General features: G+C 50.4%; 1 protein-coding gene across 1 annotated transcript; it reads left to right on the forward strand.

Moving 5' to 3' along the window:
- The first annotated feature begins 1,877 nt into the window (after nt 1–1,877).
- LOC147659568 (uncharacterized) lies at nt 1,878–31,186 on the forward strand. Its single transcript, XM_086951642.1, has 5 exons — nt 1,878–1,956; nt 11,937–11,975; nt 14,455–14,691; nt 20,530–20,642; nt 30,797–31,186. Exons 1-5 carry the CDS (start codon nt 1,878–1,880, stop codon nt 30,953–30,955), a joined length of 627 nt encoding a protein of 208 aa, XP_086807768.1. The 3' UTR covers nt 30,956–31,186.
- The last annotated feature ends 40,400 nt before the right edge of the window (nt 31,187–71,586 follow it).

The following is a 71,586-nucleotide window of genomic DNA, read 5'->3' on the forward strand; positions in this document are numbered from 1 at the left end:
GCTGGGGCGGGTACGAGGGTGCAGAAGAAGGCTGGGGGCGGGTACTAGGATGCAAAAGAAGGCTGGTGGCGGGTACCAGGGTGCAGAAGAAGGCTGGAGCGGGTACCAGGGTGCAGAAGAAGGCTGGGGGTGGGTACTAGGGTTCCAGTGAAGGCTGGGGGCCGGTACCAGGTTGCAGAAGAAGGCTAGATGCATCACGTTGTAAATACCCCGCAGCATGTCGCTGGCCTTACGCTGCCGTTGTGTCACAGAAGAGACGCAACAGCGGCGCAAAAGTGGCATACGGGGCTTGTAAATCTGCCCCTGAGTATTTGCACTAAAGAGAATTATGCAGTTACGCCCACCCCTATAAGTTCAGAAGAAACCTGTTGTGAAGAATTGTTAGTTTATGAATTCACATGCATAATATTGAAGCTTTTTTATGTTTGAGAAGCTTTATTTGAGTCATAAGGAACAATACGTAAGGCCAGCACTGCCGAAAATAACACAGTAACAGAGACACAGTCAATCAAAAGGTGGCTGACAGACGAATAAGAGAGAAAGTTGTTTAAACTTGGAGGAAGTTGGGATAAGGTATTGGGGAAGGGATGGAAGGTGGACAGAGGAAGAGGGGGGGAGGGAGAAACTTGTACAACAGGACATATACAGAATTGCATTTTTACAAAGGCATGTGAATAATAACCTTTTTATAAATAAGTAATACATTATCAACAACAATACGAATAGAAGGACAGGGAAATGAAAGATTCACGGAGGTTTGAAATTATCCAAAGTTAAATGAGACTTATTGGATAAAACCTCTTTGTCTAAATAGGTAACAAGAGGTAACCAGAAGAGATCTCGAGTAGACTGTTGGGTGAAAGAGGAGGCAAAGCAGTATCAAGTCGATGGGAGTGATAAAGTGTATTCCAGCAATGTTGGATGGAAAGTGTTGTCAGATGTTTCCAATTAAGTGTGATGTGTTGGAAAGCTAAGGCCAGCATAAGGTCAAAAAGACCATGACTATGCGTAGGGAATATTGAAGCTTTTGATTCGTTATTCTGTGAGATTCTTTTTGGAGTGTCCTGTGCTTATCTGATATAGTCAGATAAAAAGGTCTTTCCCAAAAGAATTTACAAGAGCATTGGCAGGAGACAGGAACTGCTAAAGCGTGAAGCGGCCCTGGGCTCAGATATGGTGTAAAGCGTCCTGCTGACACGTCAGACTCTACCACACAAAGGGGACATCAAAGGAATATATTAATATTGGTGTATTTTTATGTTAGGTTTGGATTAAAGTTTTAGTCCTGGTTAGAGTATGTTCTTGCTTGCTGGTTAATTTAACTCACTAGCTTTACTTACTTTTTAAACTATTCTCGGTGCTCTGTTTAATCTCTGTAAAAAATACGAGCAGCTGCTGTTTTTTATTATGAAAATAAAATAAAAACAAATCTTAAAAAAAGGTTTGCAACGCAGTTGCGTTTTAACGCATGTCTTTGATTGACAGCTTCTGGCAGAGTGGATTTTTGAATAAACATCCGTTTTAAAAATGCTCCTGATAGGAACCCCCGGACACTCTTGAAAGAGCCGCGCCGAGGGGATTTGAACCCTGCCAGGCCGCGCCGAGGCTGAACGCTGCCAGGAATGCCGCGCCAGTTTCAGCAGAAATACTTGGCGCGCGCATCATCCTTAAGATTTCATTAATTGCGCGGATAATTTTGGCAATTAACGGCCTTGTGCCTTGAGTGAGTGTTTGCTGGGGCCCTGACGAGGCGCCGGGCCCCTCCCAGTGGCCCCGGTATAAAGGGCCACTTTGAGGAGTTGAGAGCACAAGTTTTGGAAGCTGCAGAATCCCAGACACATCTCTACTCGAGACCAGCGGAAGCGCCCAAGATCACAATGGAGCAAGGAAGCCAAGTGTGCCGGAGCCTGAGGGCAGCCGCCGTCCTGCTGCTGCTGCTGGGACTCCACTCTGCCGGTAGGTGGCGCCAGCGTAGGCCTCACACCGAGGGTGGCTCATGGCCTGCGGGTGGCACAGGACGAGGGACGGAGAGACAGCAGTGCTGTCTAAAGCATGGGGTGGGCTGGGAGACTGTAATAGAGGGGGAAAGGAGGCTGGTCAAGATGGGACCTGTGGAGAAAGGAGGCTAGTCAATGTGTTACCTGTGGAGAGAGGAGGCTAGTCAATGTGCTACCTGTGGAGAAAGGAGGCTGGTCAAGATGGGACCTGTGGAGAGAGGAGGCTAGTCAACGTGTTACCTGTGGAGAGAGGAGGCTAGTCATTGTGTTACCTGTGGAGAGAGGAGGCTAGTCAATGTGCTACCTGTGGAGAAAGGAGGCTGGTTAAGATGGGACCTGTGGAGAAAGGAGGCTGGTTAAGATGGGACCTGTGGAGAAAGGAGGCTAGTCAACACGGGACCTGTGGGAGAAAGGAGGCTAGTCAAGATGGAACCTGAGGATAAGAGAAGGTGGGGCATCATGTTACCTGTGAAGAAAGGAGGCTAGTCAACATGTTACCTGTGGAGAAAGGAGGCTAGTCAACACGGAACCTGTGGGAGAACGGAGGCTAGTCAACACAGGACCTGTGGAAAAAGGAGGCTGGTCATCACGGGACCTGTGGGAGAAAGGAGGCTAGTCAACACGGGACCTGTGGGAAAAGGAGGCTAGTCAAGATGGAACCTGAGGATAAGAGAAGGTGGGGCATCATGTTACCTGTGAAGAAAGGAGGCTAGTCAACATGTTACCTGTGGAGAAAGGAGGCTAGTCAACACGGAACCTGTGGGAGAACGGAGGCTAGTCAACACAGGACCTGTGGAAAAAGGAGGCTGGTCATCACGGGACCTGTGGGAGAACGGAGGCTAGTCAACACGGGACCTGTGGGAGAAAGGAGGCTAGTCAACACGGGACCTGTGGGAAAAGGAGGCTAGTCATCATGGGACCTGTGGGAGAAAGGAGGCTAGTCAACACGGGACCTGTGGGAAAAAGGAGGCTAGTCAACACAGGACCTGTGGGAAAAAGGAGGCTAGTCAACACGGGACCTGTGGGAAAAGGAGGCTAGCTAATTTGTTACCTGTGGAGAAAGGAAGCTAGTCAACATGTTACCTCTGGAGAGGGGAGGCTACTCAACATGGGACCTGTAGGGGACAGGAAGCTAGTCAAGATGGGACCTGCGAAGAAAGGAGGCTAGCCAACATGTTACCTGTGGAGAGAGGAGGCTGGTCAAGATGGGACCTGTGGAGAAAGGAGGCTAGTCAAGATGTTACTTGTGGTATACAGGAGGTTAGACAACCTGTTACCTGGGGTTCAATGAAGGTTGGTCAACATGTTTCCTGTGGGAGAAGTGGGGTTAGTAGACAGGGTAATACACACCACTGCTGGGTTTATAAATGCAGCAACAGGCAACCTTTAGTTTAACCCATTCCCTGTTTGGAGTGATTATGTATAGTTCTAAAGTCCACCTATGGAGCATTATGAGGAGACCTGGTGACCAAATATGTCCTAGTTCCAGAGGCCACACCTATAATTTAGGATTCACCTCTGGAGGCCACATCAAGAATAAGGTGGTTCATTAATACCTCTGTATATCATTAATAATAGATCTGTTTATAGGACGCACGTCTTTCTTCGCCATAGTCATGCGCATAGCATGCATATTCACTCCGCATTACAACAGCACAAGATACCTCAGAGTTAACCCTCTCATCACTGTGCTCTCTATGACACCTTTGTCTCTCTGGTAAAAGTCCACATCTGCAGAGTTATGCCCAGTTCTGAAGGTCACATCTGCAGAGTTATGCTCAGCTCTAAATTCCACATCTGCCGAGTTATTCTCAGTTCTGAAGTCCACATCTGCAGAGTTATTCTCAGTCCTGAAGTCCACGTCTGCAGAGTTATTCCCTTTTCTGAAGTCCACATCTGCAGTTATTCCCAGTTCTGAAGTCCAAATCTGCAGAGTTATTCCCAGTTCTGAAGTCCACATCTGCAGAGTTATTCTCAGTTCTGAAGGTCACATCTGCAGAGTTATTCCCAGTTCTGAAGTCCACATCTGCAGAGTTATTCCCTTTTCTGAAGTCCACATCTGCAGAGTTATTCTCAGTTCTGAAGGTGACATCTGCAGTTATTCTCAGTTCTGAAGGTCACATCTGCAGAGTTATTCTCAGTTCTGAAGGTCACATCTGCAGAGTTATTCCCAGTTCTGAAGTCCACATCTGCAGAGTTATTCCCTTTTCTGAAGTCCACATCTGCAGAGTTATTCTCAGTTCTGAAGGTGACATCTGCAGTTATTCTCAGTTCTGAAGGTCACATCTGCAGAGTTATGCTCAGTTCTGAAGGTCACATCTGCAGAGTTATTCTCAGTCCTGAAGTCCACATCTGCAGTTATTCTCAGTCCTGAAGTCCACATCTGCAGAGTTATTCCCAGTTCTGAAGGTCACATCTGCAGTTATTCTCAGTCCTGAAGTCCACATCTGCAGAGTTATGCTCAGTTCTGAAGGTCACATCTGCAGAGTTATTCTCAGTCCTGAAGTCCACATCTGCAGTTATTCTCAGTCCTGAAGTCCACATCTGCAGAGTTATGCTCAGTTCTGAAGGTCACATCTGCAGAGTTATTCTCAGTCCTGAAGTCCACATCTGCCGAGTTATTCTCAGTTCTAAAGTCCATATCTGCAGTTATTCTCAGTCCTGAAGTCCACATCTGCAGAGTTATGCTCAGTTCTGAAGGTCACATCTGCAGAGTTATTCTCAGTCCTGAAGTCCACATCTGCAGTTATTCTCAGTCCTGAAGTCCACATCTGCAGAGTTATGCTCAGTTCTGAAGGTCACATCTGCAGAGTTATTCTCAGTCCTGAAGTCCACATCTGCCGAGTTATTCTCAGTTCTAAAGTCCATATCTGCAGGTATTCTCAGTCCTGAAGTCCACATCTGCAGAGTTATGCTCAGTTCTGAAGGTCACATCTGCAGAGTTATTCTCAGTCCTGAAGTCCACATCTGCAGTTATTCTCAGTCCTGAAGTCCACATCTGCAGAGTTATGCTCAGTTCTGAAGGTCACATCTGCAGAGTTATTCTCAGTCCTGAAGTCCACATCTGCCGAGTTATTCTCAGTTCTAAAGTCCATATCTGCAGTTATTCTCAGTCCTGAAGTCCACATCTGCAGAGTTATGCTCAGTTCTGAAGGTCACATCTGCAGAGTTATTCTCAGTCCTGAAGTCCACATCTGCAGTTATTCTCAGTCCTGAAGTCCACATCTGCAGAGTTATGCTCAGTTCTGAAGGTCACATCTGCAGAGTTATTCTCAGTCCTGAAGTCCACATCTGCCGAGTTATTCTCAGTTCTAAAGTCCATATCTGCAGTTATTCTCAGTCCTGAAGTCCACATCTGCAGAGTTATGCTCAGTTCTGAAGGTCACATCTGCAGAGTTATTCTCAGTCCTGAAGTCCACATCTGCAGTTATTCTCAGTCCTGAAGTCCACATCTGCAGAGTTATGCTCAGTTCTGAAGGTCACATCTGCAGAGTTATTCTCAGTCGTGAAGTCCACATCTGCCGAGTTATTCTCAGTTCTAAAGTCCATATCTGCAGAGTTATTCCCAGTTCGGAAGTCCACATCTGCAGAGTTATTCCCAGTTCTGAAGTCCACATCTGCAGAGTTATTCTCAGTTCTGAAGGTCACATCTGCAGAGTTATTCCCAGTTCTGAAGTCCACATCTGCAGAGTTATTCCCAGTTCTGAAGTCCACATCTGCAGAGTTATTCCCTTTTCTGAAGGTGACATCTGCAGTTATTCTCAGTTCTGAAGGTCACATCTGCAGAGTTATTCCCAGTTCTGAAGGTCACATCTGCAGGTCACATCTGCAGTTATTCTCAGTTCTGAAGGCCACATCTGCAGAGTTATTCCCAGTTCTGAAGGTCACATCTGCAGAGTTATTCCCAGTTCTGAAGGTCACATCTGCAGAGTTATTCCCAGTTCTGAAGGTCACATCTGCAGAGTTATTCTTAGTTCTGAAGGTCACATCTGCAGTTATTCTCAGTTCTGAAGTCCACATCTGCAGTTATTCTCAGTCCTGAAGTCCACATCTGCAGAGTTATTCCCAGTTCTGAAGTCCACATCTGCAGAGTTATTCCCTTTTCTGAAGGTGACATCTGCAGAGTTATTCTCAGTTCTGAAGGTGACATCTGCAGTTATTCCCAGTTCTGAAGTCCACATCTGCAGAGTTATTCCCTTTTCTGAAGGTGACATCTGCAGTTATTCTCAGTTCTGAAGGTCACATCTGCAGAGTTATTCTTAGTTCTGAAGGTCACATCTGCAGTTATTCTCAGTTCTGAAGTCCACATCTGCAGTTATTCTCAGTCCTGAAGTCCACATCTGCAGAGTTATTCCCAGTTCTGAAGTCCACATCTGCAGAGTTATTCCCTTTTCTGAAGGTGACATCTGCAGTTATTCTCAGTCCTGAAGTCCACATCTGCAGAGTTATTCTCAGTCCTGAAGTCCACATCTGCAGTTATTCTCAGTCCTGAAAGTCACATCTGCAGAGTTATTCTCAGTTCTGAAAGTCACATCTGCAGAGTTATTCTCAGTTCTGAAGGTCACATCTGCAGAGTTATTCTCAGTCCTGAAGTCCACATCTGCAGTTATTCCCAGTTCTGAAGTCCACATCTGCAGTTATTCCCAGTTCTGAAGGTCACATCTGCAGAGTTATTCCCAGTTCTGAAGGTCACATCTGCAGAGTTATTCTCAGTCCTGAAGTCCACATCTGCAGAGTTATTCCCAGTTCTGAAGTCCACATCTGCAGAGTTATTCCCTTTTCTGAAGGTGACATCTGCAGTTATTCTCAGTCCTGAAGTCCACATCTGCAGAGTTATTCTCAGTCCTGAAGTCCACATCTGCAGTTATTCTCAGTCCTGAAGTCCACATCAGTTCTATGGTATCAGGTTCTACAAGACGAGCACACATCTAGAGCATCCCAGTCCGGAGCGCGGTGTTCAGCTGTAGGTCAAAAGGCCAGATCTGGAATACAGTACTGGTTCTCGAGAGGACACTTAGTGTCGTGCCCTGGTCTAGAGAAGGATAGAGGCAGAGGCCAGGGGATGGGTGGCGGTATTCTAGAACTAGTATGAAAAGCTGCTGGGGTTTGAACTTGTCAGGTCAGGAAGAGGGGATGAGGTGCTAGAATCATCTCAAGATCTTCGGGGTGTTCATGCTGATGAGGAAGTGAGGGAATTGCAGAAGTCCTGAGGCTCTGAAACAGAGAGGGCTGATTTAGATCTCGGTGCACGGGTTACTCCTTCACAACGGTGACAGATATCCCGTCCGCGGAAATATAAATCCAAACGGCCCTCCATGAACCATTCCTGAAGGGACATGCGGCATTATTTCCTCTTGTGTAGTTATGTACAGCTTCAGAAAACTTACATGAAATTCAAATCTGTAATTAAGAGCTACATTTTGGTGTGAAATGCATGCCCATGTCAATTGTGGATGCAAAGTCACATTTCGCACAAACAATTGAGCAAACACCACAACAACTCCAAACAACAGCTGCTCGTGTTCTGTGTGTTTGCTTTACTCCCACATACCTGCGATAGGATCTTTACTTCACTTAACTAGAATTTACGCGATATGGTGTCATGGTGTAATTCCAGGAATTTTGCATGACTAGTGGAAGGAGAATACAGCAATGTGACAGAAAGTTCACCTGTGTCAAGTTATTAGTGACCTGACTGTTTGTGGGTCAACCCTAGGCCCACACGCCTATCTTACTTTTGAGTTCACCTGGACCTAGCATGGATTGTTGATCAATAGATGCTGAAGACCGGCGTTGGCACTCATGTCACATGGCCTGGACTGGAGGTCAAAGGTCGGACATTAAAATAAAACAATATTTAAAATACTTTAGGACAGATTCCAGAGTGAGATATCATTCAGAGGGCGTAGGCGTCTGATCCAAGCTATGTCCTCAGGTTGGTTCCACCCTTGATGCAACCAACCGTGGCGAAGCCTTACCTTCCTTAACCAGCCTTACCTTCCTTAACCAGCCTTACCTTCCTTAACCAGACTTACCTTCCTTAACCAGCCTTACCTTCCTTAACCAGACTTACCTTCCTTAACCAGCCTTACCTTCCATCACCAGCCTTACCTTCCATCACCAGCCTTACCTTCCTTAACCAGCCTTACCTTACTTAACTAGCCTTACCTTCCATCACCAGCCTTACCTTCCTTAACCAGCCTTACCTTCCATCACCAGCCTTACCTTCCTTAACCAGCCTTACCTTACTTAACTAGCCTTACCTTCCATCACCAGCCTTACCTTCCTTAATCAGCCTTACCTTCCTTAACCAGCCTTACCTTCCTTAGCCAGCCTTACCTTCCTTAGCCAGCCTTACCTTCCTTAACCAGCCTTACCTTCCTTAACTAGCCTTACCTTCCTTAACTAGCCTTACCTTCCTTAACCAGCCTTACCTTCCATCACCAGCCTTACCTTCCTTAACCAGCCTTACCTTCCTTAACTAGCCTTACCTTCCATCACCAGCCTTACCTTCCTTAACCAGCCTTACCTTCCTTAACCAGCCTTACCTTCCTTAACCAGCCTTACCTTCCTTAACTAGCCTTACCTTCCTTAACTAGCCTTACCTTCCTTAACCAGCCTTTCCTTCCATCACCAGCCTTACCTTCCATCACCAGCCTTACCTTCCTTAACTAGCCTTACCTTCCATCACCAGCCTTACCTTCCTTAACCAGCCTTACCTTCCTTAACCAGCCTTACCTTCCTTAACCAGCCTTACCTTCCATCACCAGCCTTACCTTCCTTAACCAGCCTTACCTTCCATCACCAGCCTTACCTTCCTTAACCAGCCTTTCCTTCCATCACCAGCCTTACCTTCCTTAATCAGCCTTACCTTCCTTAACCAGCCTTACCTTCCTTAACCAGCCTTACCTTCCATCACCAGCCTTACCTTCCTTAACCGGCCTTACCTTCCATCACCAGCCTTACCTTCCTTAACCAGCCTTACCTTCCTTAACCAGCCTTACCTTCCTTAACCAGCCTTACCTTCCATCACCAGCCTTACCTTCCTTAACCAGCCTTACCTTCCATCACCAGCCTTACCTTCCTTAACCAGCCTTTCCTTCCATCACCAGCCTTACCTTCCTTAATCAGCCTTACCTTCCTTAACCAGCCTTACCTTCCTTAACCAGCCTTACCTTCCATCACCAGCCTTACCTTCCATCACCAGCCTTACCTTCCATCACCAGCCTTACCTTCCTTAACCAGCCTTACCTTCCTTAGCCAGCCTTACCTTCCTTAACCAGCCTTACCTTCCTTAACCAGCCTTACCTTCCATCACCAGCCTTACCTTCCTTAACCAGCCTTTCCTTCCATCACCAGCCTTACCTTCCTTAACCAGCCTTTCCTTCCATCACCAGCCTTACCTTCCTTAATCAGCCTTACCTTCCTTAGCCAGCCTTACCTTCCTTAATCAGCCTTACCTTCCTTAGCCAGCCTTACCTTCCTTAACCAGCCTTACCTTCCTTAACCAGCCTTACCTTCCATCCCCAGTCTTACCTTCCTTAACCAGCCTTACCTTCCTTAACCAGCCTTACCTTCCTTAACCAGCCTTACCTTCCTTCACCAGCCTTACCTTCCTTAACCAGCCTTACCTTCCTTAACCAGCCTTACCTTCCTTAACTAGCCTTACCTTCCTTAACCAGCCTTACCTTCCTTAACTAGCCTTACCTTCCTTAACTAGCCTTACCTTCCATCCCCAGTCTTACCTTCCTTAGCCAGCCTTACCTTCCTTAACCAGCCTTACCTTCCTTAACCAGCCTTACCTTCCTTAACTAGCCTTACCTTCCATCACCAGCCTTACCTTCCTTAACCAGCCTTACCTTCCTTAACCAGCCTTACCTTCCTTAACCAGCCTTACCTTCCTTAGCCAGCCTTACCTTCCTTAACCAGCCTTACCTTCCATCACCAGCCTTACCTTCCTTAACCAGCCTTACCTTCCTTAACCAGCCTTACCTTCCTTCACCAGCCTTACCTTCCTTAACCAGCCTTACCTTCCTTAACCAGCCTTACCTTCCTTAACTAGCCTTACCTTCCTTAACCAGCCTTACCTTCCTTAACTAGCCTTACCTTCCATCACCAGCCTTACCTTCCTTAATCAGCCTTACCTTCCGTAACTAGCCTTACCTTCCTTCACCAGCTCACCCTCCATCACCAGCCTTACCTTCCTTCACCAGCCTTACCTTCCTTAACTAGCCTTACCTTCCATCACCAGCCTTACCTTCCTTAACCAGCCTTACCTTCCTTAACCAGACTTACCTTCCTTAACTAGCCTTACCTTCCTTAACCAGCCTTACCTTCCTTAACCAGCCTTACCTTCCTTAACTAGCCTTACCTTCCTTAACCAGCCTTACCTTCCTTCACCAGCCTTACCTTCCTTAATCAGCCTTACCTTCCTTAACCAGCCTTACCTTCCTTAACTAGCCTTACCTTCCTTAACCAGCCTTACCTTCCTTAACCAGCCTTACCTTCCTTCACCAGCCTTACCTTCCTTAACTAGCCTTACCTTCCTTAACTAGCCCTACCTTCCTTTACAAGCCTTACCAGCCTTACCTTCCTTAACCAGCCTTACCTTCCCTAACTAGCCTTACCTTCCATCACCAGCCTTACCTTCCTTAATCAGCCTTACCTTCCTTAACCAGCCTTACCTTCCTTAACTAGCCTTACCTTCCATCACCAGCCTTACCTTCCTTAACCAGCCTTACCTTCCTTAACTAGCCTTACCTTCCTTCACCAGCTCACCCTCCATCATCAACCTTACCTTGCTTCTCTAGCCTTACCTTCCTTAACCTAGAGATGTTTCTATGAAATTAATGTGTAACGTAGTTCCGTAAACTTACCTTGTTTAAGATAAATTGTCAAAACTGTACTTTTTTCAATTTTAACAAAACTTTTCTCAGCAGTCCATGGGAATTAATGTATTCGCACATTTCCATGACACCCTCGAAGAAACCTCAAATAGGAGTATATGGGCGGCCTCCGGCACATGTCCCCGGCAATAAGGCATACTAGGGTCAACATCTCATCCCTGGGTCTAATGTTCACTGAACCGCTGTCCCGGCCGCGGGTGTCTGGGAGCACAGCGCCTGGAGTCCAAGTGCTAGCTTCTAAGCTCTGTGGCGGCTCCAGGACCTCTGGGGAAGGTCCACTCTCAGCTTAAGGATCACTGCTGGTCTCAAGGGGTGGAGAAGAGTCTACTCAACTATTTAAATGTGATGTGAGAGGGATAAGAGGCTGACCCCAGAGGACTGGCCACTCCCCGGGTGCAAGAGGGGGGGACCAGTAGAGATTTGGAGCAGACAGTTCATTTAGAGGCATATGTAGGTAGCCGTTTGCGATTCCTTAAATGTATATATAGAAGACAGGTCAAATATTAAAGACAGCCAGCCAGGGATTCATGGCGAGGTGCTCATGATGTATAGGCCACCCATCAACCGTTGGTCCATGTACACTTGATAAGTTTCCAAGAACCAGACCCTACAGGGTAAGCATTAGGAGAACGGACACCTTAAAGGTAAATGCAATGGTTCAATTGGTGCATTGTGTATTATTGGGGGTCACTTTATTAAATGCGCCTCATCTGAGAAATATTGTTTTTAATGTCACAATATATGGTGTGAAAATGTTGACTCTCGCTTTGTTTATTTAGTGTTTTCTTGTGTTTTTATTGTCATGTATGTCTTGTTGATAAGTGGCATTGTGACTCTGATTGTTAGAATCATTAAAAATTGTAAACACTGAAAATGAAGGCTATCGAAACTGATTGGCCAAGGCTGGATAAGTGGCATTCACCAGCTGGGAAGAATGTTTACATCACACCTTGGGTTGATGCACATGTGCATTGAACACGTACTGAGCCCTCTGTGCACAAGCTTCATGGTGCTGTTTGTCTTCTCTCCACAGCTGCGCAAACCACGACTACCCTGGCCCCCACGACTACAGGTAAGTCACCTGCTGTCTCATGTGCCAATGCTGCTTTCATGCTCGTGGCTTCACCTAGGGTTCTTAGTTTTTAGAATTCGGTTTCTGTGATCAGAAAGAAGATGAAACACAAACTCTAAAGTGCACAGTTTAAGTCAGGGTGGAATGGCGTTGGCTACTTATAATGCACGTTTGAGGGTGGCACGAAGACCCCATTGGTCATATAACTATCGTTTTCTGTTGTGGCGTTCCTTGTTCAATGAGGGGCAGAATTATGATAGGACTTGATTCGCGCTTGCTCCATGCAACGCGGTGCAAGTGTGACGCAAGCCCAAAATTTGATTTATGATACCACGCAAGGCCATCGTCTGTGGCCGTGAGTGGCTTCGTAAATTAGCAGTAACGCAACACAGCACAAATCATTGCATTGGGTTTCTCTGCCCTGAGAAGGCATTGCATGGGCGTTGCGTGGGTGTTGCGTGGGCGTTGCATGGGCGTTGCGTGGGCGTTGCATGGGCGTTGCGTGGGCGTTGCATGGGCGTTTCATGGGTGTTGCATGGGCGTTGCGTGGGTGTTGCATGGGCGTTGCATGGGCGTTGCGTGGGCGTTGCATGGGCGTTGCTTGGGCGTTACATGGGCGTTGCATGGGCGTTGCATTGGCGTTCCCGTGCAACCCTCATGGTTTTGTACATATTCCAAGATTTATCAAAAGTTGAAGACTTGGGAATGCGCTGAAAAGATACGCCTTCCCAGGGAAGGCGTAATGGGAAGAAATATCTTCATTTCTTCTTGTTACTTCCTCTGCATGCAGCACACGTAGAAAGAAGAACATGTCCTCAGGATTGCTTTTGTGCAGGAAGGTGCCTCTTTGTTCCTGCAACAGAGGCCCCCTTGCACCATGGGGCGAGGGTGCCTGCGCTGGTGGTAGGGGGACAAAGGGGCACCAGCGCAGGGGCAAAGGCAGGACGCCTTCCTGCCCTTTCCCAGTCATGCGGCGCAGGAAGGTGGCTTGCTGGCCTGCATGACTTTATTGTAAATATGCCCCATTTTCTCTAGATTCCAAAGGCAGGCGGCCCGAAGCCGCAGCACCTCTGGGCACCTCTTGAAAGCCCTGGGGCAGTGTGAAGGTGGCGGAGTTTGTCTAGGCGCTGTTGGATTGAAGCAGAGCGCAAGATGAAGGTGAAGTAGTGTGGCTCACTGGTTAGAGGCGGCAGACCCGAGAGCAGAGGACGGCCCGGGACCAGGGTTCGATTCCCGGCGCGGCAGGTTTCTGGACCAGGGTCAGCGGACTCGATAATTCTCTCGCCTCGGTGCCCACTCTGATCAGCGATCACACTCGGCAACTCTGGGCATTAGCTTGCCTCATCTTCCCTAACGGCCCCACCAGACCGCCGGGGATGCCTGGTCTCACCCTGGAGATACCCATTAAGGGACCATCTCTCAGGGAAGCCAGGAAGGGTTTCGCAGCGGTCGAAGCGCGGAGATACTCCTCCGGGAGTCGATCCTAGCGCTATATAAACCTGCAATTAATTAATTAATTAATTAAAGATTAGAAATCTTTCCTTTAGATGTGCTCCAGCGAAATGTCATATTTCGTACATAGAATGAGGAAAAAACGAGGGTAAATAAACATATTTCTCCTTGTTACGCCTCTCCTGGGACGGTGAATATCTTTGCGCAAAAGGGGAGAAGAGGGCTGGCAGGAAGTGTGCTGGGGGATTAGTAAATAATAAAAAACAAGACTTACTTGGTGCATCCAGCCGCCTCACACTCCTCTGCTCCTGGTGCAAGCAGTCCCTGGGACAGTATCGGACTCCCGATCCAATCCCCACGCTGCTCTCAAGCATGAGAGCAGCGTGGGGATTGGCCTGAGTGGACTAGATCAACGCTCGCTCAGGCACAGGGAGTTTGCACTGTTTTTCCAACCTGACTGTACATTACAGCTGGGTTGGAGAAACCTAAGTGCGCATGTCAGTTTGGAAGGCCTGAAACGGCCGGCCAACTGACATGTGCGCTTAAAAGTGCACATTTGCCACTCCCATGGCCCGGCCTCACCTCTTCCTGCACACACTGGCTCAGTGCCAGCAGCTAAAAAGATAAAGCAATTCAAAAATCACTTTATTTTTCAGCTGCTGGCTCTTAGCCAGTGGGGCGGTGCTCCACCGCCATTGCGCAGGAGCCGCCACTGCATTATTACTGCATTCCTCTTCATCAGAAGGCTTTGCAGCATCACTGCCCCTCTTAACTCTTTTTGTGTATGTGAAATAGTTTATAGGCTGAAAGAGATTTTGAGAAGCTCCATCAGGGGCAACAAAAAGGTGCAGGAAACTGAGAGAATGTGTTTAAGGGTTTGGGGACCACTGCACCATGGTTCTACTCACTCCTTGAAGATGGCCTGCCAGAGAGGCCCTCGCAGCACCCACAATCTCACTGTCAGTTCAGGGGTGTGCAGGATGTAGTAGCAAATCTAATTTCTGAAACCACCTCCTGTTCTCCTCAGCAGCCGCAACAACCACTACACCAGCAGCAACCACCACCACACCAGCAGCAACCACTACCACACCAGCAGCAACCACCACCACACCAGCGGCAACCACCACCACACCTGCCGCAACCACCACCACACCTGCCGCAACCACCACCACACCTGCCGCAACCACCACCGCAGCAGCTGAAACAACCACCACAGGAACCGGAAGCACCACCACAGGAACCGGAAGCACTACCACCAGTGCAGGTAAGCTTTATTGAATTATAATACCCTTTAGGTTTTTCTTATTAGCCCTGAGGATGCATTGGGGCACTTAATACTCAAGAACCTAAGAATGCAGAAACCTCTCTGGCCACTATCCCATCTGCAGGTTGTACACTCGCCCCAGCAGGGGGAAATGGCCAGTATTGCCCTACCCAGTAATCACTGCCAACCTGACCATGGGTGGTGTATCAGCGTGACAGCCTAGCCGGAAGTTCTGCTGCCACCAACACTCCTACTTCCATCCCACAACCACATGATGGCCCGATTCACAAAGGAAAACCTACTCTTTTGTGTAAGTTTAAACTTATCGGTATTCACAAAGCTAAACTTAGATCAAAAGTCTAACTTTACGAACAGTAACTCAACTTTGTCAGTATGGAAAAGTAGTAAGGTTAGTTTTTTGGTCTGGGCTTACCTTTGTGAATACCGAAAAGTAGTAAACAGTGGTCTGCCTTACCTAGGGTCCCTGCACACTAGGACAGAGGTCTGCCTTACCTAGGGTCCCTGCACACTAGTACAGAGGTCTGCTGTACCTAGGGTCCCTGCACACTAGGACAGAGGTCTGCCTTACCTAGGGTCCCTGCACACTAGGACAGAGGTCTGCCTTACCTAGGGTCCCTGCACACTAGGACAGAGGTCTGCTGTACCTAGGGTCCCTGCACACTAGGACAGAGGTCTGCTGTACCTAGGGTCCCTGCACACTAGCACAGAGGTCTGCTGTACCTAGGGTCCCTGCACACTAGGACAGAGGTCTGCCTTACCTAGGGTCCCTGCACACTAGGACAGAGGTCTGCTGTACCTAGGGTCCCTGCACACTAGGTCAGAGGTCTGCTGTACCTAGGGTCCCTGCACACAAGGACAGAGGTCTGCTGTACCTAGGGTCCCTGCACACTAGGACAGAGGTCTGCTGTACCTAGGGTCCCTGCACACTAGGACAGAGGTCTGCTGTACCTAGGGTCCCTGCACACTAGGACAGAGGTCTGCCTTACCTAGGGTCCCTGCACACTAGGACAGATGTCTGCCTTACCTAGGGTCCCTGCACACTAGGACAGAGGTCTGCCTTACCGAGGGTCCCTGCACACTAGGACAGAGGTCTGCCTTACCTAGGGTCCCTGCACACTAGGACAGAGGTCTGCCTTACCTAGGGTCCCTGCACACTAGGACAGAGGTCTGCCGTACCTAGGGTCCCTGCACACTAGGACAGAGGTCTGCCGTACCTAGGGTCCCTGCACACTAGGACAGAGGTCTGCCGTACCTAGGGTCCCTGCACACTAGGACAGAGGTCTGCTGTACCTAGGGTCCCTGCACACTAGGACAGAGGTCTGCTGTACCTAGGGTCCCTGCACACTAGGACAGAGGTCTGCCTTACCTAGGGTCCCTGCACACTAGGACAGAGGTCTGCCTTACCTAGGGTCCCTGCACACTAGGACAGAGGTCTGCCGTACCTAGGGTCCCTGCACACTAGGACAGAGGTCTGCCGTACCTAGGGTCCCTGCACACTAGGACAGAGGTCTGCCGTACCTAGGGTCCCTGCACACTAGGACAGAGGTCTGCCTTACCTAGGGTCCCTGCACACTAGGACAGAGGTCTGCTGTACCTAGGGTCCCTGCACACTAGGACAGAGGTCTGCTGTACCTAGGGTCCCTGCACACTAGGACAGAGGTCTGCCTTACCTAGGGTCCCTGCACACTAGTACAGAGGTCTGCTGTACCTAGGGTCCCTGCACACTAGGACAGAGGTCTGCCTTACCTAGGGTCCCTGCACACTAGGACAGAGGTCTGCTGTACCTAGGGTCCCTGCACACTAGGACAGAGGTCTGCCTTACCTAGGGTCCCTGCACACTAGGACAGAGGTCTGCTGTACCTAGGGTCCCTGCACACTAGGACAGAGGTCTGCTGTACCTAGGGTCCCTGCACACTAGGACAGAGGTCTGCTGTACCTAGGGTCCCTGCACACTAGGACAGAGGTCTGCCATACCTAGGGTCCCTGCACACTAGGACAGAGGTCTGCTGTACCTAGGGTCCCTGCACACCTGGACAGAGGTCTGATGTACCTAGGGTCCCTGCACACTAGGACAGAGGTCTGCCGTACCTAGGGTCCCTGCACACTAGGACAGAGGTCTGCCTTACCTAGGGTCCCTGCACACTAGGACAGAGATCTGCCTTACCTAGGGTCCCTGCACACTAGGACAAATGTCTGCCTTACCTAGGGTCCCTGCACACTAGGACAGAGGTCTGCCTTACCTAGGGTCCCTGCACACTAGGACAGAGGTCTGCTGTACCTAGGGTCCCTGCACACTAGGACAGAGGTCTGCTGTACCTAGGGTCCCTGCACACTAGGACAGAGGTCTGCTGTACCTAGGGTCCCTGCACACTAGGACAGAGGTCTGCCTTACCTAGGGTCCCTGCACACTAGGACAGAGGTCTGCTGTACCTAGGGTCCCTGCACACTAGGACAGAGGTCTGCCTTACCTAAGGTCCCTGCACACTAGTACAGAGGTCTGCTGTACCTAGGGTCCCTGCACACTAGGACAGAGGTCTGCTGTACCTAGGGTCCCTGCACACTAGGACAAAGGTCTGCCTTACCTAGGGTCCCTGCACACTAGGACAGAGGTCTGCCTTACCTAGGGTCCCTGCACACTAGGAGAGAGGTCTGCTGTACCTAGGGTCCCTGCACACTAGGACAGAGGTCTGCCGTACCTAGGGTCCCTGCACACTAGGACAGAGGTCTGCCTTACCTAGGGTCCCTGCACACTAGGACAGAGGTCTGCCTTATCTCGGGTCCCTGCACAATAGGACAGATGTCTGCCTTACCTAGGGTCCCTGCACACTAGGACAGAGGTCTGCCTTACCTAGGGTCCCTGCACACTAGGACAGAGGTCTGCTGTACCTAGGGTCCCTGCACACTACGACAGAGGTCTGCTGTACCTAGGGTCCCTGCACACTAGGACAGAGGTCTGCCTTACCTAGGGTCCCTGCACACTAGGACAGAGGTCTGCTGTACCTAGGGTCCCTACACACTAGGACAGAGGTCTGCCTTAACTAGGGTCCCTGCACACTAGGACAGAGGTCTGCCGTACCTAGGGTCCCTGCACACTAGGACAGAGGTCTGCCGTACCTAGGGTCCCTGCACACTAGGACAGAGGTCTGCCGTAGCTAGGGTCCCTGCACACTAGGACAGAGGTCTGCTGTACCTAGGGTCCCTGCACACTAGGACAGAGGTCTGCTGTACCTAGGGTCCCTGCAGACTAGCACATAGGTCTGCTGTACCTAGGGTCCCTGCACACTAGGACAGAGGTCTGATGTACCTAGGGTCCCTGCACACTAGGACAGAGGTCTGCCTTACCTAGGGTCCCTGCACACTAGGACAGAGGTCTGCCTTACCTAGGGTCCCTGCACACAAGGACAGAGGTCTGCCTTACCTAGGGTCCCTGCACACTAGGACAGAGGTCTGCTGTACCTAGGGTCCCTGCACACTAGGACAGAGGTCTGCCTTACCTAGGGTCCCTGCACACTAGGACAGAGGTCTGCCTTACCTAGGGTCCCTGCACACTAGGACAGAGGTCTGCTGTACCTATGGTCCCTGCACACTAGGACAGAGGTCTGCCTTACCTAGGGTCCCTGCACACTAGGACAGAGGTCTGCTGTACCTAGGACCCCTGCACACTAGGACAGAGGTCTGCCTTACCTAGGGTCCCTGAACACTAGGACAGAGGTCTGCCTTACCTAGGGTCCCTGCACACTAGGACAGAGGTCTGCCTTACCTAGGGTCCCTGCACACTAGGACAGAGGTCTGCTGTACCTAGGGCCCCTGCACACTAGGACAGAGGTCTGCTGTACCTAGGGTCCCTGCACACCTGGACAGAGGTCTGCTGTACCTAGGGTCCCTGCACACTAGGACAGAGGTCTGCTGTACCTAGGGTCCCTGCACACTAGGACAGAGGTCTGCCTTACCTAGGGTCCCTGCACACTAGGACAGAGGTCTGCCTTACCTAGGGTCCCTGCACACAAGGACAGAGGTCTGCCTTACCTAGGGTCCCTGCACACTAGGACAGAGGTCTGCTGTACCTAGGGTCCCTGCACACTAGGACAGAGGTCTGCCTTACCTAGGGTCCCTGCACACTAGGACAGAGGTCTGCCTTACCTAGGGTCCCTGCACACTAGGACAGAGGTCTGCTGTACCTAGGACCCCTGCACACTAGGACAGAGGTCTGCCTTACCTAGGGTCCCTGCACACTAGGACAGAGATCTGCCTTACCTAGGGTCCCTGCACACTAGGACAGAGGTCTGCCTTACCTAGGGTCCCTGCACACTAGGTCAGAGGTCTGCTGTACCTAGGGTCCCTGCACACTAGGACAGAGGTCTGCTGTACCCAGGGTCCCTGCACACTAGGACAGAGGTCTGCCTTACCTAGGGTCCCTGCACACTAGGACAGAGGTCTGCTGTACCTAGGGTCCCTGCACACTAGGCCAGAGGTCTGCCTTACCTAGGGTCCCTGCACACTAGGACAGAGGTCTGCCGTACCCTGCACACTAGGACAGAGGTCTGCTGTACCTAGGGTCCCTGCACACTAGGACAGAGGTCTGCTGTACCTAGGGTCCCTGCACACTAGGACAGAGGTCTGCCTTACCTAGGGTCCCTGCACACTAGGACAGAGGTCTGCTGTACCTAGGGTCCCTGCACACTAGGCCAGAGGTCTGCCTTACCTAGGGTCCCTGAACACTAGGACAGAGGTCTGCCTTACCTAGGGTCCCTGCACACTAGGACAGAGGTCTGCTGTACCTAGGGTCCCTGCACACTAGGACAGAGGTCTGCCTTACCTAGGGTCCCTGCACACTAGGACAGAGATCTGCCTTACCTAGGGTCCCTGCACACTAGGACAGAGGTCTGCCTTACCTAGGGTCCCTGCACACTAGGTCAGAGGTCTGCTGTACCTAGGGTCCCTGCACACTAGGACAGAGGTCTGCTGTACCTAGGGTCCCTGCACACTAGGACAGAGGTCTGCCTTACCTAGGGTCCCTGCACACTAGGACAGAGGTCTGCTGTACCTAGGGTCCCTGCACACTAGGCCAGAGGTCTGCCTTACCTAGGGTCCCTGCACACTAGGACAGAGGTCTGCCGTACCCTGCACACTAGGACAGAGGTCTGCTGTACCTAGGGTCCCTGCACACTAGGACAGAGGTCTGCTGTACCTAGGGTCCCTGCACACTAGGACAGAGGTCTGCCTTACCTAGGGTCCCTGCACACTAGGACAGAGGTCTGCTGTACCTAGGGTCCCTGCACACTAGGCCAGAGGTCTGCCTTACCTAGGGTCCCTGAACACTAGGACAGAGGTCTGCCTTACCTAGGGTCCCTGCACACTAGGACAGAGGTCTGCTGTACCTAGGGTCCCTGCACACTAGGACAGAGGTCTGCTGTACCTAGGGTCCCTGCACACTAGGACAGAGGTCTGCCTTACCTAGGGTCCCTGCACACAAGGACAGAGGTCTGCCTTACCTAGGGTCCCTGCACACTAGGACAGAGGTCTGCCTTACCTAGGGTCCCTGCACACTAGGACAGAGGTCTGCCTTACCTAGGGTCCCTGCACACTAGGACAGAGGTCTGCTGTACCTAGGGTCCCTGCACACTAGGACAGAGGTCTGCCTTACCTAGGGTCCCTGCACACTAGGACAGAGGTCTGCTGTACCTAGGGTCCCTGCACACTAGGACAGAGGTCTGCCTTACCTAGGGTCCCTGCACACTAGGACAGAGGTCTGCCTTACCTAGGGTCCCTGCACACCAGGCTTGCCCCCCAGATGACGCGCTGTCCTTTCCTTCACAGAGACCACCACGACCGGGAGCGCGGAGGTGAAGGGCCTCGAACCCTGGAAGATCGCCCTGATTGCGGTGTTCTCCACCCTTGGGGGGCTGCTGCTTCTAACCCTGCTCTTCTTGGTAAGTCACCTGGGGCTCCTAGCAGGGGCCTCCGGGTGTCCTTTTGGGTCAGGGGGGCTTTGTCAGACACCTCGCATTAATCAGCCGAACGCCAAGGGCGTGGGGTTGCGGTGGCATAACCAAACGTAAGCCCCGTCCCACCCTCCCTTGCAAAGAACATGGTGAGGCCCCCCTCCGGACTGAGGGTCTCTCAGGCCAGGGTACCGTGCTGGGGGGTCCCCTGGAGCTCGGGCCCCCTGCACTGCGGGGTCTGCGCTCGGGGATCTTTGTTACCCCACTTCTGGGATGTCTCTTCTAGCGAGAGGTCTGCTCATGTCAACCTGGGGGTCTGAGAAGAAGGAGGCGGCACAGGCAGGAGGGGACCCTGCTGACATGTCTCTATAGTAGGAGAGGGGGGGGGGTCCCTTCAGGGTGATGTCACTGCCTCCAGACATGGGTTGGTGGCAGTTAAGTGCCTCTTTGCGGGGATATCACTTTCTCAAGACTCGGCTGCGGGTGGCAGAGGGAATGTCACAGGTGATAGATCATTAGAGACAGAGCCTCTGTTGTAAGTGCATCTCTCACAGCCTTGCTGGCCTCTGTTGTAAGTGCATCTCTCACAGCCTTGCTGGTCTCTGTTGTAAGTGCATCTCTCCACAGCCTTGCTGGTCTCTGTTGTAAGTGCATCTCTCACAGCCTTGCTGGTCTCTGTTGTAAGTGCATCTCTCCACAGCCTTGCTGGTCTCTGTTGTAAGTGCATCTCTCACAGCCTTGCTGGCCTCTGTTGTAAGTGCATCTCTCACAGCCTTGCTGGTCTCTGTTATAAGTGCATCTCTCACAGCCTTGCTGGTCTCTGTTGTAAGTGCATCTCTCACAGCCTTGCTAGTCTCTGTTGTAAGTGCATCTCCCCACAGCCCCACTAGTCTCTGTTGTAAGTGCATCTCTCACAGCCTTGCTGGTCTCTGTTGTAAGTGCATCTCTCACAGCCTTGCTGTTCTCTGTTGTAAGTGCATCTCTCACAGCCCCACTAGTCTCTGTTGTAAGTGCATCTCTCGCAGCCTTGCTAGTCTCTGTTGTAAGTGCATCTCCCCACAGCCCCACTATTCTCTGTTGTAAGTGCATCTCTCACAGCCTTGCTGGTCTCTGTTGTAAGTGCATCTCTCCACAGTCTTGCTGGTCTCTGTTGTAAGTGCATCTCTCGCAGCCTTGCTGGTCTCTGTTGTAAGTGCATCTCTCACAGCCTTGCTGGTCTCTGTTGTAAGTACATCTCTCACAGCCTTGCTAGTCCCTGTTGTAAGTGCATCTCTCACAGCCTTGCTAGTCTTGTTGTAAGTGCATCTCTCACAGCCTTGCTGGTCTCTGTTGTAAGTGCATCTCTCACAGCTTTGCTAGTCCCTGTTGTAAGTGCATCTCTCACAGCCTTGCTAGTCCCTGTTGTAAGTGCATCTCTCACAGCCTTGCTGGTCTCTGTTGTAAGTGCATCTCTCACAGCCTTGCTGGTCTCTGTTGTAAGTGCATCTCTCACAGCCTTGCTGGTCTCTGTTGTAAGTGCATCTCTCCACAGCCTTGCTGGTCTCTGTTGTAAGTGCATCTCTCACAGCCTTGCTGGCCTCTGATGTAAGTGCATCTCTCGACAGCCTTGCTGGTCTCTGTTGTAAGTGCATCTCTCACAGCCTTGCTGGTCTCTGTTGTAAGTGCATCTCTCCACAGCCTTGCTGGTCTCTGTTGTAAGTGCATCTCTCACAGCCTTGCTGGTCTCTGTTGTAAGTGCATCTCTCCACAGCCTTGCTGGTCTCTGTTGTAAGTGCAACTCTCACAGCCTTGATAGTCTCTGTTGTAAGTGCTTCTCTCACAGCCTTGCTAGTCTCTGTTGTAAGTGCATCTCTCACAGCCCCACTAGTCTCTGTTGTAAGTGCATCTCTCACAGCCTTGCTAGTCTCTGCTGTAAGTGCATCTCTCACAGCATTGCTGGTCTCTGTTGTAAGTGCATCTCTCCACAGCCTTGCTAGTCTCTGTTGTAAGTGCATCTCTCACAGCCTTGCTAGTCTCTGTTGTAAGTGCATCTCTCACAGCCTTGCTGGTCTCTGTTGTAAGTGCATCTCTCACAGCCTTGCTGGTCTCTGTGCATCTCTCACAGCCTTGCTGTTCTCTGTTGTAAGTGCATCTCCCCACAGCCCCACTAGTCTCTGTTGTAAGTGCATCTCTCACAGCCTTGCTGGTCTATGTTGTAAGTGCATCTCCCCACAGCCCCACTAGTCTCTGTTGTAAGTGCATCTCTCACAGCCTTGCTGGTCTCTGTTGTAAGTGCATCTCTCACAGCCTTGCTGGTCTCTGCTGTAAGTGCATCTCTCACAGCCCCACTATTCTCTGTTGTAAGTGCATCTCTCACAACCTTGCCAGTCTCTGCTGTAAGTGCATCTCTCACAGCCTTGCTGGCCTCTGTTGTAAGTGCATCTCTCACAGCCTTGCTAGTCTCTGTTGTAAGTCCATCTCTCACAGCCCCACTTGTCTCTGTTGTAAGTGCATCTCTCACAGCCTTGCTAGTCTCTGTTGTAAGTGCATCTCTCACAGCCCCACTTGTCTCTGTTGTAAGTGCATCTCTCACAACCTTGCTGGTCTCTGCTGTAAGTGCATCTCTCACAGCCCCACTAGTCTCTGTTGTAAGTGCATCTCTCACAGCCTTGCTGGCCTCTGTTGTAAGTGCATCTCTCACAGCCTTGCTGCTCCCTGATGCCAGAGTTTGTGCCAGTGTGTTTCCTCTGATGGCAGTGTTAGTATCCTAGGCCCCTGGCTGAGACTGATGCCAGAGTGTGTGCCAGTGTGTTTCCTCTGATAGCAGTGCTAGTATCCCAGGCCCCTGGCTGCTCCCTGATGCCAGTGTGTGTGCCAGTGTGTTTCCTCTGATAGCAGTGTTGGTATCCCAGGCCCCTGGCTGCTCCCTGATGCCAGTGTGTGTGCCAGTGTGTTTCCTCTGATAGCAGTGTTAGTATCCTAGGCCCCTGGCTGCTCCCTGATGCCAGTGTGTGTGCCAGTGTGTTTCCTCTGATAGCAGTGTTAGTATCCCAGGCCCCTGGCTGCTGCCTGATGCCAGAGTGTGTGCCAGTGTGTGTGCCAGTGTGTTTCCTCTGATGGCAGTGCTAGTATCCCAGGCCCCTGGCTGCTCCCTGATGCCAGTGTGTGTGCCAGTGTGTTTCCTCTGATGGCAGTGCTAGTATCCCAGGCCCCTGGCTGAGGGCTGATGCCAGTGTGTGTGCCAGTGTGTTTCCTCTGATGGCAGTGTTAGTATCACAGGCCCCTGGCTGAGGACTGATGCCAGAGTGTGTGCCAGTGTGTTTCCTCTGATGGCAGTGTTAGTATCCTAGGCCCCTGGCTGTGGCCAGGTGCCAGTGTGTGTGCCAGTGTGTTTCCTCTGATAGCAGTGCTAGTATCCCAGGACCCTGGCTGCTCCCTGATGCCAGAGTGTGTGCCAGTGTGTTTCCTCTGATAGCAGTGTTAGTATCCCAGGCCCCTGGCTGCTCCCTGATGCCAGTGTGTGTGCCAGTGTGTTTCCTATGATAGCAGTGCTAGTATCCCAGGCCCCTGGCTGCTCCCTGATGCCAGAGTGTGTGCCAGTGTGTTTCCTCTGATGGCAGTGCTAGTATCACAGGCCCCTGGCTGCTCCCTGATGCCAGTGTGTGTGCCAGTGTGTTTCCTCTGATAGCAGTGCTAGTATCCCAGGCCCCTGGCTGCTCCCTGATGCCAGTGTGTGTGCCAGTGTGTTTCCTCTGATGGCAGTGCTAGTATCCCAGGCCCCTGGCTGCTCCCTGATGCCAGTGTGTGTGCCAGTGTGTTTCCTCTGATAGCAGTGCTAGTATCCCAGGCCCCTGGCTGCTCCCTGATGCCAGAGTGTGTGCCAGTGTGTTTCCTCTGATGGCAGTGTTAGTATCCCAGGCCCCTGGCTGCTCCCTGATGCCAGTGTGCGTGCCAGTGTGTTTCCTCTGATGGCAGTGCTAGTATCCTAGGCCCCTGGCTGAGGACTGATGCCAGAGTGTGTGCCAGTGTTTTTCCTCTGATAGCAGTGTTAGTATCCCAGGCCCCTGGCTGCTCCCTGATGCCAGTGTGTATGCCAGTGTGTTTCCTCTGATGGCAGTGTTAGTATCCCAGGCCCCTGGCTGCTCCCTGATGCCAGTGTGTGTGCCAGTGTGTTTCCTATGATAGCAGTGCTAGTATCCCAGGCCCCTGGCTGAGGACTGATGCCAGAGTGTGTGCCAGTGTTTTTCCTCTGATGGCAGTGCTAGTATTCCAGGCCCCTGGCTGCTCCCTGATGCCAGTGTGTGTGCCAGTGTGTTTCCTCTGATAGCAGTGTTAGTATCCCAGGCCCCTGGCTGTGGCCAGGAGCCAGGGTGTGTGTGCCAATAAGGAAGTGTTCGCTCTGATAGCAGTGCTAGTATCCCAGGCCCCTGGCTGCTCCCTGATGCCAGTGTGTGTGCCAGTGTGTTTCCTCTGATAGCAGTGCTAGTATCCCAGGCCCCTGGCTGCTCCCTGATGCCAGTGTGTGTGCCAGTGTGTTTCCTCTGATGGCAGTGTTAGTATCCTAGGCCCCTGGATGTGGCCAGGTGCCAGGGTGTGTGTGCCAGTGTGTTTCCTCTGATGGCAGTGCTAGTATCCCAGGCCCCTGGCTGCTCCCTGATGCCAGAGTGTGTGCCAGTGTGTTTCCTCTGATAGCAGTGTTAGTATCCCAGGCCCCTGGCTGCTCCCTGATGCCAGTGTGTGTGCCAGTGTGTTTCCTATGATAGCAGTGCTAGTATCCGAGGCCCCTGGCTGCTCCCTGATGCCAGAGTATGTGCCAGTGTGTTTCCTCTGATGGCAGTGCTAGTATCCCAGGACCCTGGCTGCTCCCTGATGCCAGTGTGTGTGCCAGTGTGTTTCCTCTGATAGCAGTGCTAGTATCCCAGGCCCCTGGCTGCTCCCTGATGCCAGTGTGTGTGCCAGTGTAGTTCCTCTGATGGCAGTGCTAGTATCCCAGGCCCCTGGCTGCTCCCTGATGCCAGTGTGTGTGCCAGTGTGTTTCCTCTGATAGCAGTGCTAGTATCACAGGCCCCTGGCTGCTCCCTGATGCCAGAGTGTGTGCCAGTGTGTTTCCTCTGATGGCAGTGTTAGTATCCTAGGCCCCTGGCTGCTCCCTGATGCCAGTGTGTGTGCCAGTGTGTTTCCTCTGATGGCAGTGCTAGTATCCTAGGCCCCTGGCTGAGGACTGATGCCAGAGTGTGTGCCAGTGTGTTTCCTCTGATAGCAGTGTTAGTATCCCAGGCCCCTGGCTGCTCCCTGATGCCAGTGTGTATGCCAGTGCGTTTCCTCTGATGGCAGTGTTAGTATCCCAGGCCCCTGGCTGCTCCCTGATGCCAGTGTGTGTGCCAGTGTGTTTCCTATGATAGCAGTGCTAGTATCCCAGGCCCCTGGCTGAGGACTGATGCCAGAGTGTGTGCCAGTGTGTTTCCTCTGATGGCAGTGCTAGTATTCCAGGCCCCTGGCTGCTCCCTGATGCCAGTGTGTGTGCCAGTGTGTTTCCTCTGATGGCAGTGTTAGTATCACAGGCCCCTGGCTGCTCCCTGATGCTGGAGTGTGTGCCAGTGTGTTTCCTCTGATGGCAGTGCTAGTATCCCAGGCCCCTGGCTGAGGACTGATGCCAGAGTGTGTGCCAGTGTGTTTCCTCTGATGGCAGTGTTAGTATCCCAGGCCCCTGGCTGCTCCCTGATGCCAGTGTGTGTGCCAGTGTGTTTCCTCTGATGGCAGTGTTAGTATCCCAGGCCCCTGGCTGCTCCCAGGTGCCAGTGTGTTTCCTCTGATGTCAGTGTTAGTATCACAGGCCCCTGGCTATGTCCAGGTGCCAGTGTGTGTGCCAGTGTGTTTCCTATGATAGCAGTGTTAGTATCCCAGGCCCCTGGCTGCTCCCTGATGCCGGAGTGTGTGCCAGTGTGTTTCCTCTGATGGCAGTGCTAGTATCCTAGGCCCCTGGCTGAGGACTGATGCCAGAGTGTGTGCCAGTGTGTTTCCTCTGATGGCAGTGTTAGTATCCTATGCCCCTGGCTGTGGCCAGGTGCCAGTGTGTGTGCCAGTGTGTTTCCTCTGATAGCAGTGTTAGTATCCCAGGCCCCTGGCTGAGGACTGATGCCAGAGTGTGTGCCAGTGTGTTTCCTCTGATGGCAGTGCTAGTATCCCAGGCCCCTGGCTGAGGACTGATGCCAGAGTGTGTGCCAGTGTGTTTCCTATGATAGCAGTGTTAGTATCCCAGGCCCCTGGCTGTGGCCAGGTGCCAGTGTGAGTGCCAGTGTGTTTCCTCTGATCGCAGTGTTAGTATCCCAGGCCCCTGGCTGTGCCAGGTGCCAGTGTGTGTGCCAGTGTGTTTCCTCTGATAGCAGTGCTAGTATCCCAGGCCCCTGGCTGCTCCCTGATGCCAGTGTGTGTGCCAGTGTGTTTCCTCTGATAGCAGTGTTAGTATCCCAGGCCCCTGGCTGTGGCCAGGTGCCAGGGTGTGTGTGCCAATAAGGAATTGTTCGCTCTGATTGCTGTGTTAGTATCCCAGGCCCCTGGCTGCTCCCTGATGCCAGTGTGTGTGCCAGTGTATTTCCTATGATAGCAGTGTTAGTATCCTAGGCCCCTGGCTGTGGCCAGGTGCCAGTGTGTGTGCCAGTGTGTTTCCTCTGATAGCAGTGTTAGTATCCCAGGCCCCTGGCTGAGGACTGATGCCAGAGTGTGTGCCAGTGTGTTTCCTCTGATGGCAGTGCTAGTATCCCAGGCCCCTGACTGTGGCCAGGTGCCAGGGTGTGTGTGCCAGTGTGTTTCCTATGATAGCAGTGTTAGTATCCCAGGCCCCTGGCTGTGGCCAGGTGCCAGTGTGTGTGCCAGTGTGTTTCCTCTGATAGCAGTGTTAGTATCCCAGGCCCCTGGCTGTGGCCAGGTGCCAGTGTGTGTGCCAGTGTGTTTCCTCTGATAGCAGTGTTAGTATCCCAGGCCCCTGGCTGCTCCCTGATGCCAGAGTGTGTGCCAGTGTGTTTCCTCTGATAGCAGTGTTAGTATCCCAGGCCCCTGGCTGTGGCCAGGTGCCAGTGTGTGTGCCAGTGTGTTTCCTCTGATGGCAGTGTTAGTATCCCAGGCCCCTGGCTGTGGCCAGGTGCCAGTGTGTGTGCCAGTGTGTTTCCTCTGATAGCAGTGTTAGTATCCCAGGCCCCTGGCTGCTCCCTGATGCCAGTGTGTGTGCCAGTGTGTTTCCTCTGATGGCAGTGTTAGTATCCCAGGCCCCTGGCTGTGGCCAGGTGCCAGGGTGTGTGTGCCAATAAGGAATTGTTCGCTCTGATAGTAGTGTTAGTATCCCAGGCCCCTGGCTGTGGCCAGGTGCCAGTGTGTGTGCCAGTGTGTTTCCTCTGATAGCAGTGCTAGTATCCCAGGCCCCTGGCTGCTCCCTGATGCCTGTGTGTGTGCCAGTGTGTTTCCTATGATAGCAGTGCTAGTATCCCAGGCCCCTGGCTGCTCCCTGATGCCGGAGTGTGTGCCAGTGTGTTTCCTCTGATAGCAGTGTTAGTATCCCAGGCCCCTGGCTGCTCCCTGATGCCAGAGTTTGTGCCAGTATGTTTCCTCTGATGGCAGTGTTAGTATCCCAGGCCCCTGGCTGTGGCCAGGTGCCAGGGTGTGTGTGCCAATAAGGAATTGTTCGCTCTGATAGCAGTGTTAGTATCCCAGGCCCCTGGCTGCTCCCTGATGCCAGTGTGTGTGCCAGTGTGTTTCCTCTGATGGCAGTGCTAGTATCCCAGGCCCCTGGCTGAGGACTGATGCCAGAGTGTGTGCCAGTGTGTTTCCTCTGATGGCAGTGTTAGTATCCTAGTCCCCTGGCTGTGGCCAGGTGCCAGTGTGTGTGCCAGTGTGTTTCCTCTGATAGCAGTGCTAGTATCCCAGGCCCCTGGCTAAGGACTGATGCCAGATTGTGTGTGCCAGTGTGTTTCCTCTGATGGCAGTGTTAGTATCCTAGTCCCCTGGCTGTGGCCAGGTGCCAGTGTGTGTGCCAGTGTGTTTCCTCTGATAGCAGTGCTAGTATCCCAGGCCCCTGGCTGAGGACTGATGCCAGAGTGTGTGCCAGTGTGTTTCCTCTGATAGCAGTGCTAGTATCACAGGCCCCTGGCTGCTCCCTGATGCCAGTGTGTGTGCCAGTGTGTTTCCTCTGATGGCAGTGTTAGTATCCTAGTCCCCTGGCTGTGGCCAGGTGCCAGTGTGTGTGCCAGTGTGTTTCCTCTGATAGCAGTGTTAGTATCCCAGGCCCCTGGCTGCTCCCTGATGCCAGTGTGTGTGCCAGTGTGTTTCCTCTGATAGCAGTGTTAGTATCCTAGGCCCCTGGCTGCTCCCTGATGCCAGTGTGTGTGCCAGTGTGTTTCCTCTGATAGCAGTGTTAGTATCCTAGGCCCCTGGCTGCTCCCTGATGCCAGTGTGTGTGCCAGTGTGTTTCCTCTGATAGCAGTGTTAGTATCCTAGTCCCCTGGCTGTGGCCAGGTGCCAGTGTGTGTGCCAGTGTGTTTCCTCTGATAGCAGTGTTAGTATCCTAGGCCCCTGGCTGCTCCCTGATGCCAGTGTGTGTGCCAGTGTGTTTCCTCTGATAGCAGTGCTAGTATCCCAGGCCCCTGGCTGAGGACTGATGCCAGAGTGTGTGCCAGTGTGTTTCCTATGATAGCAGTGCTAGTATCCCAGGCCCCTGGCTGAGGACTGATGCCAGAGTGTGTGCCAGTGTGTTTCCTCTGATAGCAGTGCTAGTATCACAGGCCCCTGGCTGAGGACTGATGCCAGAGTGTGTGCCAGTGTGTTTCCTCTGATAGCAGTGCTAGTATCACAGGCCCCTGGCTGAGGACTGATGCCAGTGTGTGTGCCAGTGTGTTTCCTCTGATAGCAGTGCTAGTATCCCAGGCCCCTGGCTGCTCCCTGATGCCAGTGTGTGTGCCAGTGTGTTTCCTATGATAGCAGTGCTAGTATCCCAGGCCCCTGGCTGCTCCCTGATGCCAGTGTGTGTGCCAGTGTGTTTCCTCTGATAGCAGTGCTAGTATCCCAGGCCCCTGGCTAAGGACTGGTGCCAGATTGTGTGTGCCAGTGTGTTTCCTCTGATAGCAGTGCTAGTATCCCAGGCCCCTGGCTGCTCCCTGATGCCAGAGTGTGTGCCAGTGTGTTTCCTCTGATGGCAGTGCTAGTATCCCAGGCCCCTGGCTGCTCTCTGATGCCAGTGTGTGTGCCAGTGTGTTTCCTCTGATGGCAGTGCTAGTATCACAGGCCCCTGGCTGCTCCCTGATGCCAGTGTGTGTGCCAGTGTGTTTCCTCTGATAGCAGTGCTAGTATCCCAGGCCCCTGGCTGAGGACTGATGCCAGAGTGTGTGTGCCAATGGGGAAGTTGTTTATTCTGGTAGTACTATCAGTTCCTCTGGCCTTAGGTGCAAGTTGGCTCCCAGCAGGAAGCTCCTGGCACATGCCGCTGGCCAGTAGTGACATCTTTCGTGTGTTTCTGCAGCTACTCCCCTGGCCTCTGGGTGAGGGTTGGCAAAACATCTGCAGTGCCAGTTGCTTCTGGACAGCGGTGATGTCTTCTCGGTCCTTGTTTTGAAGGGTCTTCTAGGGTGGTGTGGGCGCTTCTCAGTGGTCGTAGGGTGCCTCTGGGATCAGGGTTGGCACACCATGGGCAGTGCCAAGACGTTGCCCCAGGGCCCTGTGGCTGTATCTCTCGGGAAGGCGCAGCTGCCCCTCCAAGGTGCACTGTTTCTTCAGTGTCCAGTGGTACATTTGGGGTGAGGTTGGCACACAGGGCAGGGGTTACATCTCTCTTCTGTTAGTGTCTCTCAGTTAGTTGTACCTTCCTTTCTGAGGGAACTATTGCTTCCCTGGCCAAAGAGTACCTCTGGGCTAAGAGATGGCACACAGTGGGCAGTGCCAGGTTGGTGCCTCATGGAAACTAAACTGCTTCAGTATCTCACGGACCAGTGCAGGAGCTAGGTGGATGGACTAGGTGTGTGTGTGTGTGTGTGTGCGGGGGGGGGGGGGGGGGCAATACTTCTGAATCAAGTGTCCTGCATCGTCCCTCTGGGTTGATGGTTGGGGCAGCCGCATGCAGTGGGCAGTGACAGCTTTGCCCCGCCAGATCCTGACACTTCTTTGTTTTCTCTTTTTTGTAGGTCTTCTCTGGGAAGTGCGGCGGTGGAAGCGGCTGCTGTCGTGGCCACAGTCAGAGCTCCGCCGCCTGCCCCGGGCTTGGCATGGACAACGTCACTTCTACGCACTGCACTGGGCAGGACTTCCATGGTTTTGGGGGGCGCCAGGGCCCCCATTATTGATGGGTGCCATGAACAGACGTGGCCCCAGCTCCACCGCCAGCTCCTTGAAAGAAGCTCTGGAGCTGTCGTCCGTCCTTCCATCCCCCGCCAGAGGGCGCAGCCCAGGACCTGCCGCGGTGCGCATGCGCGGTGCTGGGACCTCCCTCACTGCTACACTGCAGACTCTAACTTCACTTTCTCTGAGTCCAGCATTTCTTGTCTTTAGAGTGTTTGCAAACTAATGTGAATATAGCCTCGATTCTTGGGGGCAGATTTATGTTAACTGGCGCGTCCCCAGGGATGCGCCAGTTAACATGCGCCACAGTGCGCCACTGCTCCGCCACCCATGGTGCGCCGCATTTATGATGCGGCGCACCATGGGGCAAAAACGGCACAGATGCGTGACGCATCTGTGCCGGAAATGTGGCACATTGCTGGAGTTGCGTCGCAAGCGCGACGCAGCTCCAGCAATGCTCTGGGGGGGCCTATTCTTTCAATGCTGCCTCAAGCCTTACGCCTGCTTCAAGCAGGCGCAGGGTTTTGACGCAGCATTGCCCTGAAAGTGACTGAGTGAAATCTCATAGATTTCACTCAGCCACTTTCAAGAGGCGTTCCTGCGCAGGAACGCCCCCCCCCTGCACAGGAACGCCTCCTCATGGCGCAGTGCTGTACAACGTGACGCATCTCATAGATGCGTCACGTTGTAAATAGGGTGCAGGGATGCTCCACGTTTCCGCGCCGTTGCGTCACGCAACGGCGGCGTAAACGTGGCGCAAGCCCTTCATAAATCTGCCCCCTCCTGTGTGCTGCAGCCGCAGACCCGCGCAATCCCCCGGATTACACTCAAGCTCGACCGTTTATCAGAAGCTTAGGATCACCCCCAACGGAGACGGCTGTCCCGGCCTCCGAAATATAAATCAGATAGGATATCACCGCATCCATATTGGGGCAGAGGGGATATCCATCGCCATTGTGAGGGAGTAACCCGTCTGCTAAGATCTAACTCCGGCTCTACTGACCATTGGACGACATTTGGTTACTTTTTGCTAGTTCGGAAGCGCCGAGAGATGGCTAGTGAATTCTCCCATCTTGTGTGAGTGCATACTCGGGGAAGAGCGACGGCTTCACTCACTGCCCAAGGAAACTTGCATACTACACAAACACACACTCAGGACATCATGAGGATTATTCTTTCAAATCTGTCCTATTTACGAGGGGGGCTCTGCTGTCAGCAGCTGTCCCTCAATTTCAACTATTTATGTTTAGCACATGTTGTTCTTCAGTTCTTTTCCTTAATTTATTAGCACTATTTATTAAACGCAGAGGATATATTTATTTTTATGTGTACAATGCAGAGTTTGTGCCTCCGCACTGGAACTTATCTGGATCCAGTACGCCCCCTGTGGCGTGTTGTAGATTTGCGGTGCCCCTTGAGCCGCATTAAAGGATGACCAGCAGTAGGGTGTGTTTTATAGGATCCGCAGTGCCTCCTGGGGAATGGTATAGGATTTACGGAGTCTCCTGGGGCATGTGATAGGATTCGCAGCACCTCCTGAGGCATGTTATAGGGTTCACGGCACCTCCTGGGGCGTTTTATCGGATCTGCAGCGCCTCCTCGGGTATGTTTTAGGATCCGCAGTGCTTCGTGGGGCATGCCATATATTTCACAGCGCTTCCTGGCGCGCATTACTGGGTTCACAGCGCCTCCTGGGGTGTGCTATAAGATCCACAGTGCCTTGTGAGGCATGCCATGGACTTCACAGCGCCTCCTGGAGCGCATTCCCGCATTAACAGCGCCTCCTAGGGTGTGTTACCGGATCTGCAGCGCCTCCTGGGGCATGCTATAGAATCACAGTGCCTCCTGGAGCACGTTGTTGGTTTCACAGCGCCTTCTAAGATGTGTTGTAAGATCCATAGTCTTCTGAGGTACCATTGACTCAGGAGGAAACGATATTCACCAGTGACAAATCAGCTGAGTTTTAGTCAGAATTTGCCTCACTACTAAATTTCAATCACCCCTTGTTTTGCCCAAACCATATTCTCTAACTATATTGGATAAAAAGAATGGACACACAGCATATTCGATCCATTCAAGAAGTTAAGCAAGAAACGATTCATAAAACAAAAAGAAAAAATGGATTCTAGTTAAGAATCCGTCTTTGTCTTTCTTGAGGCATGATTTAATTATTATTTATTTTTTAAGAATTATTTTTTGCAAATGTCAATTTTGTTGAAACTCCCTGCTAAATTACAGTGGCCAAGCATTTAGAAGCAGCTGATTCCAATCTGTCGCTGTGAATGAAGTGCACGTCCTGACAACGGAGAAATGCTGTTTAATAATCTGGCCTGAGGACCCCCTCGGGGAATGTTCTACCGCTCATACTTATGATTGTGTGTTTGAAATAAAATATTATCATGATGAGAGAACTTTCGTACGTCTTTTCATTTTATGCGACTGCCACTGTCTCCCCGCCACCCCCACCCGTGGCTACCAATGTCCCCCATTCTCTACCCCTTCCTCCAGCCTGGGGTCGTTTGTAATTAGGTAATGAAGCCAGCAAACTTTATAGGCAAAAACAATGTTTACACAGAAGATAGAAATGTCCAAAAAACTACTTTATCTGAACTATTCTTCAAATGTAAGAACCATAAATACTGGCGTCTCACCAGACACTGAGATATACTCCTAGTACCCGGCTCACCAGCCGACACCAAGATATACTCCCAGCACCTGGCTCAGCAGCCGACACTGAGATATACTCCTAGCACCTGGCTCACCAGCCGACACTAAGATATACTCCCAGCACCTGGCTCAGCAGCCGACACTGAGATATACTCCTAGCACCTGGCTCACCAGCCGACACTAAGATATACTCCCAGCACCTGGCTCAGCAGCCGACACTGAGATATACTCCTAGCACCTGGCTCACCAGCCGACACTGAGATCAACTACCAGCTCCTGGCTCAACAGCCGACACTGAGATATACTCCTAGCATCTGGCTCACCAGCCGACACTGAGATATACTCCTAGCACCTGGCTCACCAGCCGACACTGAGATCAACTACCAGCTCCTGGCTCAACAGCCGACACTGAGATATACTCCTAGCACTTGGCTCTCCAGCGACACTGAGATATAATCCTAGCACCTGGCTCACCAGCCGACACTGAGATCAACTGCCAGCTCCTGGCTCACCAGCCGATACTGAGATATACTCCTAGCACCTGGCTCACCAGCCGACACTGAGCTATTCTCCTAGCACCTGGCTCGCCAGCCAACACTGATATCAACTACCAGCTCCTGGCTCAGCAGCCGACACTGAGATATACTCCTAGCACTTGGCTCTCCAGCGACACTGAGATATAATCCTAGCACCTGGCTCACCAGCCAACACTGACTTATACTCCTAGCACATGATCCATGAGCCGACACTGAAATACACTCCCAGCGCCCGGGTCACCAGTCGACACTGAGATATACTCCTAGCACCTGGTGCATCAGCTGACACTGAGATATACTCCCAGCGCCTGGCTCAGCAGCCGATGCTGAGATATACTCCTAGCACCTGGCTCACCAGCCGACACTGAGATATACTCCTAGCACCCGGCTCACCAGCCGACACACTAAGATATACTCCCAGCACCTGGCTCACCAGCCGACACTAAGATATACTCCCAGCACCTGGCTCAGCAGCCGACACTGAGATATACTCCTAGCATCTGGCTCACCAGCCGACACTGAGATATACTCCTAGCACCTGGCTCACCAGCCGACACTGAGATCAACTACCAGCTCCTGGCTCAACAGCCGACACTGAGATATACTCCTAGCATCTGGCTCACCAGCCGACACTGAGATATACTCCTAGCACCTGGCTCACCAGCCGACACTCAGCTATACTCCTAGCACCTGGCTCACCAGCCGACACTGAGCTATACTCCCAGCACCTGGCTCACCAGCCAACACTGAGATATAATAATACAGCTTTTTGTAAAGCGCAAACAGCTACCTCGCAGGGAGGTGTCTCGGCGCTAGAAGAACACAGTTGACCTGGGGGTAAGAAGTGAGAGAGTTTAGCGAGGTTGAGTGAAGAGCCAAGTCTTTAGCAACTTCTTGAAGCAAAGTTCGGAGGGGGCTTGCTGGATTGCTGGGGGTAGGGCGTTCCATAATGTTGTAACATTTGCCGAAAAGGTTCGACCTCCTAATCGAGCCCTTCTAGTTCGTGGGACAGACAGTTGAACGCGGCAGTTGGAGCGCAGCGCGCGGGCTTGGGAGTATCTCGGGAGCCTGTTTTTCAGGTACTCCGGGCAGGTACCAAACAGAGATCTGAAGGCCAGCGTGAGTGCCTTAAATATACTCCTAGCATCTGGCTCACCAGCCGACACTGAGCTGTACTCTTAGCCCCTGGCTCACCAGCCAACACTGAGATCTACTCCCAGCTCCTGGCTCACCAGCCGACCTTGAGATATACTCCTAGCACTTGGCTCACCAGCCGACAATGAGATATAATCCAAGCACCTGGCTAACCAGCCGACACTGAGATATACTCCAAGCACCTGGCTCACCAGCCGACACTGAGATATACTCCTAGCATGTGGCCTATCAGCCGACACTGAGATACCTAGCACCTGGCTCACCAGCTGACACTGAGATATACTCCAAGTGCCTGGCTCACCAGCCGACACTGAGATATACTCCTAGCATGTGGCCTATCAGCCGACACTGAGATATTCTCCTAGCACCTGGCTCACCAGCCGACACTGAGATATTCTCCTAGCACCTGGCTCACCAGCCAACACTGAGATATACTCCCAGAACCTGGCTCACAGCCGACACTGAGATATACTCCTAGCACCTGGCTCGCCGGCCGACACTGAGATGTACTCCTAGCATATGACCCTTCAGCCGACACTGAGATATACTCCCAGTGCCTGGCTCACCAGCCGACACTGAGATATACTCCTAGCCTCCTAGCACCTGGCTCAAAAGCCAACACTGAGATATACTCCTAGCTTCTGGCTCAGCAGCCGACACTGAGATATACTCCTAGCACCCGGCTCACCAGCCGACACACTAAGATATACTTCCAGCACCTGGCTCACCAGCCGACACTGAGATATACTCCTAGCACCTGGCTCACCAGCCGACACTGAGATATACTCCTAGTACCCGGCTCACCAGCCGACACACTAAGATATACTCCCAGCACCTGGCTCACCAGCCGACACACTAAGATATTCTCCCAGCACCTGGCTCACCAGCCGACACAGAGATATACTCCCAGCACCTGGCTCACCAGACGACACTGAGATATACTCCCAGCACCCGGCTCACCAGCCGACACAGAGATCTACTCCCAGCTCCTGGCTCACCTGCCGACACTGAGATATACTCCTAGCACTTGGCTCACCAGCCGACAATGAGATATAATCCAAGCACCTGGCTAACCAGCCGACACTGAGATATACTCCAAGCACCTGGCTCACCAGCCGACACTGAGATATACTCCTAGCAATTGGCCTATCAGCCGACACTGAGATACCTAGCACCTGGCTCACCAGCTGACACTGAGATATACTCCAAGCGCCTGGCTCACCAGCCGACATTGAGATATACTCCTAGCATGTGGCCTATCAGCCGACACTGAGATATTCTCCTAGCACCTGGCTCACCAGCCGACACTGAGATATACTCCTAGCACCTGGCTCACCAGCCAACACTGAGATATACTCCCAGCACCTGGCTCACCAGCCGACACTGAGATATACTCCTAGCACCTGGCTTGCCGGCCGACACTGAGATGTACTCCTAGCATATGACCCTTCAGCCGACACTGAGATATACTCCCAGTGCCTGGCTCACCAGCCGACACTGAGATATACTCCTAGCCTCCAAGCACCTGGCTCAAAAGCCAACACTGAGATATACTCCTAGCTTCTGGCTCACCAGCCGACACTGAGATTTGCTCCTAGCACCCGGCTCACCAACCGACACACTAAGATATACTCCCAGCACCAGGCTCACCAGCCGACACTGAGATATACTCCTAGCACCTGGCTCACCAGCCGACACTGAGATATACTCCTAGTACCCGGCTCACCAGCCGACACACTAAGATATACTTACAGCACCTGGCTCACCAGCCGACACACTAAGATATACTCCCAGCACCTGGCTCACCAGCCGACACAGAGATATACTCCCAGCACCTGGCTCACCAGACGACACTGAGATATACTCCCAGCACCCGGCTCACCAGCCGACACAGAGATATACTCCCAGCACCTGGCTCACCAGACCACACTGAGATATACTCCCAGCACCTGGCTCACCAGACGACACTGAGATATACTCCTTGCACCTGGCTCAGCAGCCGACACTGAGATATACTGCCAGCACCTGGCTCAACAGCAGACACTGAGATATTCTCCTAGCACCTGGCTCACCAGCCAACACTGAGATATACTGCCAGCACCTGGCTCACCAGCCGACACTGAGATATACTCCTTGCACCCAGCTCACCAGCCGACACACTAAGATGTACTCCCAGCACCTGGCTCACCAGCCGACACTGAGATACACTCCTAGCACCCGGCTCACCAGCCGACACACTAAGATATACTCCCAGCACCTGGTTCACCAGCCGACACTGAGATATACTCCCAGCACCTGGCTCACCAGCCGACACTGAGATATACTCCCAGCACCTGGCTCACCAGCTGACACTGAGATATACTCCCAGCACCTGGCTCACCAGCGGACACTGAGATATACACCTAGCACCTTCCCTTCTGCAGAAAATCCTAGCACCTGCTTCACCAGCTGACACTGAGATATACTCCCAGCACCTGGCTCACCAGCCGACACTGAGATATACTCCCAGCACCTGGCTCACCAGCCGACACTGAGATATACTCCCAGCACCTGGCTCACCAGCCGACACTGAGATATACTCCCAGCTCCTGGCTCACCAGCTGACACTGAGATATACTCCCAGCACCTGGCTCACCAGCGGACACTGAGCTCTACTCCCAGCACCCGGCTCACCAGCCGACACTGAGATATACTCCCAGCACCTGGCTCACCAGCCGACACTGAGATATACTCCCAGCAGCCGACACTGAGATATAGTCCCAGCACCCGGCTCACCAGCCGACACACTAAGATATACACCAAGCACCTGGCTCACCAGCCGACACTGAGATATACTCCTACCACCCGGCTCACCAGCCGACACACTAAGATATACTCCCAGCACCTGGCTCACCAGCCGACACTGAGATATACTCCCAGCACCTGGCTCACCAGCCGACACTGAGATATACTCCCAGCACCTGGCTCACCAGCCGACACAGATATATACTCCCAGCACCTGGCTCACCAGCGGACACTGAGATATACACCTAGCACCTTCCCTTCTGCAGAAACTCCTAGCACCTGGCTCACCAGCTGACACTGAGATATACTCCCAGCACCTGGCTCACCAGCCAACACTGAGATATACTCCCAGCACCTGGCTCACCAGCCGACACTGAGATATACTCCCAGCTCCTGGCTCACCAGCTGACACTGAGATATACTCCCAGCACCTGGCTCACCAGCGGACACTTAGCTCTACTCCCAGCACCCGGCTCACCAGCCGACACTGAGATATACTCCCAGCACCTGGCTCACCAGCGGACACTGAGATATACTCCCAGCACCTGGCTCACCAGACGACACTGAGATATACTCCCAGCACCTGGCTCACCAGCCGACACTGACATATAATCCCAGCAGCCAACACTGAGATATACTCCCAGCACCTGGCTCACCAGCCGACACTGAGATATACTCCCAGCACCTGGCTCACCAGCGGACACTGAGATATACACCTAGCACCTTCCCTTCTGCAGAAACTCCTAGCACCTGGCCCTTCTGCTGATGCTGAGCTTTGCTCCTAGCACCTGGCCCTACTAACGACTGAGATATACTCCCAGCACCTGGCCCTTTCACGGACACTAAGATGTACTCCTAACACCTCAGCTACCAATGTGTCTCAGCTGTTGTGGCCCTGTGCTGTGAACAGGGAGTCAGCCAATTGACCCCTGGAGTCTCTTGTCTTTGACTGGGATATGGAGACGACGTCCCAATGGGCAGGACACAGCAGGCACAGCCGCTCTTCTTTGCTAGCCACCAGGTCCAGCTGGCAGGGTCGGATTGGGATCACAATTCGGCCCGGGCACTGACGAAAAAAGTGGCCCACATTCAAGGGGCGTGGCCCATATTTAAGGGGCGTGGCCCACATTCAAGGGGCGTGCCCTTTCATGAAACACCATTTGCACAGACAAGGAATGAAAGTGGGAGGATACTGTTCTTGCACACGACACAGGGCCAAGGTGACAATGGCCTACATGCTGAGCAACTAAAAATAAATAGCAAGGCCCCTTTTTGTCACAAAATTATTCCAGCCCTCCAGCACAGGAGCACCTGAAAAGCAGCAAAGCCCCTGCTATTACTAACCTACTCAGCCCTCCCCAGACCTTCAGCTCAGGAGCACATGAACAGAGGTAAGGCCCCTGCAATTAGTAAATTAATCAACCCTCCAGGCCTTGGGAAAATGTCCTGGCAGGGGAGCACAAAACACATCTTTCTGGGTCATCCAAGGTAGCCAGGTAGCCAGGGGGGAGGCTGAGGTGAAGCTGGTGCATGGGAAGTGCCTTCCCAGTGTGTTCTGGCAGTTTGAGTATTTACCATTTACTGTAGTATTACCCTTGTACCTGTGTATGGTACCCTTTTGTAACTTGCACAAGTCACTTTTCTCTTGTATCACACTGTATGCTACCTCTCACTTTTGTTTGCTTTCGATACTTGCAGAAGTGCCACCATTGCCTACGTAACGTTTGTTCTTGTGCTGGAGTGTCTGCCATTAATTGCAGTATTATCCCTCTACTTGTATTTTGTACGCTTTTGTAACCTGCACACATATCTCTTTTTCCTTTTGTAATGTATCATTTGCTCCTCTTGTATTTTGGTTGCTCACTATTGTCACTTTTGATTCATGTAACTTAACGTTTGCTTTTGTAATTTGTCCACTTATAATTTTCTCCTCATGTATTATTGCTGTTCCTAGTGTGAAGCGCTCTGACACCTTCGGGTAAAGTCTGCGCTTTATAAAATCGCATAAATAAATAAATAAAACAAAAAAATTCCAAACATCACCAGGCCCCCACAGCAAGACCCATTCTTCCTCGCCCACTATGCCCTGAATGTGAAGGGCTGTGGGCGAGGTGTTAATACTAACACTGTTTCTGGGCTGCATGGGCGCCAGGGGGCCGAGGTGCAAATGGCTCAAAGGCCTGAGAAATACCTGGCCCCCAGGGAGGCCGATTATTGCAAACAATCACCCTCCCCAGCCCAGCTTCGGCTTGATTGCTTGGCAGGGCAGGGGTGAAGGAGAGCCCAGAGCTGACAAACGCTGTCTGGCCGCACAGCGAGGCTGCTTTCATTTTCTCAGTCTCTGTCTCCGTGCACTCTGTGGGCCGGTTTTTTTCTCCCCTTTCCTAGTCCACTCTCTGTGGACTGGGACAGGGGAGAAAAAAAACGGCCCACAGAGGGCACTGAGGCACCAGCCCTTCGGCCCGTTCCTGAATGCCCGCCTTGCCAATCCGCCCCTGCCAGCTGGTGCAGTCCATGCTGCAGGGGCCTCTCTCTGCCGGGTCAACCGAGCAGCAGAGCAGTCCTTCTACAGTCCTTCTACAGTCCAGATGAGATCTGAGTTGTGGAAACCACGGGTGTCCTACTTAGGCTCAGAACGGGCCGTCAGGCTAGACACGGTCAGTAGCCAATGGGTTAGTAGGTCCCCTCCTTCCTTATGACCACTTCCATGGGAGTGTGGCATCTGTCTTTCCCAAGATGCACCATTCTGCCCATTACCGTTCTTTTGCCCACTCTGCCACCCCAGTTCAGACATGGCTATATGCAAATCAGTCTGACCCTGTGCCTCATGGGAACAGTCCAGCCCGAACTGCCAAGCCATGTCTTCCCTGGACCGGAAACAAGCTTCCGAGGGCCGGTTTCTGGCATTCCAGCCGTCTTCAGCCCGGTTTGCTTGAATACAGTGGCAAAGTGAGCAAGGGACTCAGGTCTGAGCATACCCTGCCACACTTATGGCGGCCAAAAGCGGTGGTGATGGACGGAGCATCTGAATCAATCAAACACTCACACCCAGTCAAAAGATCTGGGTTTAATCCATCACAGTTCTTTAGCCCACTCTAGCACCCCAGTTCAGACATGGCTATATACAAATCAGTCTGACACTGTGCCTCATGGAAACAGTCCAGCCCGAACTGCCAAGCCATGTCTTCCCCGGACCGGAAACAAGCTTCTGAGGGCCGGTTTCTGGCATTCCAGCCGTCTTCAGCCCGGCTTGCTTGAATCCAGTGGCAAAGTGAGCAAGGGACTCACGTCTGAGCATACCCTGCCACACTTATGGCGGCCAAAAGCGGTACAAAAGGGGATGGTGATGGACGGAGCATCTGAATCAATCAAATACTCACACCCAGCCAAGAGATCTGGGTTTAATCCATCACCGTTCTTTAGCCTACTCTGCCACCCCAGTTCAGACATGGCTATATGCTAATCAGTCTGACCTCATGGGAACAGTCCAGCCCGAACTGCCAAGCCATGTCTTCCCTGGACCGGAAACAAGCTTCCGCACTCTGCATTACGGCTCAATAAGCCTGCTAGGGTGTGACTGACACATGCTTTAGGGGGATATTTGACTACGTCATGGCTTTAAATGGAAAAGTTGGGCTAGAAGTTCGAAATTGCCCTTCCAATCTGCAAAGGTGGTCAAGGAGACTCGTTTTATTTTGTCACACCGATGGTGGCATAACCCGGCTGCAACCCCTGGTGCGACTCTTTAACTTACAGGCCCTGGGCACCGTGTACCAGGGACTTACAGGTAAGTTAGCCTATATCAATTGAGTATAGCCAGTGTGACATACACTTGAGGTCAGGGCAGTGACTCTGAGGCCTGGTTAGAAGAACTCAATGCACTTGCAGATTTGAAAAACAAGCATCTGTCCAAAAACCTGGGGGTGACCCAACAAAAAGAGGCATTTCCTGACAAGCCTGTATTATGTGTACAATGTAAATGTAATCACGTATCAGGGAATCACCGAAATCTCCAAACTCATTAGCATTAGTCAGACCTACAGGAACATACACATAGTTTGGCTTATTTTCGTGTTTTGCCTGATATGCAAGCAAAGAATGTATGATGGTTGAAAAATACATTTATCATTTAGCCACACGTTGTTTCCTCAGCTGCAATGACACAAAATTCAGAAATCCTGATTCATTGCTTCCAGGGGAATGATGGCTTCCCACATTCATCGAGAAATGGAGTGGAGTTGAGACAAACTTGCTGTGCCTTCTTGAAAGAAATCATTAAACTTTAAGATAGAAAAAGAAGGTTGATGGCAAATAAGATAACAGTCTTACAAAGAGCATACATCTACGTGCACTTTATATAAAATCACTTTATAATGAGCTACACAACAATACAAATGGATATGTAATGTTAGTACTCGCAATAGGCGGCGGCTCCCAACAGATAAGCCAAGAATGCTGATTCTTATAAGTCTGGCAATTGAAAGTAGAGCACATATTTTTAGTATCTCATATGATTATTCTGTACTACGAAGTAAAGGTTCAGTGTGAGGATGCCAGGATACCATATTGTAACATTCAGCAATGTACCTGTTGTGCAGCTATAAGGATGATGTGTGTACCACCTAAGCATGGGCGAATTTTGCGGATCTCGCGTTCGCGAATTTTGCGGATTTGCGAACTCGCAATCCGCAAAATCCGCGAATTCCCGCGAATTTGCGGATTTTTTTTTTTGTGTTCGCCCGTGTTTCTGCCAGTTCGCAAGGGTTTTTACAATTTCGCAATTTGCGAACTTACCTGTCGGGTCGCAAGTTTTGCGAACTTGTTGTTTCTACGTGTCCAGCCTGTTTGGGACACTCTTCTTCATCACTGCCACTCTCTGTCACCACTGCCACTCTCTGACTACTCATGCCACCCTCTGGCCCACCCATGCCACCCTCTGTTTCATCACCACACCCTCTGGTTGTCCAGTGTACATTATTTTTGGCAAAGCAAAGCACACCTTCCCTGCCTCAAGTGACCTGAATTAATTTGGGGCTGATTAATGTGTCACAGAATATTTTTTTAGCTGGCACCTGCTTCCTTAGTGCGCCCTGATTAGTGATCTTTTGCACTTGCTAAGTGCTTTCATTGTTGCAAAATTAGTTACAACACCTGCCCTGCCCCAACTGACAATAATGAATTAGGGGCTGATTAATGGATTTTAACTTCCAGCCTGGCTCCTGCTTGTCTCCCTTAGCTGTAATTCAGGACCTTTGTGGCATATGTGTAACTATTCTGAGGTTCAGAGCAGGGTCACATAATAGTTGCAACTGGCAACTGAACTCTGGAGGGGCCCCTCAGGAAGCACTACAGGAAATGGCTACTAATGATGAGCCTGAACTTTTGAACCTGGCAAGTAGTTTCAGTTTTGCTAAGATCGTATTTCTGCAATTTAGCACTTATTCGCGGGGCGCGCAGTTGTACTGGGAAGCCGCGAACTCACGCGAACAGTGCGAGCAGTGCGAGCAAAATCCGCTGCTCGCGGATTTGCGGATTTTGCGGGAGATTCGCGAATCTCGCGGATTGCGAATTTCCCGAAAATCCGCAAAATCCGCGAGCGAAACGGATTTTCCGCCCATACCTAGTACCACCACAGAACATACTAATGCACTTCTAATGGTGTGTGCCATCATGGACGATGGTAGCACACTTCCTATGATGTGCGTATCATCGAGTCATTTATAAGTGGCGTGCAAGCTGTGCCTGTCGCCAAGAATGTCCACGGATGCCATGCCGCAGAGTCTTCAGGCAGTGGGCAGCAGGTGGGAGGTAATGGACTCTGCTCATCAAATCCACCCAGATTTTTTGCTTTTTGGCCAAGTCGTTTTTGACCTTTTCACTGTGGGCGAGCCTTGCGACCGGTGACTCACCCGTGGTAAACTCATGGTAAATTGGCCGTGCACGCTCACCCAAAGAATCAAGAGCAAGGAATCACTCAGGTTGTTTTCCAGAGTCTCTTGGAAATTTGATTGACCCTTTGAGGATTCATCACACCTAATCAAATAAGTGTGGAGCCGCGATATACTGCGGCCGCGACAGTGCGGCCGAGGGTCATTTCATGAGGCTCTGGGAAACGACCTCAGTGATTCTTTCATCTTGACATAGAGGGGACTCTGCAGAAGAGGGTATTGACCTGTGGTAGGCCTCCTAATGTTAGTGTGCACTCCTACGCAAAACAGCCAGGATCCAGTTTCTGTCATGAGTGCCCGTCACTTACCTGGGGGTGGGCAGATTATTTTTCTTTCAGATGCACGTGACTCTCAACACAGTCAGCATCCGGTTTCCTCCTTCATTGCCCGTCTCCTGCCTGAGGGTGGACGGATCCTGTAATGTAGAAAGGATCCACCTCCTCTGCCCATATAGTGTGTATATTTTTTAGGGGCCTTTTGGAATCTCATAAGTAAACGGAGCAGATCCGACGCAGCCATGAGACCCTTCAACATCCCGCCTCAAAGCTGGATAAAACACTTTGGGTCCCTATACCTCCCACCAGATGGGGAACTGTCTGTGGGGATGGACCTCACACTAGCAATCAAACCTCATGCCTATGACCTCTTCACTCCTTTAGAGATCGAGGGGGTTATAGGCTGGGTAGCACCGCGCAAGGCTCCGGGCCCGGACGGCCTTCCGGGTGACCTCATGAGGGCTTACCCAGCGGAATGGGGAAGGATCATAGCAGCTCTCCTAAATGATATCATGAAGGGAGGGGTAGTGCCAGAATCCTGGAAAGGGGCGGTGGTGGTCCCGATTTACAAAAAAGGGTGTAGGGAGACCCCGGGCAACTATCGCCCCATAAGTCTGATAGACTCCACCCAAAAGATAGCTGGTAAAGCTATCCTTGGTAGGATTCTCCATTGGGTGGAGGAGAATAAAATCCTATCAGACTTCCAGGCAGGTTTCCGGGCTGGTATGGGGACTATAGAGCAGGTGTTTAGGTTGTCCCTTTTGGGGTGGAAGGTGGTGGAACTAGGCAAGGGTAGTCTTTACTTAGCCTTTATAGACTTGAAGACTGCCTTTGACCTAGCCCCCCGGGAAGAGCTTTGGAGGGTGCTTCATGAGTTGGGATTACCACCTTACATCTTGTCCCTTCTCATAAGCCTTCATGCCCACACCTTTACACAGGTCCGTTGGGGTAAAAACGGAGAGCTCACTGAGAAGATACCAGTGTCCAGGGGCGTAAGACAGGGCTGCGTCTTGGCGCCCACCCTATTCTCACTATATCTGAATGGGGTGGTAAAACATCTCCAACAAGAACCAGCCGATGCCCCCTGTCTTGGAGGTGTCCGCATCCCAACCCTGCTTTTTGCGGATGACACGCTCCTGATCTCGAAGACCCCACAAGGCCTGCAGAAATTACTAACATGATTGAAGGAGTTCTGTGCTGCAAAAGGGTTAATAATAAATGTGGACAAAACGAAATACTTAGTTGTAAATCCACCTAAAAAATTGGGCCGCCCACCTACACTTAATTCTATCCCCCTAGAGAAAGTAGCCGAATTCGACTACCTTGGTATCCGGATTACGGATAGGATGACTTGGGCAAACCATATTGATAAAATGGTTCTTAATCATAGGAGAGTAGGAGGAGCTCTCATGAGGGAATACAGGGCCTCAACTAGGAGATCACTTACCCCAGTACTCGATATCTACAAGGCCAAAGTAGCGACATCAGCCTTGTATGGGGCAGAACTGTGGGGCCACTGCCGATTGGATGCCCTAGTGACAGCGGAGAGCAAGCTTTTAAAATCTTTCATCTCTGTTCCACTGAGCACACCATCAGTACCAGTGTGGATGGACACTGGATGTAAAAACATCAAAAACCAGGCCCAGCTTCGCCCGCTCCTGTTGTGGACACGGATTTGGAGGAGCGAAGAATTAAAATCCTATGCTGATGCCCTTGGAGATATAATGAGCCAGGGGGGTTGGGCTAAGATAAGATGGTTAACCGACACCAAAAAGCTTTTGGAGAATATCGGCCTAGGAGATTGCTGGTCATCTCGTTCAGCCCCTCCAAAAGAAGTTGTCAAGGCGCTTTATTGGAAATGGACTGCGGAGCGTCTAATTACAAACTCCAACCACTGCAGGTCCACGGCCGCCTTTCTACAAATTAAAGACACTGTGGCCTTTGAACCCTACCTGGACTTGATCACTCTCCCCTTTGACCGAGCTCTTTATTTTAAACTTAGAGTTGGTTCCCTCCCGCTAGGTGCTCTGGTATCGAAATGGTCACTAGCAGCCCGTACTTCTCCTAACTGTGCATGTTGCCCGAGTAAGGTTGAGTCCATTGCGCATGTCTTATTTGAATGCCCGGATTACGCAAGGCCTAGGAGTCTCTGGCTGAAACCACTCTGCCGAAATATGGGCACTCGTAGTTATTTAGTAGCCTTGCGTATCCTAAGCACGGACACTTCCCCCCTATTGTGTGTGGAACAGCTAAATTTTTAATGCAGTTTTGGCTTATTCGATGTAAGAGATTGTCAGTAGCTGTTTAATTCTCTTTTTAGTTAATTTATCAACGGTCTTTTACGTCCTTTTATCTCTTTTAATATTTTATACTGACTTCTCGTGGCAATGATTTTTTTGTACATTATATTGATTGTATTATAAATGTGCTTATAAGATACTCTGCATATCGAATAAAAGCTTATGACTGACTGACTGTATATTTTTTAGTAGTCGATATTTAAATATTTCGATATGTATGTTGTGAATATTAGTGAGATCGATTTTAATGTAGGTCGATGTTTCATATCCGATATTTTTGTATGATTTTAGTTATGTATAGGATGGCAATATTATTGCTCCCGATATTTTTGTGTCGATATTTTTGTAGGACGATATTGTGTCTTTCGATATTATATTAGTGATTCACATAGAGCAATAAGGCTACAGCTCTGTGTGGGGGCAAGGGGCATGACATAGATCAATGAGCCTACAGCTCTATCTTAGGGCAAGTGGCAGGACATAGAACAATGAGCCTACAGCTATGTCTGGGGGCTTGGGGCATGACATAGAAAAATGAGCCTGCAGCTCTGTTTGTGGGCTTGGGGCATGACATAGAACAATGAGCCTACAGCTCTGTCTGGGGGCTTGGGGCATGACATAGAAAAATGAGCCTACAGCTCTGTTTGTGGGCTTGGGGCATGACATAGAACAATGAGCCTATAGATCTGTCTGACGGGGTAGGGGCATGACATAGAACAATGAGCCTACAACTCTGTCTGGGGGCTTGGGGCATGACATAGAACAATGAGCCTACAGCTCTATCTTAGGGCAAGTGGCAGGACATAGAACAATGAGCCTACAGCTATGTCTGAGGGCTTGAAGCATGACATAGAACAATGAGCCTACAGCTCTGTCTGGGAAACTGCGGCATGACATAGAACAATGAGCCTACAGCTCCGTCTGGGGGCAAGGGGCATGACATAGAACAATGAGGCTGCAGCTCATTCTGGGGGCTTGGAGCATTACATAGAACAATGAGGCTATAGCTCTGTCTGGGGGCAAGGGGCATGACATAGAACAATGAGCCTACAGCTCTGTCTGGGGGATTGGGTAATGCCATTGAACAATGACCCTACAGCTCTGTTAGGGGGCAAGGGGTATTAAATAGAACTATGAGCCTACGGCTCTGTCTGGGGGATTTGGGCATGACATAGAACAATGAGCCTACAGCTCTGTCTGGGAGACTGCGGAATGCCATAAAACCATGAGGCTACAGCTCTGTCTGGGGGCTTGGGACATTACATAAAACATTAAGCCTACAGCTCTGTCTGGGAGACGGTGGCATGACATAGAACAATGAGGCTACAGCTCAGTCTTTGGTCTTGGGGCATGACATAGAACAATGAGGCTACAGCTCTGTCTGGGGGCTTGGAGCATGACATAGAACAATGAGCCTACAGCTCTGTCTGGGTGCTTGGGACATGACATATAACAATGAGCCTAGAGCTCTTTCTGGGGGCAAGGGGCATAACATAGAATAATGAGCCTACAGCTCTGTCTGCAGGCTTGGGGAATGACGTAGAACAATGAGCCTACAGCTCTGTCTGGGTGCTTGGGGCATGACATAGAACAATGAGGCTACAGCTCTGTCTGAGGCCAAGGGGCATGACATAGAACAATGAGCCTACAGCTCTGTCTGGGGGCAAGGGACATGACATATAACAATGAGCCTACAGTTCTGTCTGGGGGCAAGGGACATTACATAACACATTGAGCCTACAGCTCTGTCTGTGGGCTTGGGGCATGACATAGAACAATGAGCCTACAGCTCTGTCTGGGGGCTGGGGGCATGACATAGAACAATGAGGCTACAGCTCTGTCTGGGTGCTTGGGGCATGACATAGAACAATGAGCCTACAGCTCTGTCTGGGGGCTTGGGGAATGACATAGAACAATGAGGCTACAGCTCTGTCTGAGGCCAAGGGGCATGACATAGAACAATGAGCCTACAGCTCTGTCTGGGGGCAAGGGACATGACATATAACAATGAGCCTACAGTTCTGTCTGGGGGCAAGGGACATTAAATAACACATTGAGCCTACAGCTCCGTCTGTGGGCTTGGGGCATGACATAGAACAATGAACCTACAGCTCTGTCTGGGTGCTTGGGGCATGACATAGAACAATGAGCCTACAGCTCTGTCTGGGGGCTTGGGGCATGACATAGAACAATGAGGCTACAGCTCTGTCTGAGGCCAAGGGGCATGACATAGAACAATGAGCCTACAGCTCTGTCTGGGAGACTGTGGCATGACATAGAACAATGAGGCTACAGCTCTGTCTGGGGGCAAGGGACATGACATAGAACAATGAGCCTACAGCTCTTTCTGGGGGCAAGGGGCATAACATAGAACAATGAGTCCAAAGCTCTGTCTGCGGGCTTGCTGCATGACATAGAACAATGAGCCTACAGCGATGTCTCAGAGCTTGGAGCATGACATAGAACAAAGAGTCTACAACTCTGCCTGGGAGACTGTGGCATGACATAGAACAATGAGGCTACAGCTCTGTCTGGGGGCAAGGGGCGTGACATAGAACAATGATCCAAAAGCTCTGTCTGGGGCAAGGGGCATGACATAGAACAATGAGCCTACAGCTCTGTCTGCGGGCTTGCGGCATGACATAGAACAATGAGCCTACAGCTCTGTCTGGGGCAAGGGGCATGACATAGAACAATGAGCCTACACCTCTGTCTGGGTGCTTGGGGCATGACATAGAAACATGAGCTTGCAGCTCCGTCTGGGGGCAAGGGGCATGACATAGAACAATGAGCCTACAGCTATGTCTGGGGGCAGGGGGCATGACATAGAACAATGAGCCAAAAGCTATGTCTGGGGGCAAGGGGCATGACATAGAACAATGAGCCTACAGCTCTGTCTGGGGGCAAGGAGCATTACATAGAACAATGAGCCTACAGCTCTGTCTTGGGGCAAGGGGCGTGGCCTAGAACAATGAGCTTACAGCTCTGTCTGGGGGCAAGGGGCATGAGAAAGAACACTGCGGCTACAGCTCAGTCTTGGGTCTTGGAGCATGACATAGAGCAATGAGCCTACAGCTCTGTCTGGGGGCTTGGGGCATGACATAGAACAATGAGCCTACAGCTCTGTCATTGGGGCAAGGGGCATCACATAGATCAATAAGCCTACAGCTCTATCTGGGGGCAAGAGGCATGACATAGAACAATAAGCCTACAGCTATGTCTGGGGGCAAGGGGCATGCCATAGAACAATAAGCCTACAGCTCTGTCTGGGGGCAAGGGGCATGACATAGAAAATTGAGCCTGCAGCTTCGTCTGGGGGCAAGGGGCATGACGTAGAACAATGAGCCAAAAGCTCTGTCTGGGGTCAAGGTGCATGACATAGAACAATAAGCCTACAGTTCTGTCTGGGGGCAAGGGGCATGGCCTAGAACAATGAGCCTACAGCTCTGACTGGTGGCTTGGAGCATGACATAGAACAATGAGGCTACAGCTGTGTCTGGGGGCTTGGGGCATTACATAGAACAATGAGCCTACAGCTCTGTCTGTGGGCAAGGGGCATGACATAGAACAATGCGCCTACAGCTCTGTCTGGGGGCAATGGGCAGGACAAAGAACAATGAGGCTACAACTCAGTCTGGTGGCTTGGAGCATGACATAGAACAATGAGGCTACAGCTCTGTCTGGGGGCTTGGGGCATGACATAGAACAATGAGCCTACAGCTCTGCCTGTGGGCAAGGGGCATGACATAGAACAATGAGCCTACAGCTCTGTCTGGGGGCTTGGAGCATGACATAGAACAATGAACCTACAACTCTTTCTAGGAGTAAGGGGCGTGACATAGAACAATGAGCCTATAGCTCTGTCTTGGGGCAAGGGGCATGGCCTAGAACAATGAGGCTACAACTCAGTCTGGTGGCTTGGAGCATGACATAGAACAATGAGGCTACAGCTCTGTCTGGGGGCTTGGGGCATGACATAGAACAATGAGCCTACAGCTCTATCTGTGGGCAAGGGGCATGACATAGAACAATGAGCCTACAGCTCTGTCTGGGGGCAAGGGGCATGACATAGAACAATGAGCCTACAACTCTTTCTAGGAGTAAGGGGCGTGACATAGAACAATGAGCCTACATCTCTGAGTGTGGGATTGGGTCAAGACATTGAACAATGACTCTACAGCTCTGTTAGTGGGGCAAGGGGTATTAAATAGAACTATGAGTGTAAGGCTCTGTCTGGGGGCAAGGGGCATGACATAGGAAAATGAGCCTACAGCTCTGTCTGGGCGGCACCGCATGACATAGAACAATGAGGATACAGCTCTGTCTGGGGGCAAGAGCATGACATAGAACAATGAGCCTACAGCTCTGTCTGGGGGCACAACATAGAACAATGAGCCTACAGCTCTGTCTGGGGGCACAACATAGAACAATGAGCCTACATCTCTGTCTGGGGGCAAGGGGCATGAAATAGAACAATGCGCCCACAGCTCTGTCTTGGGGCAAGGGGCATGACATAGAACAATGAGCCTACAGCTCTGTCTGGGGGCAAGGGGCATGACATAGAACAATGAGCCTACAGCTCTGTCTGGGGGCAAGGTGCATGACATAGAACAATAAGCCTACAGCTCTGTCTGGGGCCTTAGGGCATGACATAGAACAATGAGCCTACAGCGCTGTCTAGGAGTAAGGGGCATGACATAGAACAAAGAGCCTTCAGCTCTGTCTGCGGGCTTGGGGCATGACATAGAAAAATTAGGCTACAGCTCTGTCAGAGGGAAAGGGGCATTACATAGAACTATGAGCCATTAGCTCTGTCTTGGGGCAAGGGGCATTTCATAGAACAATGAGCCCACAGCTGGGGTGGGTACCAGGGGGCAGAAGACGGCCAGGGCAGGTACCAGGGTGCAGAAGAAGGCTGAGGCGGGTACCAGGGTGCAGAAGTAGGCTGGTGGCGGGTAGCATGGTGCAGAAAAAGGCTGGTGGCGGGTAGCAGGGTGCAGAAGAAGGCTGGTGGTGGGTAGCAGAATTACAGAAGAAGGCTGGTGGCCGGTACCAGGGTGCAGTAGAAGACTGGTGGTGGGTACCAGGGTGTAGAAGCAGGCTGGTGGTGATTAGCAGGGTGCAGAAGAAGGCTGGCGGTGATTAGCAGGGTGCAAAAGAAGGCTGGTGGTGGGTAGCAGGGTGCAGAAGAAGGCTGGTGGCGGGTACCGGGCGCAGAAGAAGGCTAGTGGCCGATAGCAGGGTGCTGAAGAAGGCTGGTGGCAGGTGGCAGGGTGCAGAAGAAGGCTGGTTGTGGGTACCAGGGTGCAGAAGAAGGCTGGGGCGGGTACCAGGGTGCAGAAGAAGGCTGGGTCAGGGTACAAGGGTGCAGAAGAAGGCTGGGGCGGGTATCAGGGTGCAGAAGACGGCTGGTGGTGGGTACCAGGGTGCAGAAGAAGGCTGGTGGCGGGTACCAGGGTGCAAAAGAAGGCTTGGGGCGGGTATCAGAGTGCAGAAGAAGGCTGGTGGTGGGTACCAGGGTGCAGAAGAAGGCTAGGGCAGGTACCAGGGTGCAGAAGAAGGCTGTTGGTGGGCACCAGGGTGCAGAAGAAGGCGGCTGGGGCGGGTACCAGGGTGCAGAAGAAGGCTGGGGTGGTTACCAGGGTACAGAAGAAGGCTGGGGCGGGTACCAGGGTGCAGAAGAAGGCTGGGGCGGGTACCAGGGTGCAGAAGAAGGATGGTGGTGGGTACCAGGGTGCAGAAGAAGGCTGGTGGCGGGTCTAAGGTTCAGAAGAAGGCTGAGGCCGGTAACAGGGTGCAGAAGAAGTCTGGTGGCGGGTACCAGGGTGCAGAAGAAGGCTGGTTGTGGGTACCAGGATGCAGAAGAAGGCTTTTGGTGGGGTCTACGGTTCTAGGGTTCAGAAGAAGGCTGAGGCCATTAACAGGGTGCAGAAGATGGCTGGTGGTGAGTACCAGGGTGCTGAAGAAGGCTGGGGGTGGGTACCAATGGTGCAGAAGGCTGGTGGTGGGTACCATGGTGCAGAAGAAAGCTGGTGGTTGGTACCAGGGTGCAGAAGAAGGCTGGTGGTGGTGAGTTCCACGGTGCAGAAGAAAGCTGGGGGTGGGTACCAGGGTGCCGAAGAAGGCTGGGGAGGGTACCAGGGTGCAGAAGAAGGATGGTGGTGATTAGCAGGGTGCAGAAGAAGGCTGGTGGCGGGTACCAGGTTGCAGAAGAAGGCTGGTGGCGGGTACCAGGGTGCAGAAGAAGGCTGGTGGTGGGCACCAGGGTGCAGAAGAAGGCTGGTGGTGGGTACCAGGGTGCAGAAAAAGGCTGGGGGCGGGAACCAGGGTGCAGTAGAAGGCTGGGGCGGGTACTAGGGTGCAGAAGAAGGCTGGGGGCGGGTACTAGGGTGAAGAAGAAGGCTGGTGGCGGGTACCAGGGTGCAGATGAAGGCTGGGGGCGGGAACCAGGGGGCAGTAGAAGGCTGGGGCGGGTACTAGGGTGCAGAAGAAGGCTGGGGGCGGGTACTAGGATGCAGAAGAAGGCTGGGGTGGGTACCAGGGTGCAGAAGAAGGCTGATGGCCGGTACTAGGGTGCAGAAGAAGGTTGGAGGCAGGTACGAGGGTGCAGAAGAAGGCTGGTGCCGGGTACTAGGGTACAGTAGAAGGCTGGGGCAGGTACCAGGGTGCAGAAGAAGGCTGGTGGTGATTAGCAGGGTGCAGAAGAAGGCTGGGGGTGGGTACCAGGGTGCAAAGGAAGGCTAGGGTGGGCACCGGGGTTCAGAAGAAGGCTGAGGGTGGGTACCAGGGTGCCGAAGAAGGCTGGGGAGGGTACCAGGGTGCAGAAGAAGGCTGGTGGGTGGTACCAGGTTGCAGAAGGAGGCTGGGTGGATACCAGGGTGCAAAAGAAGGCTGGTGGCGGGTACCAGGGTGCAGAAAAAGGCAGGGGGCGGGTACCAGGGTGCAGAAAAAGGCTGGGGGCGGGAACCAGGGTGCAGTAGAAGGCTGGGGCGAGTACGAGGATGCAGAAGAAGGCAGGGGCGGGTACAATGGTGCAGAAAAAGGCTGGTGGCGGGTACCAGGGTGCAGAAGAAGGCTGGGGTGGGTAAACTAGACAAAGGGGTACCTCTAGAGACCTATATTTCTTTTACAAGGAATGAATCCTAATAATGTTCACAGTAGGTGGATGCCAAAGAGCGAAACCAGAACCTTAAAGTATTATCAAAACATATTTTTATTTATTTTTTATATAGAAATTAATTTGAAAATATTTGTGCATTTAATACATTCCATTTGGTCATATAACGTGATTAACAGAAGTTCATCAACATTCATAATACAGTTTATATGATAAGAAAAAATGCAGGTTAAGAAAATGAGAAAAAAGAGAGATACCCCTAACAATCTAGTGTGTTCTAACCATACATACATCCATTCTTACATACCAATCATACCTTTGCAATAGTATAAAAACATACCTAACAACATAGATACAAGAACTAAACACAATAAGACAACATTAATGTTGTTGTAAATTTCACTAAAAGATTAATTACTTACAGATGTTTTCTTTATTTTCAGAAAAAATTCTTTGCAATGCCCCTGCTCTTTTAACTCCTGTACAGATTATGTGTATATGTTAGTCTATTATTGTGTTTTTCTGGCCCTGAGGAAGGTGACATCATCACTGAAACGTACGTCGGCCGTATATCCATAATCTGGATATAGATTGGTCAATGACACACAGACCAAAGATCAATTGGCAGAACTGTTAAATCTAGGTTCTAACTGTAAACCATCAAGTACACCTTTGGGTTTTTGTCTTATTGTGTTTAGTTCTTGTATCTATGTTGTTAGGTATGTTTTTATACTATTGCAAAGGTATGATTGGTATGTAAGAATGGATGTATGTATGGTAAGAACACACTAGATTGTTAGGGGTATCTCTCTTTTCTTAACCTGCATTTATTCTTATCATATAAACTGTATTATGAATGTTGATGAACTTCTGTTAATCACGTTATATGACCAAATGGAATGTATTGAATGCACAAATATTTTCACATTAATTTCTATATAAAAAATAAATAAAAATATGTTTTGATAATACTTTAAGGTTCTGGTTTCGCTCTTTGGCATCCACCTACTGTGAACATTATTAGGATTCATTCCTTGTAAAAGAAATATAGGTCTCTAGAGGTACCCCTTTGTCTAGTTTACCTTTATCTCCCCCCTCTGGACCTTCAATTAACTGGGAGAACTCTTCCTCTTCGGAAGGCTGGGGTGGGTACCAGGGTGCAGAAGAAGGCTGGTGGCGGGTACTAGGGTGCAGAAGAAGGCTGGGGCAGGTACCAGGGTGCAGAAGAAGGCTGGTGGCGAGTACTAGGGTGCAGAAGAAGGCTGGAGGCAGGTACAAGACTGCAGAAGAAGACTGGTGGCGGTTACTAGGGTACAGAAGAAGGCTGGGGCAGGTACCAGGATGCAGAAGAAGGCTGGTGGTGATTAGCAGGGTGCAGAAGAAGGCTGGTGGTGGGTAGCAGGGTGCAGAAGAAGGCTGGTTGTGGGTACCAGGGTGCAGAAGAAGGCTGGTGGTGGGTAGCAGGGTACAGAAGAAGGCTGGTGGCGGGTACCAGGGTGCAGGCTGGTGGTGGGCACCAGGGTGCAGAAGAAGGCTGGTGGTGGGTACCAGGGTGCAGAAAAAGGCAGGGGGCGGATACCAGGGTGCAGAAAAAGGCTGGGGGCGGGAACCAGAGTGCAGTAGAGGGCTAGGGCGGGTACGAGGGTGCAGAAGAAGGCTGGGGGCGGGTACTAGGATGCAAAAGAAGGCTGGGGCGGGTACTAGGGTGCAGAAGAAGGCTGGTGGCGGGTACCAGGGTGCAGAAGAAGGCTGGGGTGGGTACCAGGGTGCAGAAGAAGGCTGGTGGCGGGTACTAGGGTGCAGAAGAAGGCTGGAGGCAGGTACCATGGTGCAGAAGAAGGCTGTTGGCGGGTACTAGGATACAGAAGAAGGCTGGGGGCAGGTACCAGGATGCAGAAGAAGGCTGGTGGTGATTAGCAGGGTGCAGAAGAAGGCTGGTGGTGGGTAGCAGGGTGCAGAAGAAGGCTGGTTGTGGGTACCAGGATGCAGAAGAAGGCTGGTGGCGGGTAGCAGGGTGCAGAAGAAGGCTGGTGGTGGGTACTAGGGTGTAGAAGAAGGCTGGGATGGGTACCAGGGTGCAGAAGAAGGCTGGGGCGGGTACCAGGGTGCAGAAGAAGGCTGGTGGCGGGTACCAGGGTGCAGAAGAAGGATGGAGCGGGTACCAGGGTGCAGAAGAAGGCTGCTGGTGGGTACCAGGGTGCAGAAGAAGGCTGGAGCGGGTACCAGGGTGCAGAAGAAGGCTCGTGGCGGGTACCAGGGTGCAGAAGAAGGCTGGAGCGGGTACCAGGGTGCAGAAGAAGGCTGGGGTGGGTACTAGGGTGCCAGTGAAGGCTGGGGGCCAGTACCAGGTTGCAGAAGAAGGCTAGATGCATCACGTTGTAAATACCCCACAGCATGTCGCTGGCCTTACGCTGCCGTTGTGTCACAGAAGAGACGCAACAGCGGCGCAAAAGTGGCATACGGGGCTTGTAAATCTGCCCCTGAGTATTTGCACTAAAGAGAATTATGCAGTTATGCCCACCCCTATAAGTTCAGAAGAAACCTGTTGTGAAGAATTGTTAGTTTATGAATTCACATGCATAATATTGAAGCTTTTTTATGTTTGAGAAGCTTTAATTGAGTCATAAGGAACAATACGTAAGGCCAGCACTGCCGTAAATTACGGCAATGTCTTGAACCCGTAATATAGTGGAACCTGTGTCTTTATTTCAGCGCTCTGCATTACTTTATATAAAAGTTGCCATCGATGTATATACTGAAGTCTGTTTTCCACCTCTAATAATAGTAGACTGTATACGGTAACTTGGCAACAAAACGGCATACCACCAAGCCCGCTGTTCATTTCGATTTAGTGTATGAACGATAGCTAAAAGCTATATAAAGCTAAAATTAAATATAGAATGAGATAGGCACACCTCAGTACGGAAATCGGCAATCTAGAAAGAAGTACGCACTATAATCATTACGGCAATGTCACGAACCCGTAATGCGGTGGAACCTGTGTTTTTACTTTAGCGCTCCGCATTACTTTATATAAAAGTTACCATCGATGTGTAAACTGAAGTCTGTTTTCCACTTTTAACAACAGTGGACTATACACGGTAACTTGGCAACAAAGCGGCATTCCGCAAAGCCCGTTGTCCATTTCCATTAAATGCACGAAATATAGCTAAAAACTACTAAAATGGCGCGACTTCGTAGTTCACGCTAAATTAGCCACAGGTAATTCCAATTAACCTATTTACTACAATTGTTTCAAGTATAAATATACCCTCCGCGCCCCGGCCTCCATACCGACTCTGGAGACCGGGGAGACCAGGCTGGATCGCGTGTTAGGAACCCAATCGAGGTAAGATACTGCTCGCAGACACGGTGATGTTTCACCCGTGCTAGAACTAACAATGCTCTGCATGCCTAGCGTTAGCGGACCGTTAGCCAATTCTACCGACTACAATACTCATGTTATAAATATCCGATTAATTAAACTGTCTTGGCATTTACAACCAAACATGACGAGGACGTATTGCCTTGCTAGTATAATTGAAATAAGAACCCTAGCAACACTGTATCTTAAGATACGCCTGAGGCCCAGAATAATTGTGCACTTGACACTACAAAATCATGTGCTTTTTACAGTAAATTTATATCTGCACGTGTTACCATTCAAATAATTGGGGACACATGGGGTGGCCATATTTTGATGTGCATCGTAATTTAACCACCCTTGGCACTTCAGTCGGCTAGTGGTATAATACCATCAATAAGAGGTCATAAGGAAAGAAGAGTAAGGCTCTATACAGTGACTTTAAATGAGTTGTGTGACTATTAGCACAACAAACAGAACACAAATGAGACACGGCAATTGATTCCATCCATTGCATTTTACCAACAGGTGAAAAGTTCGCCCTTACCAACCAAACAAATTTGGTGTCAACTTATAAGAAGGTTCCAGTACACTTCGAGGCGACCTATATACAAAAAGAAGGCGCGCGGAGAAGTCTCCACCTAATAGCTTTAATTCTGCACATCATTATCAAGTAAGCATTGGTGCATGCAATTAAATAACACATGTATCAAAGCTAGAACTTTGTGTAAAACCAAATACCACTGTTATTTTAGATCCTCCAGATGGTCAAGCAGAGGTGAACATATAAACTAAAGGAATATTTCACTCCAGGATCAAGACTGGTATAGCAAATTGAAAATGCTTTAAAAGTAAAATTCTCTGACCATTATTAGTTATGACCCTGTTTTTCAGTGAGACAAAAGTGTTCTTGAAAAAAATCCTCAAGTGCCTTGTATTAATTTTATGCCACATATGTTTCTTTTAGATTTATGAAGTTTTTAACCATAAGTCCTGAAGAAGGTGTTCGATCTGAATAAGCACCGAAACGCGTCGACAACTGTTTTTTTAGTAAATATTTTATACTGTAACATTAGGAAGAATAAGTGTATGTATGTATGTTGTTGTTTACATGAAACTGTTTGAATCTTTGAATACCAATGCTTGTTTTTTCTTCTTTTTAAATAAATGTGACAATTTTTGATACAACCCTTTGGTCTTAAGGTATGTGTTTCTGAGGATACTGCAAAATCTGTCCCGCAACAGTGGTCTTACTTTATTGGTCTGATTTATTGTATAATCATTACAAAATAACCACAGAAAGGAAACCCCCCTCTTTTGGAATAACACAGCAGAGACACAGTCAATCAAAAGGTGGCTGACAGAAGAATAAGAGAGAAAGCTGTTTAAACTTTGAGGAAGTTGGGATAAGGTATTGGGGAAGGGATGGAAGGTGGACAGAGGAAGAGGGGGAGGGAGAAACTTGTACAACAGGACATATACAGAATTGCATATTTACAAAGGCATGTGAATAATAACCATTTTATAAATAAGTAATACATTATCAACAACAATACGAATAGACGGACAGGGAAATGAAAGATTCGTGGAGGTTTGAAATTATCCAAAGTTAAATGAGACTTATTGGATAAAACCACTTTGTCTAAATAGGTAACAAGAGGTAACCAGAAGAGATCTCGAGTAGACTGTTGGGTGCAAGAGAAGGCAAAGCAGTATCAAGTTGATGGGAGTGATAAAGTGTATTCCACCAATGTTGGATGGAAAGTTTTGTCAGATTTTTCCAATTAAGTGTGATGTGTTGGAAAGCTAAGGCCATCATAAGGTCAAAAAGACCTTGACTATGCGTAGGGAATATTGAAGATTTTGATTCGTTATTCTGTGAGATTCTTTTTGGAGGGTCCTGTGCTTATCTGAGATAGTCAGATAAAAAGGTCTTTCCCAAAATAATTTACAAGAGCATTGGCAGGAGACAGGAACTGCTAAAGCGTGAAGCGGCCCTGGGCTCAGATATGGTGTAAAGCGTCCTGCTGACACGTCAGACTCTACCACACAAAGGGGACATCAAAGGAATACATTAAAAACAAAAACACTGGCCAGAAGGGAACCTGCTTGAGTGTGGATGTACTCCCTGTGGAAAGGGTCTTGGCTGAGGCAGGGTCTAAAGAGCGAGATTGTAGTTGCTTTCTAAAGAGGAGGCCGTCTACACATTGTAGTGTAGTTCCTAGTTTCCCACTAGGCCCTAAGCATTGGAATAACATAAACAGTAGTATCGACGTGGAACTGCGGATATTCCAGGCCTCCACTGACTATGCTAAACTTAATTGGGTTGTGTTACCAACTAGCTCAGAGGTCACTGGAAACTTTCTTCTCTGCATAGGAAGTGATCAGCTTCCTTGGCACAGACAATAAGGGATTCAGCTTTTCCAACAACCGTGCAACATGACAACTTTGCTCCTCAGATCAAGAGTCAATCTCTAGGGTCGTGTGAAACAATAGACATGTATTTCACTCAGTCAGTCTAGTGCAGTTTACTTTCACGAGATGTAGAGAATAGAGAGACGGGCGTTTGTCAATAAAGGGTTAACATTTATTGGACAGTCTTTCTTCTCGTACAAGAGAAATGTATTGCCACAATTGCAAGACTTGTTATTATAAAAAGTACGTACAGTAAGATAAGTATTGCGAAATAGAACTGTAAAAGCATTGATATGGTTTCTTAGCCATACAATGGTTTAAAAGTAATAAAACATATATACAGTCATATATACATTAGGCTAACATACTCAACTGGTGCTTCTAACTAAGCCTACCCCAGTGAGAGAGCGCAAACGGACCTAAATGTATAAGTACATCACACTTACACGTAGTAAGCACAAATCATGAAGAGAAATGCCATGAGTGCTGATAGTACCTGCATCTATATTCTGAAATGTGTAGTTAACTTAGAGATTTAAGTAGAAGTGGAACTAATGCAGAAATGTGTGAAATTATATGACTTTATTAGATGTGATTAATCCTGAATCCATGCCGTGTAGCTGCTAAAATGTAAGATGGCATGCGGTTAAACGTAGAATGTGGTAGGCCTCAGGGCCAGAGCTGGAAGGTATGGGAAAGGTGTTTCCTTTCACGACATGGATTGCACTAATGTTTTAGTAATAGCGTTAATGGGCCATGATTTATAGATGTGTTTACCGAATAATAGAATAAGAGTATTAACATGCTATTAATTAATAAAGGAGTTGAATGCTATAATCATTATGAGAAATGCTGTAGGCCTGAAATGTTTATAGACATTGATTTATACGTATTGGTCTGGGCCGAGAAATGTTGCAACCCTTTGTTGGAAGTCTATGAGAATTGGGATCTTGGCTGCAGATGTCTGTCTGCAAGAGAAAGGGGGGATCCAATTATAAATGAAATGAATAGAGGTTTGTTCAGGAGACGGCCCAGACATGGAGGAGGGTTCCGGAATGTTTTAAGGGGTATCAGCGGGCCGGAGAAGAGTCTGAGAAGCAAGGTCAACTCTAACGCACGAGGCCTCATCATGGAAAAAGCCAGAAGCTACACCACGTGAGGGGCGTCTCACGAGGGGCGTCCCAAATGTTGTTGTCTGTTTTTGTATTAGGGACAGCACCCCTGGGTGGAGAGAGCAGATGCCTGAGGACCCTTTAGAGAGCGGATGGGTAGGCAGAGAGGGGTCATGACCAGCGAACTATAGGTTTTCACCAAGAGTCCAAGAGTGGGTGACTTCCCTAGGGGGTCATTCACCGCTGACACCTTTTGTTAGGTTGAGACCTGGTTAAGTAGGGATACCATCTAGAGCAGGGTAGGGACAGCCTAACCTGTGTTTTTCCTCCAACTTAAATGACGGAGAGATCCCAGTACGTGTCAATGCTTATAGCTTTATTATTCTTAGAACTTGTACTTGTAGTCTTCTTTGCTCGTCTGAGGGTTTTCAGAGAGCACATGTATGTAGTTGGGCCCGTGTATCTTGTGAATCTCATTCTGAGATGCCTGTACTTGCAGCTTATTCTGACTATATAATAAACCTTTGAAAACTAGAAGTTGTCTGTGATCTTTCGGAGCGGAGTCCTTTATTGGGTGAACTAACTTAGTAAGAGAAGCATTTTCTTCCCTCAATGACAGGCAACAAAGGTTCAGTCGACCAGATCGGGGTTTTAGATCAATAGTGATAAGGTATCGATCAAAATCTCGCCCTTCCAGTTGGTAGCAGAGGATGGTTGCCTTCTTGAGGAAGGTGATCTAGGCCAGGTTAGATTACCCCAAGGCCCCTAGAGATCGATGATCGGAAGAACCGCCCGCCGAAGAAGGTCCGGATGACGTGAGACAGAAAAGCAGCAGTATCGGTCGAGAGTGAGTATAAAGGGTCATGCGTGCTAGATTGCGGTGTTTTTGTGTTGTATCTATGTTGTAATGTCTGGCGGAGTTGAATGCCTGTAGAGTGACTGTGGAACAGGTTGTGAGCGCGCGCAACCGGTGGAAATCTTAAGTTCAAGGAGAGCTTAAGTGGTTCGGGTGTATCGGACACTCAGAGTAATTGTCAACTAGTGTGAAGGGGGTCATGAGGTACCATTGATCACCCGAAAGACCGAGATAGGGGGAACGTAAGAGTGAGTGCGTGGGTAACGGACGCTGGTCGGAGGTTACTGTGTGTGTAAAGAACCTATCAGAGAGACGATAGACATTTCGTCAGTTGTGTTGACAATTACAGATAGACTGTGGACGTACAGTCGAGGGAAGTGACCGCTTGGTCGGAAGTAGTAATTTTTCAGGGTATGAATGGGACGCATGCATGACCGGGAGAAGAGCTGAGAAAGGAGGGGTGCTGCTGCGAAGCGGAGACGAGTGACGTCAGAAAGTGCCGCGCTGGGATTGGCCGGACGGAGAAAGACCGCGCTGCGATAGGCCAGCTAGCAAAGCCGCGCTAGGATTGGTGGATTGTCATCAGGAAGTAAACAGAGTATTGAGGCTGGAAATTGTGCGTATAATTATGAAGTGTTTTAAATGGTTGAGGGCGGCGTTTAAAAAAGAGAGGCGGGGATCGTATGAAGGGGAAGAAGCCCCGCCGGAGGGTACGCCGGCTCGTTACATGGCGGCAAACGTTGGGCTGCATACAATTTTGTGGATCTCAGAGTGGAGTAAGATTACAGAAGGAAATGAGGAACTGACGTTCCCGAAGTATGGGACGTTCAGATTAGAGGTACTACACCGATTAAAAGCAGTTATGACCTCAACGAGACCCTTGCCTAGACCGACCCAGTTTGAAGCCCTCAATGCATGGATTAGGGCAGCGCACGAAAAGAACATGAACAGACGACAAGAAAGGGTGAAACGATCGGTAAGGGCAGTGCAGGATGCCAAGTGGGATGCGGATGCTAAAAGATGGAGAGTGCATAACATGGAAGTAAATAAATTGTATCCAGTGCTAGAGATGCCAGGGAACAAAAGCCCCCTAGAAGAAGATGATGAGAGCGAGACAGAGGACAGCCTGATAAACAGATTATTGACAGATAGGCCACCCCCGTATAACAGAGCAGGGGGAGATGTCGAGCATAGTGAAAAGGAGGGGGGCAATGCAGGAGAGCATGGGCCGCTTCCCAGTTCCGATTGGGATCCCGCTGCAAAGAAAGAATTGTCCCAGCCTAGTCAGGTGCAGCAGGTAGTCGGGAGGTTTGTGGTACAAAGGGCGCCGGAAACGGAGTGTGCCACATCCTACGCATTGCCAGATGCACTACAGGTACCTGTTACCATAGGTCCTATAGTATCGATATATGACCCACAGAGAGCTAGAGGGGAGGAACGGGTATGGAGGGACAGAGAAAGAGCGGAGATGGCAAGGAGGAACGATACGATTAACTCCCCAAGTCAGTTGCCGATACCAAGAGAGTGGAGCACCCCAGTGCACACAGCATGGGACCCAGCAGGGGATCCGGGGGACCCTAGATGGCCAGTGGATATGAGGGGATCAGGACGAAAATCCTTGCAGGAGTCAAACGAGTACATGAAGAAGTGGGATGAAGCAGTAGAGGCTCACAAGAGCATCATAGCTGCGGAAGCGAGAAGAGAAAGTCAGGATAGCAGAGCCCGGACTCACTGCGGGGCTGAGGAGAGCAGTCCGGAGTGGGACGGGAAGGAGAAGGATAGTAGGGGAGCCACCCATTGGGCCCGGAGTGGAGGTAGATCAGACCTGGAAAACGGGGGCCCAGAGAGCGGGGGGGGTGTCTCGCCCAATACATAGTGAGGAAGACAGGAAGACACGGGAGTACAGAGATAGCTTTAAGTGTATCCACTGTGTGCCCGGCAACAGAGAACAGAATGGAAGTTGCGAGAGGTTGCACCACAGTCCCTGTGATGACGGACATGAGCGCAGTCCAGGGAATATGGGGAACCAGGAAGGATCGTATCGGATACTGAGCGATACTAGGCAAAGAGAGAGTGGCGACCAGAGGGAAAATAACAGAGAGTCGTACTGTGAAAAGAGAGAAGAAAGAGGGAATGGGCAAAGTAAAATAGGGGGTAACAGGCCCGTGTTCCATCACCTTCCAAGATCGGATGGCCGAGCATGGGACCTGGAGAGATGGGAGCAAGGGAGAACACTCCTCAACTCTCCCGAACCCAAACGTAGGGCTTGGAGTTGGGATGGGAGAGAAACCTGTGAACCTCCCTCGAAAGAGATGCTACGAGCAGAGATAAAAGCAAAGAGACTCGATGTCGCCAGCTTAAGGTCAGACCTGGATGACATGGTAGATGGTACCCTGCCTTTGGAAAGAATGGAAATGTATGAGCAGGATGAAATACTGTTCATGGCAAAAGACATCACTCGAAAAGCGAGAACAATTCATGAGAAGTTAGTCGAACTAGCAGGCAAATATATGGTGGACCTGTCAAGGACCAAAGCATTACAGGGTAACCACAGGCTACATTATTCAGATCGAGACCTAGATGAGAGGAGAACGATCGGGCTGAAAACGCACATAAGGGAACTGATCACTGGAATCAGGACATGGAGGGCACTAGATAAGTGGGAAGAGAGGTGGTCCAAGAAGGGGACCGTCAGGAGAAGCACGCTTGGTATGACACCAGGAAGACTGCAGGGAATAGAGGCATACCCTTTGCGTGAAGTCGCAAATGGGAACTATGTGCACGTCCCTTGGAGTAGGGGAGATTTAGCTGCTTTTACCACCTCCTTCCCCAAATTGCGGGAAAACCCAGTGGAGTGGTACAAGCAAGTTGAGAGATTCGTAAAAATCTCAAAGGTCCTATGGATAGATTTGAACACGCTGTTTGACATTGTAGTGCCAGGAGATTTGTGGACGGCATGCAAGGTTAGCGCTGAGTGGCCCACAACTGAGCCGGAGAGAGATGCTAAGACTAATGGGCCGTCCGAGATTGTGATGGCAAAATTCGAGAGAGTGATGACTTGGCTAAAAGATAAAGTGCCAATGCAAGACAAAGATTGGGTCAAAATAGACCGAACCAGACAGGAACCCAAAGAGACAGTTCACGAATATTACGAGAGATTGCTGAAGGCGTTTAAACAGTATAGCGGCCTGGATGTAATGGATCCAAAGGACATAGGGCAATTTGTGTCCAAGTTTGTCCTGGGCCTGAGACCGGATATTAGTTTAATTATTCAGCAACACTTGATTTGTTGGCAAAATAAACCCCTAGACGAAATACTGAGGTATGCCAGGTACTGCTGTGACGAGATAGACTCCAAGGCAAAGAAACTAAAGGAGAAACTGATGGTGGTACAGATGCAGGCAGCCGGAAAGGGGGGACAGCAGCAACAGCAACAAGGAACAGGTACTGGAGGAAAGAAACAGTACAGTCAGAACAAGGGCAATGAGGAGAACTCCACCTTTAGACCCAGGATAGATATAGCTGCCTTGAAGAAAACGACTAGGTGCCACCAGTGTAACGAGGTGGGGCATTGGAAACGCGAGTGTCCCTATAACGTTGAGATAGGAGAACAAGAGGTAGAGGAGGAAGAGGTCCAGAGTGCGCCTACAAGAAGGGTGACGCCATACCAAGGAAAGGTGCTCAAAGGGGGGGGGCCCTCCTCCCCGAGCCCAGTTCCCTCAGCCACCCAGAGTAGGGACTATGGGTAAGACATATAGACAGATGCCCCTGTTTGTAGGAGGAGAGGAGTGCTATTATGTGGACCCACTAACTGGGCAGAGAGTGGAAAGGGAAGACTGCACCCTCGGGGCAGCCTTGGAGGTGGACCAGAGGGGACCCTATGTTGAGGCCGAAGTGGCAGGGTACCCCACGACATTTCTAGTGGACACAGGAGCCACTAGATCCACGATCAGATCCGCCGCAGTTCCAGGCCTGCCCATGTCTGGAGAGACCATACAAGTGGTGGGGGTTGCTAACAGGAGAATGACCAGCCCGCTGACTGAGCCCGTGCAGGTGAAAATAGGGAAGTACAGTGATGAGCACCAGTTTGTGGTTTGCGATTCTAGCCCTGTATGTCTGCTAGGAAGAGACCTCTTGTGCAAATTAAATTGTACCATATACTGCACACCACAAGGAGTGGAGGTATTGACTAATGACGATGATGCTGACTTTAAAGTCGCAAATTCCAGAATATGTGTGGAGCTGTATCCCACTCTGACAGTAGATGAGCTCCCCTGGGATCTGAGAGAGACAGTAGCTCCAGAAGTGTGGGATTTCACTGGGGAAGAGATTGGATTGGTCAAGGGGGTGGACCCAGTGAAAATTGTAGTGAAACCGCATGCTGAGTTTCCAAGAACACCCCAATATAAATTGACTCCAGAAACGATTGCAGGCATAAAATCCGTGATCGAGTCCATGATTAAGCAGGGAATACTGAAAGAAATCGTGGGTAGTCCATGTAACTCCCCGATTATGGGTTTGCAGAAACCAAATGGGAAATTCCGGATAGTGCAGGACCTCCGAAAGATTAATAACATAGTTGTTTCATGTTGTCCAGTGGTACCGAATCCATCAGTGATACTGTTTCAGATACCGTTCCAAGCAGAATGGTTCACTGTGATTGATCTTTGCCAGGCTTTCTTTCCGATCCCTCTGGACGAAGAGAGCCATTTTCTTTTCGCATTTAAGCTGGAAGGTCGCGTCCTAACATGGTGTCGTATTCCTCAGGGGTATACAGAGAGCCCATCGATCTTCAACCAGCTTCTGAAGAAAAATCTTGAAAGTCTAGTGCTGCCCCAGAGGTCAGTTCTGGTCCAGTACATAGACGACCTCCTTGTGGCGTCAGAAACAGAGGAAGCTTGCAGGGAGGACTCTATTGCTTTGTTAAATCACCTAGCTGAAAATGGGCACAAGGTGTCCCCGGGAAAATTGCAGTACTGCCTGACAGAAGTGCAGTACTTGGGACACAGAATTGAGAAAGGTAAACGAAAAGTGTCACCAGACAGGATAGAGGCCATCATGAAGATGAATGCGCCTAAAACACAGAGAGAAGTCAGGATGTTCCTAGGGATGGTGGGATATTGCCGACAGTGGATTGCTAACTTTTCACTGAAAGCAAAGCCCTTGCAAAAACTGACGCACAAGGAGGTGAGCGATCCGGTACCATGGGACAAAGACTGTTTGATGGCGTTCCTACAGCTGCGAGAGGACCTGTGTCGTGCTCCGGCTTTGGGAATGCCTGATTACGATAAACCATTCTTGCTTTATTGTTGTGAGAGAGAGGGTTGCGCGCTGTCTGTGTTAGTCCAAATTCATGGGAATGCCCGTAGACCAGTCGCTTATTTCTCGGCTACTTTAGACCCAGTAGCCGCAGCGTTGCCCGGATGTCTCAAATCCGTTGCCGCAACAGGTGTCAGCATCGAGAGGTGTGAGAATATTGTCATGGGGCATCCGTTAGAGGTACACGTGCCCCATTCTGTTGAATTGTTAATGACCAGGACCAAAACACAGCATCTGACCAATAGTAGGCTCACGCGCTATGAGCAAGTTATTCTTGCTGCAGAGAACGTGACCCTCAGGAGATGCTCTGTTTTGAATCCTGCTACCTTGATGCCACTCCCAAACGATATAGATAATGATGATGAATGTACAGACCATGACTGCCTCGATGTGACTGAACTATGCACCAAACCAAGACCCGACATCGTAGATGAGCCACTGACTGACCCAGACGAAATTTTCTTTGTCGATGGCTCGTGTGTAAGAGACGAAGTTGGGCAGTTGAGAGCAGCTTACGCTGTTTGTACAATTACTGGAGTTGTGGAAGCTGGATGCCTGGAAGGAGTACACTCCGCTCAGGTAGCCGAGATTATTGCCCTAACGCGTGCTTGCTTGGCAAGCAATCAAATTCGAGTCACCATATACACCGACAGCCAATATGGTTACGGGGTAGTTCATGATTACGGGCAGTTGTGGTCTCAAAGAGGTTTCATGACCTCTTCAGGCTCTCCCATTCGCAATGGAGAGTTTGTGCGGTTGTTGTTAGAGGCGTTGCAATGTCCAGCAGGTATCGCAGTTGTGAAGTGCACCGCACATACCAGAAATATGGACTTCGTGTCACAAGGCAATAGATATGCCGACGAAGTCGCGCGGTATTGCGCGGAACAAGGGTACTCTTTCACAGAGGTGGAAGTGGGTGGAATAAATGTAAGAACTGAATTAGCTATGATACTGGAAACTGTTGACTCTTGGGACGAACTGAAGTGCATGCAAGAAAATGCTCCTGATTTTGAAAAAGAAACATGGGAAAAGGCAGGATGTGTGGTGGGTGAGGCCCATTTCTGGGTCTCAGCAGATGGCAGAGCAGTGTTGCCCAATGAGATGGTGAGCCCAATGGCCAGACAAATACATGGTCCCGTACACTTAGGGAGAGACGCTATGCTGAGAGTGTTTAGGCAAACTTGGTATAATCCTAAGTTCAGAGTAGCAGCTGAAGCAGTGTGCCAGCGTTGTGTGACCTGTCAGCAGTTGAATGTAGGGAAAAAGACACCAGTTGCACTGAGCCACATTGGAAGGTCAGGGGGTCCATTCAACCGCATGCAGTTAGATTTTATCGAACTGCCAAGGTGCAATCGCCTCCGTTATGTCCTGGTAGTTGTTTGCGTATTCTCCAGATGGGTTGAGGCATACCCTACACGTAGGTGCGACACCCTCACAGTAGCCAAGTTACTGCTTAGGGAGCTCATTCCGCGCTTCGGGGTGCCGGCCTCTTTGGAATCAGATAGGGGAATGCATTTCAACAGCTCGCTTGTGAAAATGATTTGTGCGGCTCTGAACATAGATCAGAAATTGCATTGCAGTTATCGACCAGAGGCCACAGGAATTGTGGAGCAGATCAATAGCACTATAAAGGCCAGAATTGCAAAAGTGTGTTCATCAACATCCTTGAGTTGGCCTGACGCTCTGCCATTGGTCCTTATGAGCCTCCGTAGTACCCCAGATAGAAGAACGGGGCTGTCACCTCATGAGGTGTTGATGGGGAGAGCAATGAGGTTGCCGTCTGTCCCAACTGCTGCACTGTTAAACATCACAGATGATATGATCCTGGACTATTGTAAGGGGCTGTCTGACGCCATTCATTCTGTGTCCCTTCAGGTGCAGGCTGCTGAAGTTCCGTCGTGCCAGGACCTGTGCCACGACCTGTGTCCTGGAGACTGGGTGCTTGTGCGAAAGCACGTGAGGAGTAGCTGCCTGGATGTTCGTTGGCGTGGGCCCTTCCAGATCATCCTGATCACGAACACCGCAGTAAAGGTGGGAGGCCTGCCAAATTGGATCCACGCGTCGCATACGCGGAGGGTTCCAGCACCTCTGGAAGAAACAGCTCCTCTCTCGGATAGACGTCCAGCTGAGGACCGAGAAGCCATAGAGGGGGCTAGCCAAGCTGTAGAGGTGCCAACAGAAGAAGGGTACGAGTCTGACCAAGCTGAGGACGGTCAGCACAACAGCGAAACGGACGACGCTACTGAAGGAGAAAGTAGCTGGGAGTACGGGTCAGACACTGACCGGTCTGACAGAGAGTGTGAACAGACCAGAAGAAGAAGGAGTAGAAGGGTACGTGGAGAAGCTAATTGGCCGCAAAGAAGGAGCTCTAGCCTGAGGTCAACTCCAGAGAGAACCCTTCCTCCGATATCAGAGGATTCAGACCCGGAAGAAGGTGCTCAGGGCGCTGAAGCACCGGACTTGAGAAGGTCAAGAAGAGTGCGTGTGCCTACTAGAAGATACGCCACCCCTGAGTGGACATATCTGGTGACAAATGTCTTTGGAACAGAAAACAGGGAGGATACGAGCGGTGGTGGTGTCCAGCTCTGAGCCCATCGTCACAGTGGAAATACGACTGTTAGTACCCGGAGTCGAACAAGAAGGGTCACTAACTTTCATGCTCCCCAGACCTCCCCGCCTCAGCAAGTTAAGGCACATGTTTTTCACAGAATTGCAATTCCCCGATTTTGGTACAAAGATAACAGACCATGAAGAGCACAATCTCCGTTTGGAAATATTGAACTATGCTGTCGAAGCTGCAGGCACAAGCCTCATCATAGATGCTTAAAAGACTTTGTAAATAAGCGAGAAGAAAAAGAAGATTACCTAGCGCCCAGGAAGCAGAGAATATTAGGGACTTCCCTATAAGTTGATGGAGAAGGGCTAGGGATGTCTGTGTAAAAAGCTCAAAAGACTTTTGCAAAAGAGGATTGCCAGTTCCCAAAGGTGTGGTTCTAAAAGACTGAAAGATTAAAAGAGACTGTAAAGGAACGGAAAGACAAGAACTTTGTGTTAAAGGAAAGAGAAGAATCATACCGTCTGAAGAAATGGATGCCGGCACCCCGAATCGTAGAGCCAAATGTATAATAGGCACACTAATAGTAGGAGTGATAATATTAATAGTTTTAGTAGTCACAGTTTCTTATGTAAAGGGACATGAGGAAGAGGTAAAGGTAACCGATGTGCAATCTGTAGAAACACCTGCACCCACCGTTGCTGGTGAGAAAAGGGAAAACATTCAAGAGAAAGCGTTATTAGCTGCAGAAGCTCGCAGGTTACACGTAGACGAGTCCCAAGGCGACTTTAGGTCAAATGCTTATGCTAAACTTTTATATGAATACGTGGATGCCATGGAGGTTAAGGACTGCTATGTCTGCATGCAGTTGCCGGCGTCTGTAGATGAAGGCATTCGATATCATCACCTCCCGCTGACATATGGCATTACATGTAGCTTGTTGCTTAGTATATTTTATGGGAGAGATAGTTTTGAATACTATTTCTCCAATTACGATTCAGTGTTGCCAGAAGTCCCAAATTATAAACAGATGAACAAATGGGACTACTGGAAGAGTGAAGACAGGTTGGCCAAGTTTTTCATTCCTTGGATTACCTTAGATACTTCACATGCCCGCAGAAATAACCTGACATGCAAGGTGTCAGAGGTCGAGAAGAAGTTCATAGGGCAGGTGGATGATCGATACAGGAGACAAAAGATTTTGAAAAAATCAGGACAATGGAAAACAGATTGGACCGAGGAAGAGAAGGCACACAAGAGAAAGGGTAGTAGTGGTCCAATAGCTTTAGATAGAACGCAGAGAGGAAAGTTATGTCTTCACCGAGCCAAAACGTATTATGAAAATGTATACGTGGGAGAAGTTAGCTGTGAACATGCTTTCAATCTAGAATATTATACTAAGGACTTCCTGAAGGGAATGCAAATGATTCCAAATGTGTATTTTGTATGTGGAAGAAATGCCTACGTGAGACTACCTGACAACTGGTACGGATCATGTTACTTGGCAATTATCTTCCCCAAAATATATCATGCCCAAGACTTAGAGATCATCGAGGGCAAGACATCATCGAGAGGAAGGAGAGATATAGGAGATGCAGAAATGGTTGGAGATGTATTTGGAGCTGTGTTCCCTCTTTTGGGATTAATCCTTAATGATGTAAAAATTAGACGACTGGCAACAGTCGTAGACAGGTTGTCTGCCAGCACTGCTCAGTCCTTAATGCTGGTGGAGGGAGAGATGCAATCGATAAGGGCCATGGTTCTTCAAAACCGTCTAGCATTAGACGTCCTATTAGCAAAAGAGGGCGGAGTCTGTAAGGCTTTGAAGGTCCAGGAATATTGCACTTACATTCCAGACAATTCAAAGCCCCTTGAGAAAGTTATTAGGAACATAACTGATATTCACAAGGAGATCGAAGACCTGAGTAGAGAAAATGTCTGGGAAAAGGTGGGCCACGGAATGAGTGAAGCTGGAGGTTGGCTCACCACATTCGGCAAAAGCTTCGTGTGGTATATACTGAAACCTATCATCATAATATTGATCTGTGGGATCGCGTTGTGGGGATTGGTGAGGGTATTCAGATGGTACAGAGCAAGAAGGTCAGAGAGGGCCCAGAGAGAACAGCTGCAGAGATTGGCTGCCATACAAGATAATCAGTATAGGAGTCTGAGGGCTCTGGAAACGCAGAAACGAGGTACGCTAGCAATCACTGCAGTTTAAGTGTTAGTGATGA

Source organism: Lissotriton vulgaris, unplaced genomic scaffold (assembly GCF_964263255.1).
Source record: "Lissotriton vulgaris unplaced genomic scaffold, aLisVul1.2 SCAFFOLD_530, whole genome shotgun sequence".
Taxonomy (NCBI): Eukaryota; Metazoa; Chordata; class Amphibia; order Caudata; family Salamandridae; genus Lissotriton; species Lissotriton vulgaris.

What these genes read in the sequence shown, in the direction of transcription:
- LOC147659568 (XM_086951642.1), top strand. Translation starts at nt 1,878, where the DNA reads ATGGAGCAAGGAAGCCAAGTGTGCCGGAGCCTGAGGGCAGCCGCCGTC. An exon ending in AAGCACTACCACCAGTGCAG is followed by an intron (nt 14,692 to 20,529) that starts GTAAGCTTTATT and finishes TTTCCTTCACAG; the next exon opens with AGACCACCACGACCGGGAGC. An exon ending in TTCTAACCCTGCTCTTCTTG is followed by an intron (nt 20,643 to 30,796) that starts GTAAGTCACCTG and finishes TCTTTTTTGTAG; the next exon opens with GTCTTCTCTGGGAAGTGCGG.